This window comes from Antrostomus carolinensis, unplaced genomic scaffold (assembly GCF_000700745.2).
Source record: "Antrostomus carolinensis isolate BGI_N321 unplaced genomic scaffold, ASM70074v2 scaffold24944, whole genome shotgun sequence".
Classification (NCBI taxonomy): Eukaryota; Metazoa; Chordata; class Aves; order Caprimulgiformes; family Caprimulgidae; genus Antrostomus; species Antrostomus carolinensis.
In genome coordinates, this window is record NW_010311758.1 from 1 (window position 1) to 64,563 (window position 64,563).

At 37.3% G+C, this 64,563-nt stretch overlaps 2 protein-coding genes across 2 annotated transcripts; one reads left to right on the plus strand and one right to left on the minus strand.

Annotated features, from left to right (window-relative positions):
- Positions 1 to 1,269: 1,269 nt before the first annotated feature.
- Positions 1,270 to 36,396, plus strand: MTMR10 (myotubularin related protein 10; the record flags this gene model as incomplete). The annotated part of the gene is made up of 15 exons (XM_029084707.1): positions 1,270 to 1,330; positions 13,560 to 13,696; positions 14,797 to 14,869; positions 17,061 to 17,203; positions 26,400 to 26,490; positions 28,861 to 29,035; positions 29,458 to 29,545; positions 29,717 to 29,805; positions 30,805 to 30,935; positions 31,061 to 31,130; positions 31,324 to 31,394; positions 32,290 to 32,459; positions 33,802 to 33,972; positions 34,876 to 35,058; positions 35,584 to 36,396. Coding segments are annotated over 15 exons (2,244 nt in total), but the record flags the coding sequence as incomplete, so codon positions are not given.
- A 5,578-nt stretch (positions 36,397 to 41,974) lies between these two features.
- Positions 41,975 to 64,034, minus strand: FAN1 (FANCD2 and FANCI associated nuclease 1). The gene is made up of 13 exons (XM_010166840.1): positions 62,732 to 64,034; positions 57,457 to 57,597; positions 56,228 to 56,429; positions 53,637 to 53,870; positions 53,006 to 53,137; positions 51,823 to 51,931; positions 50,972 to 51,091; positions 48,759 to 48,923; positions 47,795 to 47,963; positions 46,279 to 46,382; positions 43,464 to 43,658; positions 42,956 to 43,084; positions 41,975 to 42,112 (listed from the first exon to the last, which is right to left on the minus strand). Exons 1-13 carry the CDS (start codon positions 64,032 to 64,034, stop codon positions 41,975 to 41,977), a joined length of 3,141 nt encoding a protein of 1,046 aa, XP_010165142.1.
- Between the last annotated feature and the right edge of the window lie 529 nt (positions 64,035 to 64,563).

The window sequence follows — 64,563 nt, forward strand, 5'->3', positions numbered from 1 at the left end:
CGTCCCGGGCTCTGCTCGGAGCTTCTCCCCGGTTCGCCTCGAGGTTGCCGGCCTTGCGGGGCACTAAACCGGCACCTGCGCGTCTCTGGAGGGGCTCCCCAAGTTCTCCCCTCCCTGGCGCGGGGAACAAAAGCTGTGCCGGCGGTGCGAAGGGCAGCCCGCTGGCCTCTCGGGCGTTCAAGTCGCACGTATGCTGGTGACAAACGCAGACTTTGGCCGAGGAGCAGAACTTTTATCAAAATAGCGTCTTGTGTGATTTAAATGACTAAAGCCGCCCGATGTGAGATTATTTTGGAAAGTTATGAGTAATGCTTCAGGTGTTTGGGCTCGTTTTCCTTTTTGTGCTGGCTGGGATCGACGTTCTCCGTGTTTGCACTGTGGAGTCCTTTGAGGAGAAAACAGGTGGTGCTTGTCTGTTAGGCAAATAATTAAAGTCTTACTGTAGCCATCGTTTCACATTTAAGACTTGGTTGATGGCATAAATAAGCAAATCAAATCAAGTATATATGGTAGAAGATTATATATCATATGTATAGTATTAAGGATATATAACAGAACCACCGGGATATTTTGTGTGGTCTGGGTGTGCGCTTGACAGAATGTGATTTTTATTTATTTGCTTTAGACAAGGCAGGACCTCTTCTAGCAACAAGTTTGACTCGTTGACTAATTTTTTAAGTTTTTTCACTATTTTTTGCTGGGAGTGAAATGCCGATGCAACATAGTTCTGGGTATTCCTAGTCCTGGGAAATGGCAGTGCCACTGTCACTGTAGGGACCCTAGGCACTAAGGTTATTTCACTGGAAGTTCCAGTCTTTTTAAAGAAGTACCTTTATTTTTAAGGTTTGGAATTAAAATGCAAGTAGGCATGTATGTATTCTAGGCCTTGGTCTTTTGGAAGTTTTTCCCATGTTAAAAGTTAGTAGAGAGTTTTGTGCAAACCACATCTGCGTAAAGCGTGTTGTCAGACTTGAGCCTTCATAGAATGTCAAGCCAAATTGTTTTTCATTCATCCTGTGACTTGTTATAGCCTAGGTTACACAATTAATTAAATATTATCAATTTAAATATTATATTATTCTTCAGGTACAAAGCTAAATGTACACAAAAATGTTAATATCTTCACAGAAAACTTGCTATGATTGGATGCTAGCTCTTTAAGATCAGCTTTTTAAGTTAAAAGAACTTTCTCCTTTGCCCAAATAGATCAGACTTGTGTCTGACTGTAAAGTTCTGATTCTTAAGTAAATTCTCATTTTTTTTCTTCAGGCTGAAGACCATATAGCATCAGAACCAAGAATTAAAAAACTGGAACCAGTACTTTTGCCAGGTAGGCATAAATCAGGAATTTGACAGATACCTCAACAAGGATATATTTAGGCCTTTTGTTTATTATAATAGAATCGGTAAAATATTAAGAGTTTTCCCCATTTTACTGTGAGTGTTGATTTTGGTATATTTTAATCTTAGCATGCTCCTTGAGGGAATATACCTTCTAAGTAGGAAAATCTAATTATATTTGTGTCTATAGAAAATTGTTATAATTTACTTATATTTATAAATATACTCTAATTGTTCTAACCTGCTTGAAACACTAAGTAAACACATATGCAATTTTGCCTGTGTAATGCTTTAGTGTACGTAGAATAACATCTCGGCTTTATTGCGAGTATTTGAAATTAAACCATTGTAAGTTGCTTTGTAACATTTATGACATCCTTTAGAAGGATACTACTGATTATATTTTTATTAGATAGTCAGACCTTTACCTGTCTGCAGAACCCACTACCATAGCATGCATTGTAGTCTTCCTTTATTTTAAAGGAAAATAGTAATAAAATTTCCAGTAGGTAGATATGATTGACTTCTGTATTGGAAAACTTCTAATGACATCTTTATTCATTTACTCTTACTGAATATGGAGCTGTTACATAATTTTGGTATTTGTAAGTGTCTTTAAACCTATGTAGAATAACCCTTTTAGTGTGTAGGTGAGAAAAGCAATGTCTTTATTGTTCATAATTATGTATTTGTAAAAATGTAGGATATTCATGATATTCATTCATGTCATGGTAAATGACATTTTAATCAATGAGGATTTCTAAAATCCTTTTCAGATTATTCCTATTAACCTTTTCTATTATTCTTCAAGATTACTTTTAATTGCAAACTGTACATCACAGTAATAATTTTGGGTGGTTGTTTCTAAGGGTCATTTTGAGTTTAGAACAATGGTATACTGCATTTTTTTAACAGCATTCAGATTATACGTTAACAAATTTGAATTCACACACACATACTAATGTAGGAAGCTATTGCTATGATGTTGTCTAAATTGATATATTGGTAACTTTCAAAGTGATTAATAGCATAAACAAGTTACTCTTAAAAGTTACTTCTGTCACTGCTTCATCTGGTACTATTGTTAATTAAGCAGTACTAATTATTATGTGGTGTGGTCCAGTGAGGTACTTTAAGCTAAAGAGGCTGAAATATTGTGGAAGAGGTTCAACTGAAAGAGTAAATCGCAACTGTCATTAAACCGACTGACACTTCATGAAACAAAATAATACAAATACCCTAAAATACATTGCTAAGATTGCTCAGTATTTGAAATACAGTTATATATTTATGCTTGCAAAACTTCTGCTTACCACTTGGCATCTTGTTGGTTATGTTGCACTTGATATTCATCCAAGGTCTTTGACTCACAAGGAAGTGACTGCGTGTTCTTCTCTGAGACATTCCACAGAAAATGCAAGGCAGTACAGGATTGCTTTTCTCAAAATGTAACACATTTTGCCTTTGCAGTGGGACATGTGCACGAGCAGTGACAGAAAACAACTTCTGTACAATAACTTTTTGCAGTGTGGTTCATTCTTTGTTTGTGAAACTCCGAAGTACACTTAAAGTAGTGCTGACTGAGTTTGTTTTTCTCAACTGGCTTATATTTATCCCATGTTTGCATAATTTCCCTTGTCTGTACTATTTCTGAAATGAGCATTTGATGGCCTTTGGGACATGTGTAGTAAGTTGCCCCAGGTTATATAGAAACCTATTGAAAGAGTATGACTCACACAGAATTGAAATTTCCGCCTCCGTATCATTCTAAGGTGTTATTTTGAATTATTTAATAATAAAATTCACAGCTCTCTACGTACCCAGAGTAGCTCTGACAAAATCTTTTCCATTTTTGTGAGCATCAATCTGTATGAGGGTGGAGTGGAGCTTAGAAATGACTTATTTTAAATGGCTTAAATGCAGCTTCCTGTTTAAAGTTAAGGACCAGCCTAAATGCTTTTTTTTGTTTGTTTCTGTCATCAAATGATGCAGTAGAAAAGTGTATAAACAATTACACATTGTACTGTTGGATAGACTGGCTTTTGGGTTTTTCATAACCCAAGTTTCTGGCCAAATTCCAACTCATTTAAATATATTAAGGCTGACTTGCACACCCTTGCAAGTACAGTTTGAGTATGGTATTCCTAATATCCTATCCTTAATAGTGCTGTGAAATTGCTTTTGCTCTCAGGAACAGAATTAAACCTGTGCAGCTGAATGTTTATTATGCTTTTTTTAATTGGTGGAGGTTTTAAGGAGTTCTTTTGGAATTAAATTATGTTAGCATAAGCAGTTACTGGCTTTAGTAATCTTTGAAAACTGCAAATATTTGTATAAAGCTTTTGATTCCTAAAACATAGTCACTTTGAAGGAGTAGCTTACTAAAAATTGAAATTCCAAAGTAGCTAAATACCCTACTGTCTAACTTGTATTTTTGTGAAGTGGAGGTTAGGAGAGGGAGTTCCAGACATGGAAATTATGAGTTGGGTTACAAAATGAGGAGGTTTTTATTTAAAAAAAATAAAGGGGGGGGGGGGGGGGGGGGGGGTGCGGAATTTACATAGGAATCAACTTTGAACCTGTAGAATTTGTTTTTAAAGTTTCCTCTGGTGTCCAGAGGAACAGAAGCACATCCCTTCAGCTTTTGGAACACAAGCCTGTATTCTCATGGAACTGTGTGCTCTGAGGAGGGTGGTGTATTAGGAAGAGCAACAGCCATCATTTAAAGCAAGTAAAAACCTTGGTTGTAAGTGGTAACACTGATGCTGCAGTAGGGAAAAGCAAATAATTTTATAGAATTTGGTATCATTTAATTCCAAAACCCATGATACAGTTTTAAGATGGAGTTCTAAAAATGTTCTCTTTTTCTTTCTGCAGGTCTGTTCTCCTAGTGTAGCTCTCTGATCAAGAGTTATTGCAGTGGTAGTTGAAGAGTTGGCCCGTGTAACAGTTTCACTTTTCCTTTGTTTGCGTAGCTTGTTTTATAAGCATGTCAAAGAGGAAAAACAGAGCAATAGCAGGTAGTCTGCCAGTCAGTCTGTTAAAGTGCCTTGCCTGGCTAGTAGGAATTAGCTTGTGTACTTTAGGGCAGAACGAAGCTTAAGTTTTTAAACTTGAAGGTGTGTTTTGTTCCAGTAATCAGTTGTAGCCTATTTTCCACAACAATGTCTGTAGCATTTTTGAGACATCATAACTGGAATGTAACACAGTGTATGTTTTCATTATTTGGATGGCAAAGCAGTGTGCACAGAGGTGCAATACGTGGATGGATAATGAACCAGTCCAGTGTCTGTACTGTGGTTTAGGCAAGATCAGGTGAAGAGGTCCTCACTGTTGCTTACACATGATGTTGTGCAGTCGATCAGGTCACTAATAGAACATCTGATGAAGTTGGAGAAAATGGTTGTTCCTCCTCATACTCATTTGCAGTAATTATTTTAAAGGTGTTGCTCAGTCTACTAATTTGCTGGTAGATTAAGTTAGTAGTTGTTACCTGTAGGTTTTTACAAAACAGCTAGAAATGGCTTAGTTGTTTTTGGTTTTGAAAGTTTATGCAGTAAAATTGTAGCAGTAAACCGAATTAGAATAGTATTTTTTTATCTTTAAGGCTTGCTCACGTTAAAGGAATATTGGTGGCGAGCTGCTGTTGCAAAGCAGTTATTTGTAGTCTCTTGTATCTTCACCAGGTTTCCTGGTCAGAGTGTAGAAGTCAGCTTCAGTGCCATCATTGGTGTGTGATGGGTGGGTTTATAAACAGATCCTAAGTATGGCTGGGCTGGGTCGGATGTCACTTCTTGCTGACAGTGGCCACCAGCAGGCATGTAGGAAGAAGAAAGAACAGGACAAGTGCCACTCCCAGCTGCTTGTTCTGCCCTCCCTGCTTCCTTCAATGTGTGGCGTGGGGACTTTCCTCTTAGTAACGTAATTGGGAGATCCAAGTGGAGCATTACAGAGCATCACAGAGACAGTGCTATGATATTTAATTCCCCTTGATGGATTTTTCTTATGTGAATTTATCTAATTGCTTTCTATAGCCATCTAAACTTCTGTCACCTGCAGCTTCATCTGGTAAGGAGTTCAGCAATTTAATTATATGTTGTTGCAAGCTACCTTTATTTGTTTTTTCTGAATTTGCTACCATCTAGTTTCTTTGGGTAAATCCTAGTTCTTGCATGACGCAGCAAACATCAAGCCATATTCCCCCATTTCATGTCATTTATGATTTTTCAGACTTGTCATATGTCTGCTGTCATACGTTTTGCTTTCCTCTAGCTTAGTTGTCTTAGTTGATCCTAAGATGGAAACTTTCCATATCTTTAATCATGCTTTTGATTACCTCTGAACATTTTCCAGTTGTGCTGTGTTCTTGTTGAGGTGGAATTACATACCGTGTTTTGCCACTGGATATATTTGGCTTTCATCTAGTACTGCCAGTCTAATTGGCTTTACCACCTGCTTTTTGGTTTTGGTTTGCTTTTTTGTATACATGTGCCTTTAGATAGACAGCTGACTCTAGGAATTTAATTGTGGGAAATTTTTAAGCCTGTATCATGGAAAGTTTTAATCTTTTAGAAGTGTCTGATGCTCTTGCAAGTTAGCTCCCAGTTCTTTCTTTTTTTTTTTTTTCCTGCTTTCTGCAAATCCTTGGTCTATTAAGTCATGTGTTCCAGAGCAGCTGCAACACATCTCGTGATAGGAGAAGGAAACTACATTTTTTGGTGAGGCACCCTGGTGTGTTAGTACCCCACGTTTGTTCACTCCTGACTGCTTTGAACCCCTGCACCTCTTTCTTGGCATTTTTATTTGGTTTGTGGTGTCCTAGACCTGGAGAACAGAGGTCATGGCGTTGCAGTGTGACTGGGGAGCTAGTGGTAAGAAATAGCAACAAAGTTAGTGAGGTTAATGTGTAACCCCAGAGATTTGCCAGGTCTGCCTTTTGTGTGTGTTAGGAATCATATTGGCTTAACACCTCAAAGGGGGAAACTGGAATCGTTTAATTGCTTGGTACAAGTAGCAATGCTGTTTCTGTCAGTGCCTTTTTCCATGTGTATTTCTGGAATGAGTTGTTGACATTCAAGTAGATATTGCTTGATCTGTTAAGAATGTTTGTCTGTTGATGGTGAGTAGCAATAGCTTATCAATGCTGATAATAACTGAATAGAACCTCTATGAAGTAAATTTCTGATTGTTTCCAAAGCATATTCAGTTGTTGATTCTCATTTCCAGTGTTGTAGTGTGCTCACCAAGGCTCCCTTACTCACTGTGCAGGTGATTAAGACATCCTATTGCAGGGTCAGGTGTTTTTCCCTGCATCGCATTTCTAATTTGAAATTGAGATGTTACTGTAAAAGTTTGTTTGTTTTTAAAGTTAGCCTGTGGTATTAGACAAGTGAAATGCCTTTGTAATTTAAACTCGTTTTCAGGAATCGGTGTCATACAAGAGCATGAAATTATTTTCAGCATTTCAGAATGGCCAGATTAGAAAATCAGAATAGCAAATTGGAAAGTAATATGATCCCCTAAAGGTTTTCTAAAGTAGATTTTTTGGTTTTAGTCTACATCAAGAAGATTACCAAAAGTTTTATTTAAATAAATTGAGAGTTTCAAATTCTAGATTTGAAATCTAAAACAGCACCTTTCTGCAAACCAACCTCTCATACTGCAAGAAGTTTAAAAATGGACCAAACATTTGACTTATATTTAGAATAAATGAGGCATCACTTACAGTAAGTGTATAGTAAACACTTTTCTATTATACCTTTTTTGTTTGTTTGACTCAAATTTTCAGGCATGGGTTCAGTTAACTGCTTGTTTTGGGTTTGGTTTTGGTTTCTTGAAGGGCTGGCATGATACAAGTACTACCATGGCAATCTGCATGTAGAATCTTAAGTTCCAGATACGATCTTGCAAGTGGATTTTACTGGATGAAGTCAGTTTGTTCTGCCTTCTTTGTTATGAATACAGAGAGTGCATTTCTTAGAGTTTCTGACCAGTAACATATTTTAACTGTTTGTAAATATCTACAAGAATACTTGCCTGTTTGCAACAGATTAGCTGTAGGGCAATATGGAAATCCTTCTTTAAAGCTAGAAGGATGAAAACGCTTTAAAATTAAGTATTTTAATCTTTTTTCATGTGCAGTCTGCAAAACAGTTCCAAAGTAATTGGTTTCTGCCCACTCTGTCCTACATATATTTAATGCCACAAGTCATTAAAGTCTAGAAAGGGGATAAAATGTTAGTGTAGATTCTGAGTTGTCAGCTGACCAAACTACTAGGGTTTTTGTCTCCTGGCAATTCTGCTTGCTTCCATTGAAGTCTTCAGTGAACTAATTTCTAAGGAACCTGTGTTTCTGTATTGATTTATTTATTAAGCCAAACCTCAGTAATTTATCCTAGACCTGATAATATATTGTAAGTTCAAAACAGAATCTGTAACTTTTATTGGTGACATAATTATAAAATAACAGGCTGAAAGCCATAGTCCTCTCAAATTGTAACTGATTATCTTGTTTAGTCAAAGTCAGGCTTTGGGAATCTCCAGTTTATGCAGCCAGACTAAAAATATGCAAAACACAAAACACTCTCCCTCCTCACTGGCTTGTGTATTGTTCACATTACAGAACTGTGACCAGATCATTGCTAAAACTTTTTGGGGGTGTTTTGATGATAGGTTCATTTTAATTTAGCCTAAAAATACATACTGATGCCAAGAGGAACTGTTTATTATTCCATTTTTCTCATCGCAGGTGTGTGTTCCTCTTAGCTCCTTGGTGCTGATATTTTCTATGCAACCAAAAAACAAGCCAGATCAGAGAGCCAATTCAAATGAAATCAGGACTGACAAAAAAAGGAAGAAAAAATACATGGTTAGAATTATTTTTAACTGGGTCAATTCTCTGACTAACAGTCTTTCACAAATGGCAATGCCAGCACAAGGGTTGAAGTGAGAATGAATGTTGAATATGGAACTGTTTCCATTTTAGGGGTAATACAAGTTGCTAGATTAAAGCAACTCTGTAAGCACGATCAGCTTTTTAATGTACTGCAATACTTTGTCTTGGATCTAGTTGCTAATGAGAGGCTTGCTCGTGATGGATATTCCCTTGCTGTGTGAACTCCTGTTGGTTGCCTGCTCTATGTTCTTGTGTCCTTCACTGCATTTCTGGGGTGTGGAGGAAGCTTTTGTGGAGTATCCTATCCTAGTTCAGAAAAGCAACTATCTTTTCACATCCCCCCTATGGTCAGTTTCCTTTGCAAGGTTCGCAGAGATTACCCATTATTGGACAAATAAGGATTTTAATATTGTTATTGTGCATGGGAAAAAAATAGTTGTTCTTTGAAGACTTTTACCAAGAAGTCTTTAAATTTTTTGCTACTTTTTTCCTTTCTGAGCATTTCTAAAATTTAGCTAAGCTCTTGTCATGCTCTTTCTCTTCTTCTGTTGGCGCATTAGAGAAACTGTACAATATTCAGATATGATACTTTAATAACAATTTTTCTAATTGCAGTTAAAACAAACCACTCTCCAAGCAGTTGTTAGAGTTGTTCTTTGATAGAAATCCCAGGTTCTCCTATTAAAAGTTAATGCAAATAGAATATATCCAAATTGTTTTTCATTCCCCATAATCACAGTATTCAGCTGTCCTTTTGGAACAACATTTTACTTTGGTTTTAATTTTTTGCTTTCTGTAGATGTACAGAAAATTAAATGTAGTCTACTTTTTAACTCATTGTGAAAGTATTGCAAAATAGTTGGGGAAAAAAAGAAAATCTGTGAGATCTACAGTAGTGTGCATCTTTTTTTGTCTTCACATATCATAAATCCTTAAATACATTGTAAGAACTCATGGAAATCAGAGAAGAGATAAAAGACAATTATTTCATGAGCTTACAAATACTGTTTTCTTAAGTTTGGAAGAGGCTGAGCACACTGAACAGAAGATTCATTTAGAAGTGGATTAGAGACATTTACATCTAAATGCTTGGCGCATACTAATAAACTTGTACAATTTTGGTATTCTCTTTACAAGAGAACAGCTAAGAAAAGGCAGCTAAATTTGCAAAGATATTCTAGATTTCAGTTACTTATTAATCAAGTTTTTACTGGAAATTCTGACTCAAATTTAAGGAAGTTAATTATTTGCCAGTCATTTTGGAACAGTTTTAGACTTAGATCATAGAATCATAGAATGGTTTGGGTTAGAAGGGACCTTTCAAGGCCATCTAGTCCAACCCCCCTGCAGTGAGCAGGGACATCTCCAACTTGATCAGGTTGCTCAGAGCTCTGTTCAGCCTGACCTTGAATGTTTCCCGGGATGGAGCTTCTGTCACCTCTCTGGGTAGCCTGTGACTGTGTCTCGCCACCCTCATTGTAAACAAATCTCTTCCTTACTTCTAGTCTAAATCTACTCTCTTTTAGTTTAAAACCATTGCCCCTTGTCCTATCGCTACAGGCCCTGCTAAAAAGTCTGCCCCCATCTTTCTTTTCCTTTTAAATACAAATTAACTCATTACTGTGCATTTTTAATAGTTAAATGGCTACTTGAATTAACTTTAGCTTTTCTGCTGTGAACTTTTTAGACTATCTTTCACATAAACAAGCTGTCTTTCTGTTGTCTTAATTTGGTATAATCACTATCAGCATTATAAATGAGGAATGGGGCTTTAGTTTCCTAAATGTATTCCTACCTAATCTTGTGAATTTAGGTAGGAATTATATGACCACGTGAAGTACTTAATAGCCTCTATTGTCTGTATGTCTATCAGACCTTGGACATGCACTAAACATAATCAGATTTTGAGTTAGAGTGTCAATGCTCATTAAAGAAAGTTTATACTAATAAACCTATTCTGCTTCTAGTACAGCATTGAAAAAGTTCCCTTAGCAGTATGTAGGGTACCTGCAAACTTTTTGAGCCTGTAGGATTTGCATTATTCATTTATGGAGTCTGATTTCAGCAGTTCATTGCCTCTAGCAAGTATCAGGTTCTTAATGTGCTAGAAATACTGTCTGTTAGCATGTTAACATAAGTATGTGCAGGTGTGCTGTCTCTCTGTGTATGTATCAGTATATGTGTGTGTATATATATACAATGCAGCATAAATAAGTTGCCTTGTAAACTGATCAGTCACTTTATTGCATTGTGCTGCATTTTTATACTGAGTCAGTATTGTTAGTTTTGTTGAATACCGTTCCAGCTGTTTCACCCTGTACATTAGTAAGGTTGTGGTCCTAGATGCTATGCAATCAACCTTCTTCTCTGGAAACTAAAGTTTTAAGATATGCAGTTCTGCTATATTCCTTCTGTATTCATGGGCAGCAAACCTGTGCTAGAAACTCCTTTGGATGGAAGGGTTTGGCAGCTGCTTCAGTGAGCAACTGAAAACCTGGAAGTGACTTGAGGTCTCTGTTGGCATGTTTCTTGAATTTTAAGCTAAGATAATACAGAATCTTAAAATAGCAAATGTGAGAACTGGCTATATAGGTGAAAGAGGATTACTTATGCATCTACTACTGCTATAAAGAATCCAGACCCTTGTGCCTAGAGAAAATACGGAAATTTCCAATTACAAGTTCTAATGCAGTGCTAATTCTAGCAGTTCTTGCTTTTCAGATTTATCAAATTTAGTAGTTGTCTGATTGCCCTGTTATTTATAACAAATACTGATAAAACTGACAAAAAATACACAAAAAAGCTAAGAAATTTTTTTAGATATTTTGTACTATCTGCAAGTATGCAGGTTGATAGATACGGAGATCCTGATAGTAAGTTACAACTTAATACCTTCATAAGATAAACAAAAAAAATTTAAACTTGATCCTGTGGGGCATGGCACAAAAAATGACAAAAATATTGTTCAGTAGTAGGCAAAATGCTGCAGAACATCCTTTATTTTAGGATGTTACTGATTTGGGATTGCGTTTTCAAATTTTGCAGAAATAAATTGCCCTGAAGCCTAGCCCAGGCTCACTGAGTATGACTGCAGGCTGAGGGACAAAAGTGGTGCTGTTGCACAGCAGCTGTGCTATCTACTGATCACTTGTTCTGCTGATCACTGAATCCAGCGCTTTTGTTGTGCCTCTGTTGTCTCCAGTTCCCACGTGTGCATGCTCTGCTCTCTGAATTTTATTGGGATTGTAGAGGCTTATGCATTGTGGTGGATTAGATATCTACCACGAATTCTCCTCATGTCCAAATTATGAAACAGTCAAATTGCATGTGCTATTGGGAGATTTAACAGAATTTTTCTGGCGTTTAACAGTTTCTGAGGCTGTGTGCTAAGTGGAAGGTGTATTAGCTAGATAGATCCTTCAGTCTCGTGTTATTTTTGTGATTCATGTATTAAGTGTAGAAGTATTTTTATTAAACATGATTAGGCTTTATATATAAGGGTGACAACCTGTAATTTTTTTTCTGGTTTCCTGTTGGAGTTTAAACAAACTGCTCTTGTCTCCTGAGATTATTCTTTGACTGTTCGAGTCACGTGGAAGCGTTGACTCTGTTCCCTGTCTGGAACAGCTTGTGACTGTTTACTGGAAAAAAGCAGCAGCTACACTGTAAAAATGTGCAGTGTAATATCTCTGAATAGCTCTGTTGTTGACACTTGTATAGAAAAATCACCTACTCAACTACAAATACAAGAACAGTTCATTGTGCAAGACCAACACGTACTACTCCCATTGTTTATCTACTTTCCTAAATTTGGGTTAGATTTGGGAGGTTTGCACCTTTTTATATTGCTCATTATAGGTGTCCAAAAGAAGAAGAAAATCTGAGTCAGTATAAAATTCCAAACCTGCATTTAAAAAAAAAAAAAAAAAAAGTTCCGTTTCTAGAGACTTTTGAAAACTGCATCTATTAAATTTGCATTGCAAACTTTCTCATGCTTCATTGTAAATATTTAAACCCTTTGATGGAAATAGATATGTGCACATACTCTTTTGTGCCATATTACAAGTACTCGGGTACAAAACTGACTGTTCTGTGTTATGGTTGTAAACTTGAGTACAAAGGAGAAGCTAGGCCAAAAAATCCAGAATGCAATTGTGTTGGATGAAATGAAAATAAATGAAGTTGCACTAGAATAAGATTAGTATTAACATGCTGTGTAGCCATACAGTTATGAGGCATCCAAGAGGGAAGTTAAAACTACCGGCTTTAGTGAAGAGAATGATGTAGCAGGCATGTTCTAAACTGTAGCAGATGCAAATTGAAGGTTTGCATGGTTCTCTTATTTCTCTACTGTTTTGTAGTATCGAAGACATGAAGTACTAAAATAGTTTGGTAATAGTAATTTATGCTTTTAGCAAGAATATTTCCTGTGTGATATTAAAAAATATTCCAATTGATAATAGATAAGAGAATGTTGTGTGGAAAAAAATTACCTATGGAAGTTGCACTTCATTTCCTGGTGTATTTGGCTCTCCATATCTTTTTATTAGAAATGCAGTAATACACTGGAGGTACTGAGAGATGGAAGAGTAAAAACTATTTGGGGTTAAAGCAGCTGACTTTGTGGAGAGAGGAAGCTTCACGGACAGAATGTGACTGAGAACTTGAGATTGAATAGTTGAAGATTAACACCAACTGTGAGAAGGAATTGCTTTAATATACAGTTTGGGATTTTGCAGTTATTTAAGTAAATAGCTTATTAGAAAAAATGCTGAGCATTAAGAAGTTTCAGGCCAGACCCTTCTAAAAGTATTGAAACATTTTTCATTATAATGTTTAACAGAAGTAGGACTTGTCATTCTCATGTACCCCATTATAAGACATGGTTTTCAATTGCTGTGGACTTGGCTGAACTTCAGCTATTTGTACTGAGGCTGTCAGAAGCAGATTTAAAAAAAAAAAAAAAATCAAAAGCTTATTTAAGCATAGTTTAATAATGTTTGAGAAAAGGCTTTAAAACTCCAGCACATCTGTCTATAGAGCATTTTCACAACTCTTGCCACCTCTAGAATAGATTATGCATGTATGTGGTAACCACAGGTCAATGCTTTTAAATACTGCAAAGTATTTTCTATTTTGGAATGGCAGTTTTCTTTTTTTCCTGATAGTGATATTAGTTGTATCTCTTCTGGGTAAACCCAGAGTTTATAACTTGAAACAGGTAAAGAGTTAGGGGTTTCTTGGTACTACAGACTTAGATTTGATATACCTGCAAGATTTATATAGGCTTCTCTTTCCCCCCCCACCCCATTTTCTGTTTTAGGTGAAATTGTGGTAAATGAAGTAAATTTTGTGAGAAAATGCATCGCAACAGATACAAGTCAATATGACCTGTGGGGCAAATTGGTTTGCACTAACTTCAAGATTTCCTTTATTACGGATGACCCAATGCCACTACAGGTTTGTTACTACTCATATTGCTACATCATGACAACAAATGTGATAGGCAAAATTGATTTAATTAGAATACAGTGAATCTGTCTCATATCTGATATAAATACAATGCTTTCTAAAACAAAGCAGGCTAAGTGATGTTGTTCTGCTGTCCTGTTCTGAATGTGTTGCTATTCCATCCCTTCATTGAGAATATCAGAACAGAGCAAGTTTGGTATGGAAGCGCAGCCAGTTCTCTTTCAGCTTCATTGGCAAGTGGTTTTACAAAAAGCAAAAAAGGAATTATGTCAAAACATGTTCCTCCTGGAAGAAGATAATTGTAAATGTTCTTTTGACTAGACAAGCGTCAGATCAGCAAAGCCTTTCATGCGTTCAAGTTTTATTGGCATTACTGAGAGAGGAGAAAGTGACCATTAAGTGAGTTTTGATTGTAGAGACAGCAACAAGAAAAGGGGAGAAAGAAACCAAGCTTTGCCAAGGCAGAACATGTGACATTCCAAACCTCCATCGGGTTTTGAACAGCACAGCATACATACAGTACTGTTTAGAGATCCAAGTTGTGAGCTGTATGTTAGTTTCAGTAGAGTTTTCACTTCCATGTTGTGTAAAATTCTGAAAGTAGATAGATGCTTATTCAGTAATGGTTGGTAAGCTTGACCAAAGCTACTTCAAAAAATTAATTTTTGACATGAAACAGTTGTCAAAACTTATTTCTGAAAGCTGAATTAGTATCTTTTTTATGGTTATAGTAATAGTTGGAGAGTTTTTATATTTTTTATATTTATTTAGTTATTTATTTATTTTTTTAACACTTCAGAGTGTATTAAATTTCTACCAGCAATTTTTGAGGCTAGCAAATTAAGTGGGTGTAGTGGGGTTATTTTGCATACTCCACTGGGGTTTCTAAACTCTTTGGTGTGCATTAACAGCTCAGGAGCTATTTCCACAACCTCTAATTGCCTGTGAATACGCAAGGGTGGTACATGGTACATGTCAGAAAAGTCTAAGCACACCTGATTTATATCATGGTTTCTTTAAAGTTGTGCTGTATATCTGGTTGCAAACTGCAGAACTGCAATTAATGCCTGTGAGTTCATGTGTTTCAGAAATTCCATTATAAAAACCTCCTCCTTGGTGAACATGATGTCCCACTAACATGCATTGAGCAGATTGTCACAGGTATGTCAAAAATAGTTAAGTATGATGACAAGCTTTAAATTTACTCAGTTCAAAACTGTTAACTGCTTGTTAGGTTGTGCAGAATTGTTGACACTCAAGGTTTTATGTCATTAATCTCTCCTGATTTGAAGAATTTAGTTTATTTAAAGTTAGGATAAAAGCCTTAAAAGCTGAATAAAACTTGAGGTGGCATGTAGGAGACGTATTTAGTTGGGTCTTTATGTTGATTTTAAATTTAACTACAGTACTAAATCAGCAGATGTTCTAGGATAGACACCTGTTATAGCAGTACAAAACTTTGTTAGCAACTTTTTTATGTTCAAGCATCTGAATCTCTTTTATTTAAATACACTAGATTGCAAAAAGCACATCACTTAAACAATGTACGTATAGCTGGGATATCCAACAACATAAATGCTTGAGTTTTCAATCTTGTCTAATCTTAGCAAGTTAGTAGCTAGGTCCTCAAAAATCTACAAGTGACAATAGACATCTTAATCTGAAGAAATAACTTAGAAAATACTTATTTTGAAGAATCAGTTTTTGATTTGGTGGATACTTTAGGCTAACCTGTTTGTTAAGAAGAATGTTTTTCATCTTGTTTTTCATCTTGTAATTGAAGAATTTAATATAACTGTTAATTTTTTAAATCTTGATTATGGCATGGGCTGTTAATCCTTGGTTTTCTGCCTGTAGGTAATTTTAAATCACTACTTTTAAGTTGTCAGTGCCCAAACTTATCCAATAATATATTTCCACACTGGAAGCTGATTGTAATCACTCTGAAAAGATTATTGTATATCTGAGGAAGAACTTTATGAAGAAATGTTTGGGGTTTTTTTAAATTAAGAGGTGTTACTGACCTATTAGATGGTTTTGCACTGACCCACATTTGTTGCCCCTTTTCAAAACTACTAGGTAGAGGTGACAGAACAGTAGCAGTATTTGCACATCTATTAATGACAGTTTTGTATGGAGAGTTGTTTATAAATCTTCTTATTTAGCATCTCATACAAATGCTGATATAACAAATTCTGCTAAAGAGAGGGGAAAAGTCAGCCAGCCTCGAATAATTGTTCTGTTAATTACATCCTCTCTCACATGAAATGTGTTGTTCCTAAATGGGAGAGGACTACAGATAGCTTTTATTTTTTAACTTGTGGGGGCTGAAGGATTCTCGATTACTCTTCTGTGCGTGTTTCCCCAAACTATCAAATAGCATCAATGTTTGCAGTTTCATTAGAAGAATGGTAAAGTTCTCTGGGAGCCCTTTCTGTTTAGCTTTTCCATTGAGGTTTGAAGCTCTTTAAAGGGAAATGGCAGTATTTCCTGGCACACACATGAGGAGATTATTCTTTGTTTGTGTGGTATACAGGTTTACCCTAGATTTAGTGAAGTATAAGCTTTTACTAACAGAAGTTAAGGGGAGGTTTTCACCTGTGCTGCCAAAGAGGTTGCTCAGTGGTTCTTACATTGAAGGTGGATAGCTGGAGGTGTCCTAAAACACTTGTCTCCAGTTCCTTGGGAGAACTTAACTTGAACCCAGAAGATAGTTGCAACCAGGCAGCTATGTCAACTAATCACTCAATAGCTACGAGCCTCAGTTTTCCCAGTTACCACAGATAAAATTTCCTGTGGCTTCTGTTACGCTTACTTTAACAACTTTGTTTGAAAAGGAGATATATGAGGCCAAGAGACACAGCCTGTCTGTGCAGGTCTAGAGCAGCTGGCAATTTACTGTGGATTCTTGAGTATGTAAGGAACAAGGAGTTAATCTTAGTCTTAATTCCAGCACATTTTTATATATCCAAGTTAAAAAAAAAAAAAAAAAAAACCCAAAAAACAGCATATGTGCCAATTACTGTGCACTGGAAGGGCATTGCAGTGTACACAATTAACGGTGTTAACTGCCTGGGAGCAAAAATTGCTCCTGGGAATACTGCACGTTAATTCCTTGTTTGCGAAGTTGTTGATGGACAAAAATAATCTGGGCATACAGGAAACAGCAGTTCAGCCACTTGTTTGAAAGGATATTGATCAACAGGAGGACCTATGGATTTTCTACCTCAGTTGAACAGTTGAAGTATCAAATGGGAAAACTGCTGGCAGCAGCATTATTGTATCTGTTTGAACCAGTCTTTTGTTGTATGCTTAAAAAACACAGTCCAATAACTTTGTCTTTTCTTTACAGTGAATGACACCAAGAGGAAGCAGAAGGTCCTTGGTCCCAACCAAAAACTTAAATTTAATCCAACTGAATTAATAATTTATTGCAAAGACTTCCGTATTGTCAGATTTCGTTTTGATGAAGCGGGTCCTGAAAGTGCAAAAAAGGTATTATATCTTCTGATGAAATCTCGCCTTGCAGACATTACGTGTAGCAACAGCTGTGCTAATAAGAACATTTTGTTCTGTATTTTGATGGGGAAGTGGAGGGGAAGAACTGTGAGTTAATAACATTCTGTTACAGGAAAGTATCTAGATTTTTAGAGTCAAAATTATTAGGTAAAAAATTTAACGTGATGTATTAACTGTTCAGATGGGATAAACGTGCATTTCTTGTCATCACTGTTGTACCTATAAAAATTACTAATTTATTAAACAAACTTTTTAAAGACTGGAATCGGAATACTGCATTGCAACTGTACAAGAGATGTTTACGTTTTTATGGAAAATGTTTGAAATTTTGATACGTTTTCTGAAAGTCATAAGCTTTATTTACCCCTAGGTAAAGTGTACTGTCTTATATATATACTTCTTACTTGCTTCACACAGCAAGTTCTCCAACGAACTCTTGAAATGACCAGTTTGTCTAATCTACATAAACTACCTGCTCTTTCTCAACATTTTCATAGAGAGCACTCGGATGCCTCTTGACAAGAGGAATTGCTTCTCTCTGTACATTCCTAGAAATTTAATTCCTACCACAGCTTTAACACTTGTCATAAGTCTCAATGAAATCATACAATGTTATTTAACCTGGTAAGGTCCGAATATGTTTCTGCTAATCAGAGTTGGTTAGTCTTCATAACAACGTTAGCTCACATGTTCTGGATGGATGCAGTAGGTTATTTGAGTTACAGCTCCTCTGACCTCCATGGCACCACTTCATGGCCTGCCGTGGCACGGCAATCGTTTCGTAAGGAATGACCCAATTTGCTCACGGGGCTTAAGCATTCCCCTTCTCAGTAGGATAAAGTTTGTGCTTAACCCTGTAAGTCCTAAGAACCATCTGCCCAGGCGTAAGTCTGCCCGTAGCAACTGTGTAACTGATGAACAGGTTCATCACTTCTTCACCTTTTACCCTCTCATAGAGATCCATGGGCAGAAGCCCAGTAATGAAGCAGCCTGTTCTTTCCTTGCTACGTTTCTAGGTTCCTCCCTGCTTGCTGCCTTTGCTATTTGTAACCTTTTATGCTTGGCAGTCTTTCAGCAGTCAATTCCCCTTTCTTGGCTTCTCTGAAATCTCCCTGGAGCAGCCTGGCTGCTGCAAGATCTTTATAGCAACTGTTTCTAATTGGCTGTCACAGCTAAAAGAGTGATTATCTTGGAGGAGGGAGGAGGAGAGCGTAAACTCAGCATTTCATTAACACCTTTTGTGCTGCATTTATGCAAGAGCAAAAGGTGCCACCTTTTTATAAACACGCTTGCTTTATACATTATAATTACATGGCCTAATGTGATTTCTTTTGATAGGAAGAACAGCTAGCTCTAGAGATCAGAAGCATCTCAATCTGTAGTAAAGATAGTACTGGTGGTGACCAAGAGTGTAACAGTTGCCATGTTCAAATATCAGACTGCCTTCACTAGAGGAGTGGAGGAAAACTTGTACAAATAGTAGTATCAGCTGTGTGACTACTATTGCAGTTTTGATGCATTAAGTAGGTTCCTGCAACTTTGTGTGGGTGTATCACAGAAGCACACTTTTACTGAAGGGAGATAAGGTTCTTTTAGCCTAATCTAATGTTTCCCTAATAACATTATTCTCTTAGCATTAAAATATAAATGTCTAAAACCATGAGGTCCTTAGATCAGGTTTCTTCTGTCAAGATTTTGCTTAAATTATTTTGGGATGCTGATGGACACAACTAGAATGGTCTTGCATAGCATATTGAGTGGAGTTATTTTGTACATTCTGGCATTTAAACAGCAAACTAGCACAACACTTTTATCTGGTTTCTGTTCCTGCCCTTCAAGTAGTACATCTTAGCAAGATTTTCCTGATGTTTAAAAACAAAGGAAGGTAGTCAGGCCTCCTTATAGTTCTGAAGGGCCTTTTTAAGTATACATTTACATCCACTTATTTGTGCATGTAAACTTTGGTAGCTGTCTACTTGGAAATAATTGTGTGTGCATAACTTCTGTAGGGAGGACCAAGACTTAAAGTATAACTGAGTATGAGAGGGAATTCCTGTTCTTCTCTTCGTCCGAGTGTGCTAGCATTGTCTTCTGACCTAGAGAATGTTATAGTAGAAAACAGACCATGGAGTCAGAGGTGCTGGATGGGAGGGGCCTGAGGAGATCACCTAGTCCACCTTTCTCTTCAGAACTGCAAGGATTAGATCAGGTTAGCTGTGGATTTGTCCAGTTGTATCTTGAAAGCCACCAAGGATGGAGAGCCTTCTCCCTCTGTAGGTAACCTGTTCCAGTGCTGTATGTTTTTCATGATGTCCAGCTTGAATGTCCTGAGATGAGTTTCTGGCTGCTGCCCATTATGTCATCTGGCAAGACTGAGACTAACTATGTTCCTGGTAGTGATTTCCTGTAGTCTCATTACTACACAACTAAATGAGCCCAGTTCCTTCAGCTGATGTACTTCAGGACCATAGCCATCTTGGTAGCCCACCACTGGACCCTCTCCAGCTTCTCCTCTCTCCTTTTGACCTGGGACCCTAATCTCCCCAGAGAAAAATCAGAATAATTGTCAGATATATTTTTTCCCTTGCAAATTTGCTTATTCTTATTTTGGAGCTAGATATTTGAAGATCTCCTGAGTAAAAAATGAACTGGATAAATTGTGCTTATGTGTTTTATGAAGGTTTTCTAGGGTGCTTAGTGATGAGAAACTGCAGAACTCGGAATTTCTGTTAAATCAGTGAATTGTACAGGCTGTAATTAAAATAATGTTTGAAGTATTTGTGACTGAAGGTCTTTTTAGTAAGGTTTTTTCACTTAAAAAAAAAAATGTTACAGTTGGCGTTACAATCTGTGTTCTGTAAAGCAAGAGACCTGCATGTTAGTGCTTTATAAATCATAAACAGCTTCCTTTAGCAAACTTTATATAAATATGGTCAGCTATACAAATCAGAACAGGGAGATTTCTTAACTAAATGTCATCCTGGTAATACGCAGGAGTACCATCCTATGGTTAAAGCACTGGTAGGTCAAAATCAAATACCTGCCTACTCAAATATGCACTTCAAACCATAGGAGTATAAATGAAACTTGTTGCCAGATGCTAGCAAATGTTCTGTTTAGAGCAATAGTTAAAGAAGTAAAAACAATACATGTGATAATTACAATTTAAAAATTAGCTTTAAATATATGGAATAGGTACAAGGAGAACAGATAAAACTTTATACAGTTAAGTAATTTGTTTCATGCATAGTTCCTTGAATGTAATGGAAATACTCAAACAGCATTCAGTTATGTGCATTGGTGTTGGCAAAGAGAATGTAAACTGTTCCTAAGGAAGTGTCTGTATTTGCTGAACAGGGCTTAAGGGAGAATAATGCTTACAAATTCAGATGCCTTACGAGAATAGCAAGTATTCAGAGTCTCTTTTTGGTAGTAAGTGTGAGAAGAAGGATCCAAGTTTGAAAGCAGTCAGGCTTCAGATCTGGACAGTCTCATTGACTTGATTACATATAGGCAAAGGTAATATTGGTAGAACTTTCAAAGTGTTTTTCTCCTACCTTTCAGCAGAAACAAGTTGGAAGAACAAACTGAATTTTGAGGTGAATTAGTTTATTTTGGGGTAAATTATTATGAAGAAGCTTAAAAATCAGTTCTACTAGAAAAATAACTGCAATATTAGTTGCAGCCAGTACATACTAATAAAATACTCCATCAACATTAATCAGTCAAGTAAATATTTTCTTCCTCATTTTTATTAATGAATATTTGAGGGACAAGAGTTAAGGAATAATAGAGGTAATGGAAACTCACACTTATCGCTGTTTACAATTTAATTCTGTTTTGTCCCTGAAATAAAACTAGAGTCTCCAAAGGAAGGAAAGCCACATGGGTGTGGGAGGAAGTGGAGGATGGGGAAGCAAGGGTAAGCAAGTTGGGGAAGTCTGATGTTGGGCAGTGTGAAAGAAGTGCTTCACATTCCTTAAAGGAAAATACATTATTTTGTTCCAAAAATCAGAACAAACAGTGAAACAGAAAACTTCTGCTAATTTCCAGCCACTACAATATTTGACATCAGGCTAAGACATTAAATTGTATGAAAAGCTGAGGCTTTAGATCTTGTGACTTTAGATGATGGATAGTGTGTTGCCTCACCATGCATATGCATCTTGGCAGTGCACCATAATGGCACACACCCTATAATCTTGTGTTTCCTAAATATATCTCCATTTTCTCAGTCCCTTTCTCTTCTGGAACTCCCTCAGTTCTTTTCCTTCAGGAAGCTTTTTCAAATGAGTACGAGAGCAGTTTCAGAAACACATGCTTAATCAAAACAGAAGGAAAATTATTTAACTCAAATCTTGTTTCCTGTGCAATAAAAACTAGCCTTCTCACATGCCATAACACTTGGGATGGAGTGGAACATTTTTTTTCCTAATTGTTATGAAGAATAATATGAAACTCTTGAGAGTTTTGGACAAATGATCCTGACACTTTCTAATTGCTTTTCTTTTCTTCCACCCTCCACAAACGTCTGTATTACCTTCTCCTAATCGGTAATATCTCAAGACACTGGGAATGCATGAGAAGATATTATTCTCTTTATAGTCTGTGGAGTGGGATTGGGGGGGGTGAAAAAAACTTTTTTCAGAAGTAAACTTATCTAAAGGTATTTTTAAAAATAGTAATGTATTTTAGTATTTCCATTAAGGCTTAGGAAACCTGCAGTTAGAATTCAAACACATTCTTGTACAAACAAGGATTCTAATATGTAAAAAGTTGCTTCAGCTTCTGAAATCCTTGCACTGTTTCCTCTTGTGTAGATTACTTGTACTCAAACTACATTATTATGTATAGCTAGTACTGGATTTCCTATAGAAGGATTTAAAAAAAGCGGTTCTCATTTGGACAATTCATAGCTTAGCAGCTAGGAGAAAGCACACGATGGTGAGGGCTGAAAGCCTTGTTACCTGAAAGCTTATTTTCCCAAGACTTCCTGTCTAGGAAGATTGACAGATTCTGTCTGTGGGAGTTGATCTGATCCGGGTTTTGTAACTTTCTACTACAGTTGTCTACTTGGAATAGGAATTCCAGGAGCAAGGGAAAATAGTGTCCTTCCACTGAGTTTGTAAGACAGCTAGCCTGGCTTAGGGAAGGAGGTGAAGTGCAGGGCTGTGCTAACTTAGCACATCTTCAATATGACTGTTCAGAACTATCTTTTTCAAGAGCATTAGCAATACTTTGAAGCTCTTGTCCTTAGCAGAATTCCTGTTGAAGAAGAGGAGGGCTTGCCCTGAAAGTATCATTTGTTTTTTCTCAGACCGGGGTTGAACAGGGGACGCTAACATAGGGAAATGGCCTTTGTACTATGAAATAATTACAGCCATTGTGTTTACTGCTTTTAATAAATGAACTTTCCAACAAGCAGTCTATTCTCTTGTTATTTGACTGAGCCTTAATACTTGAGCTTTACACAATTGTAAGTTGGCAGGAATACCAAACATTTTTCAGTTTGATATGAGAACATTTCCTGTAAGACATGTTTGTCTTCCAGTTTAAGAGCTTTCTACTTATGGTGATAATCTGCTGAGATCTGTAGAATGTGCTTGTCTTTTGAAACTTTCAGACAATAAAATTACTATATGGATTTAGTGAGGAATAAACTGAAAATGAGTATGTCTTTAGTACTTGTTTAGTGCATATATGAGTGGAATTTGTGTGAAATGTAAAAATGAAGACAGTAGCAGGATAAATGTGTTAGGTTTTTTTTTTTTAATAACAGAAAGGGAGGTCCTGAACCTGTGTTGTTTCACCCATGCAATATCTGATATTGTGAGTTATGTCTATACTGTGGAACACCTGGGAGCATTTTTTAGCTGCTGGGTTCAAAAGCAAGCTATGGTCTCCTGTTTTTTGGGAACCAGATCTGAATGCTTTCCATATTGCCCCCACAATTTTACCCCTTTTAACACAGCACAGACACACTGTTTCTCAAATGTGGCAAGTAAATTACAACGATTTCAGCTGCTGCTTTTTAAAATAGGTTTTGCTGTATTTCTGTTGTGTTACTTGTTAGCACAATGGAATTTTTTAAAGTCTTGCAGTTCATCCTCAGGCCATGAGAGTAGATCAGCCTAGTGTAAAAGGCTTTCATCCTTGATTCATCCTCATCACTCCCATAAATGAAGATAAGGAGTAGCTCTGTTAATAGAGTGTCTGTAGTGAAAAGTTATATAGAAAAATGGAATTCAAACTGTGTATGTATACAGATTCCCATTTTGTTTCACTGTGAATGATAGGGAAAAGTAGTTTGTTAGAAGAGGCCAAGTGTTATGGAATAACTGGCTTCTTCAGCTTTGATTTGTACAGTGAAATCACAAGATTTAATAGAATGTGCATGGCTTCCAGTTACTTCATGGTAGTTATTAAAAGTTTTACCAAATTCTGGAAATGAGCTTATAAATGTTCTTCTGAAAAGTCATGCTAGTCTTTTTCCCAGTGATGCTTTTACTGTTTTGGGTTTTTTGGGGGTGCCCCCTCTGAATGTCATGTCCTCCTTTTTTTTTTTTTCCAGTTTCATTGTAGAACTCAAAGTGTGGGGAGAAAAGTTAAAGCAACGGTTCTTCTAAGACTTGATAGGAAATTTTTTTGTTGAGGAGTGTTTATGAAAAACCATTTTCAACTCCTTAGTGTACAGTCATTACTGGTTTTATAAATAGTGAGGAATGTCCCAATCAAAGCCAAAGTAAACAAAAATACGGTGAAGGTTCCATAATGCCATTTATGTTGCATACAAGCTAGTAAAAGTACAATAACTTTCTCCATGCAGAACTTAAAATAAGTGAGCTCTCGAGTTTTTTCCTGTGGCACGATGCTGCCAGCAGTAGTATTTCTTAAGTTGTATCATGCACCTTTTTCTTTTATGTCTGTGACAATAAGAAACCTGTCCTTCACTAACAGAAAACAATTTCTTGGGTGCACAGAATGTTTTTCAAAAACAATATCCAAAACTGCTCAACAGTGAATAAATTGTGTCAACATGTTGCCAAATATAAAAAGTCAAGGAGAGTTAAAGGGAAAGAAGAAAATGCAAAGGAAAAATTTTAGGTGGTAATAAAGTGAACTCTTTGTCTGTAATTTAAAACTTTGTCATATGGAATTTCTGTATCTGAACATGTAGGATAGAGTTTTGTGTTTTATAACCTCCTTTTCACTAAATATTTTCTTTAGAGATAAGGCAGGTACATTTTAGCAGAGAAGCAAATACTGAGGGAAGAAGGCACAGCTACAGACTTGAAATAAAGTCCTGAAATTTGGGGAATAACAGTGCCAATCTATACTTGACAGGTTTTTTTTTCCTTCCTGAATTTGATTCTTCTAGATACTAGGTTTTTTTGTTAAATCTTTTGTATTTATTAGTGAATACCTACATTTAAAGAGACAAAGGCTAGCAATGCTTGACTTTGTTTTAAATCTAGTATCTAAACCTAAACCATGTGCTGCACTCTTTAATTATAATAATCTTAGGGTTCTACCAAAATGAACAATTTATACAGGTAGAAAACCAATTGCGTATGTGATGCTGGTCCCAAGACTCTTGCAAAGAATGTGAAGACTTTTAGACAAGACTCTTCCTGTGCCCTAGCTTAATCTCTGCTGTTCTGTGGATGCGTGTCTCTTAAGTCTCTGGCTTGTGACTCAGCCTGGTTAAACCTGATTAATGCATCAGGTTGTCGGAGGCAGTGTTGGAACTTGCTATAAACCTGCGGGCATCTAGAAGTTGTAGATGGATTTCTTTTGTGAATGAAATCCAGTCGTCTGGGACAGAAGCTCTGAGTACTAGGCCAAAAATTAATGAAGCTGACATCTTGCTACCCTCAGAAAGTTTAGCTGATGTTTCAGTTCTGAAGATCATCTGGCGACTGGGAAGGCGGTGATTACTGGCATATTTAATTAACTGTCAGTCCACTGCACTGGGCAAAAGGACCTACCCTAAACACTCACTTTTTATTTAAATTGGCGATTGGTGGAGAATTTTTGGCCTGCCATTCAGCTGACGAACTATAAGTGACTAACATGAAGAAAACATCTCCCACCGTGAATTACTTGTTTCTAAGTAACTTGGGGCAAAAGCTGTTCTTTATTATCAAACAATTAGTTTTTTATTTATATTCATCAATGCCCTTCATAATTTTGGAATATAACTTAATGAGACACAGGATTGTCACAGGTCCTGCAAGTCTTCAAGGGGCAGCCTCTGATTTTCCCTTCCAAGAGCAGAAATTTTTGAAGGTTGAGTTTTGGGTAGCACAGACTGGTCAGCCTGATGCCTATATGGGGTGAATTAATGGAAAAGATAATAAAAATTGAATTAGCTACAAACTTTTGGTTAAATATGATACTTTAGGCAAGAACCAACAGGACTTTTGTAAAGGGAAGTCACACTTCAAAAACCTCTTGGCCTAGCTGACAACTTTGTAGAGGAAATATCTGTCAAATGCTGTTCAATACTGATACCAGATTTTAGTTCGGGAAGTGTGTGAACTGTTGAAATATATTCTGGTAAAATTTCATTACATGCTTCCTCTGCTTTTACCCTCTTCTCTAAGCATCGATTGGTGGCCACTGTCGGGAACTAGGTGCTAGGTTGGACCTTTTGTACTGACTCAGTATGTCCATTCTTATGTTCTTATGCTACCTTGACAAGTACTCTTCATTTGGGAAAAAAAAAATATCAAAAGACAGATGGTGTGCTGTGCTCACCACCTGTGTGTTGAGCTCTTTTTTTCCTTGTTCTTCTTCTTACTGCTGAATGCAGGTGGACAGGCACAGCTCAGTAACTCCAAGTCCTTGCTTCTCTCTGTTGATACAGAGAATCGTGTTTAGGGATGCCTGTTGCAGTCTGACCTTTCTGGCAAAAACTAAGTCCACCCTTATCGGTTAATAACTCTTTTTAGATGGTCATGAACTCACCTACTATGGTTGAAGTAATGGTCTTTTGGCAAATATGAGTATGTTTGGCTCTATATTATAATTCACTACTCTCAAATCAAATACGGAAATAAAACATTGGAGGACTGATTTTTAACCTTTTCTCTGCATATTTCATGTTGTCATAATTAAGGGCAATAATTTTTATGCCTATAAATAAGAATAATAAACATTTCTTTCCTAGGTGTGCCTTGCAATAGCTCATTATTCTCAGCCAACGGATCTTCAGCTTCTCTTTGCATTTGAGTATGTTGGGGAAATATATCATAATCCAGGTAAGCATGAAAATATTTTGGTTGCTTTTTTTTCCTATTTAATGATATGTGATTTTAGTAAGACCTCTGTCTAGAAGCAATGGCAAAAAGCATTTGAGGCTTTCTCCAGGGGTAGTACAATTGGCTTGTCCTGCACCCAACCTCTTACTTTTGGTTATTCGTTGTGGTAGACATTAATGACCAAAATCAAAAGAAATGTCTTTCCTGTCTGAAACAAAGCAAAGCTCCCTACATCAGTATTTGTGTTAGCATGAATACTCATATTTCTCAATTCACGCTTCGATCCTCCTGTTGTATGTCTATATTGGTACTCTAGGTACCTAGCTAATCTCCCATCAGGCAGGCTTGTTCACCTGCCCTTCTTTTGGGAATAAGTTTCTCTTCTGGTGGTATTGCAGGAGGATTTGTGCAACTTGGGACTCCATACCTACTTTCCTAGAGGCTTACTAGGCAGTTCTTACCACTCAAAACCTCCACCACCCCTGCTGAGTTGGAGCACACCCTCTCTGCTCAAGGCCAATCTCCAACTGAACCTTTTCAGTTAGGTAAGCCTAAAAAAGATGCCTTTGGAACTTGATTTCTAGTGTAATGCTGTGCGGTCACTGCTTAGTGTTCCCCAGCCAATACACAGCTGAAAACCATCAGTTCTAGGGTAACAAGCCTCCAAATAGAGAGAGTGCCATTGATGTAGTTCTGTGGTACTGAAGTATTTACTCAGCAGCTGGCACTAGAAACCACTGATCTGCCTGTTACAAAATTTTAATGTTGTGGAATTGTGAGCTCAGGCCTTCAAATTTGCTCAGATATGCATGTTTTTCAGGCAGATGCCTACATGACTGCCTGTGCATGCACAAGAATAAGTGTGCATGTGATTATGTTGCACACATAATTACACATACAATTGCTTACCTGATAAAATTTGGGCAGTTGTTAAGGTCCATGTACTTTAGTGTTGTAAAGTACTAGGGAGGAAGCCAATTTGCAGATAAAATTACAATAACATGTTAAAGTGAAGTGTGAAAAAAATATTAATCTGTCGCAAAGTTGCCTTTGCTCTGTCTTTAAAATACCATTTGCTGTATGGAAAAATACCTAGTGGAAGAATTACACAAGGTGGGTAAAAAAATGTTATTCCTCTGGAGCCCCAGACCAGAGTGGCAAAAGATAGTTGTTCTGCTGTGCTGTAGTTGCTGGAGAAAAGAGTTTGAAATACCTTTGATTTGGGTTGGGTTTTTTGTTGGTGGTGTGAACCCTAGCATTTGTAGCATAGATCTCTGACTTTGCTCTTACAATTCCAGCACTGTGTTTTGTGACTCTTCCTGCTAGTCCCAGTAAAGCAGGAGCTGAAATACTGTCTTTGTGCTTCTTGAGAAACATAAAGAGCGTGCACTGCTCTGGTTTCTGTGTACATCATTTTTGCCCAGACTATATTTGATAATTACATATCCTGCCACTGAACAGTAAAATTATAACATTTTTTGGTAATTATCACATTTCTTTATGTACAACTACTTCATTCTGATTTTAGTCCAGTTTTCTTCCGAAAAATGTAAGTAGTCCAAGTTCTAGTGCAAGAATGAAGCTGATAGATGCAGCAGGGAGAAATTACACAACCACTGAGATGACAGTAGAGCTGAAACACTGTATTTGGCTTCTGTTTGGGCAAGCACTTACATCGTTACAGACTCTTGCTAAAGCTAGGAGCTTTCAAGGGGGAGGTGACAGGGTTGAGTCAGTTTATTTCACTTTCATCTAAAAATTTAGTTCCAAGTGTCAAGAAACAAAATATAGTCTCATTTGACACAGCTGACTGCCTCTTTGGCACCTAAAGAATGACCAGCACAGGAGATCCCTCTGTATTAGTAATAGACTATAAAATCTTCTTGGTCCCTACCCACAAAATGGTAGGCCACCTTTTTGTTTGGATATAAATATGTATCTATAAAAATATATAGGTATTTCAACCTGGCCTTCAATTTATTTTATTTGCTGTTAATACAGCAGTCATTTAAAGATGTTGAAATTATATAATTTTTATTTTGCTTTCTTCATAAGGTACCTAATTAAAGGGTAACCTATAAAGGGTTAATGTTTTTAAAATGTTGCTAACTTTGAAGAGAGAAACCCTGTGACTGAAGATAACATTTGTTCCTGAGTCTTAGTATATCTTACTTTCTATCAAGCAGCACAACATACATTTGCATCTTCATAAATTGTTAAGCTGTCATTAAATCACTGATCTGTTGTAATAAAAAAATAGGTAATGTCAGTCCTGATGCTAGTGACTTGACTTGTAATTAGGAAGGTGAAGAGTTTGATTTTTTTTCCTCTTTTTTTTAAAATGTGCATTGATGAATTTTCTTTTCCTAGCTAAGAAGGTGAATGGAGTAGACCCAGGAGGTGGTGGTGGTGGCATCGGCAGTGCCAGTGGCCAGCAGACACCTTTGTTTGAAACTTACTCTGATTGGGATAGAGAAATCAAAAGGACAGGTGCATCAGAGTGGAGAGTTTGTTCAGTCAATGAAGGTTATATGATATCTACTTGGTAAGTTTCTCTTATAATGCAAGTAGAAGAAAACAAGACAATTACAGTCTTTTCCTGTCTCCTCTACTAAAGCCTCAATCTTACCTAACTGCGCTTCACCTCTTAAATGTGCCGCTCTCTGGAGAGGCCCTCAGATCCTGCTGAAAGATCCTGCAAGTGTCATTAAAGGAAATGTCATATTTTGGCATCTGTTGCTGTCTTGCTCTTGTACTTCCCTCTGAAACATGCACATTTCTAAACAAATACATACCGATGATATGTAGGATCATGTAGATGTGCAGGACAACCAGTTAGCACTGCGGTATTAAGGGCTGGTGCGTTATAGTTTATTAACAGAGTTGGTAAGACAGCATTGCAACAAGAGAAAAGCTGGTAAAATACATAGGGAAAAGTAACCTTTTGTATACTTTTTTTTCCTCAAGCCTTCCAGAATATTTTGTGGTCCCATCTTCCTTAGCAGATCAAGACCTTAAGCTATACTCCTACTCTTTTATTGGGAGACGAATGCCAGTAAGTGTAGTCTTTACTCTGTTACTGTTCTTCGTCATTTTACATTTTAATCTTAAAGATACCTGTGCCAATTAAGATGGTTTTGTGTGTAGCATTAAGAAAAAATACTTATGGAATAACACTAACCTGCATGATTTTGTTGTTTCTTTTGTGGTTTTTTTCCCGTATTAGGTATGGTCCTGGAATCACCCTAATGGGAGTGCCCTTGTAAGAATGGCCAATATTAAAGATGTATTGCAACAAAGAAGAATTGATCAAAGGTAAATGATTAGTTACGTTATTCTTTAATCAGATGTGTAGGATAACACAAGAGGCGACTATGTGTAACGGACAGCAGCAGTTGGTAATTGAGAGGAAACTTGCTTCATAATGTTCTAGTGCAGTCGCTTTTGAGAAACTGTTCTCTGAATACAGTTTGGTACAGTTTGTGTTCAAGGCCCACTTCGGTTTTGAATACCAAATAATTTTTCAAATTTTAAGAGATGTTTATTTTTTAGGTGGATAGTCATTCAGATGACAGAATTTATTGATAAAAGGATTAGACTTAATCTTTTCTATTGATGTTACTGTAATACAGCTTATATTGGTGGAGATTTTCTTAACTGCTTCAGCAAGACACAGTAAAAAATATTCATTTGTGGCTTTGGGAAGTACAGTTAGGTAGATGTAGTGCCATGCCCATGGTATTTCTGTGAAATATTCACTGTCCTTGGTGAAAGATGAGGGCATTTAGAGCCTTGCATAAGTAGTTTACTAGCTTGGTATTTTTTGTTCTTTGATGTAATTTGTAGGGCGACTTTTTGTAGTAGTACAAACACCTGCATTGAGTGTGTTAGGCTGGAGCTCTCAGTTTTATTTGAAAACTTGTCAGATTTCCTGGCTTTATAAACTTTACGTATGTTCTGTTTATTTAGCATAGCTAAGTCTTACTAAAAATTGTGGAAAATGAAAACCTCAATAGAGCTATTTAACTGTAAGTCAACCTCAGATTTTCACAAACATGATGTTTTAATGATCCAGCATTTCCATGTTTTTGTTTTGTAACTAGCAGATACTGAAAATATTTGAGTCAATAGTTTTGTGGCAGGAGCACTACATCTCCTGAACATAAACTAAAAGGCCTTTAAAAAAAAAACCAATCAGGTGCATGTTTTACGTGGTTTTAGTTGTTTGCAGTTAAAGACTGTGGCATGTTTCTTGAAAGACTGTTTCTCTCCTCTCCAATAATAAAATGTCTGATTCTTTAATTTCTTACATAGGATTTGTAATGCAATAACTCGAAGCCATCCCCTGAGAAGTGATGTTTACAAATCTGACCTGGACAAGTGTCTCCCCAACATCCAGGAAATCCAGGCTGCACATATCAAACTCAAACAGCTATGTGTTAATGGTATGCTGGACTGTCCCTCTTTCTTGGTGGTTATTTTCTTGACATACAACAAATTCTAATAGATCTGACTAACAGGAATTGTTATTTGAAGTTGTTCTGCAGTGTAATTACTTTCCTTGTTGCAGAGCCTTTTGAAGAAACTGAAGAGAAGTGGCTGTCCTCACTGGAAAATACTCACTGGTTAGAGTATATTAGGTTTGTACAATTAATAAAATGATGGTTAATGAGATGTGAAAAATGTTCACCAATGTAAATAAGCAGTGAATCAGTTGAAGGATTCTCAGTTTTATTATCTGAGTTAGGTAAATACAGATGCCCCAAATATTTTTTTCTTCTAGAATGTGAACCTGTTATATTAACTGTTGTATCACTTTCTTTTCCTGTCTAGATCGTTTCTTAAGCATTCTGCTGAGCTTGTATATATGATGGAGTGTAAGCATGTTTCTGTAGTTCTACAAGGTAATACAACCACGTAGCATGCTGCAATTCTTAGCGTTAGGATGGTAATGTAGATAAACACATTTAGATAAAATCAGCTGTAATCTTTATATGTAAACCCCATTGTTTCTAAATATTTTAGGCATTTGAGGAACTAGAAAGGAAAATAATTTTGTTGTCGATCTGAACTGTAGTATAGTCCGTAGTGTTAAAGGAATATTTCACTTTGAGTCTTCTTGGTTTTTATTCTGATAATGTTATGACAGAATCAGAACTTCAGGGTGCACTTTTGTAGTGTGTTAATTGGGCTAATACTCCTTGCATAAGCAGTATCAATATACTCAGAGGTCGTAGATACAAAAGTATTTCACTAACAGTGGCTGCAGTTGTGTAAGTGCAGACACATATTCCAGAAAAAAAAACCCAAACAACTTAAGAACTTGCTTGTATCGAGATCAGAAATTTTGCAATTTCTGTAATTTTTACCAGACCCATTCAGCTGCTTTATCCCACTCTGCCTGTATAATGGCCTTCCAAAACTGCTTCAGGGTGGAAAATATGTTGAAAATTTCAAGCAACATGAACACCCCCCTTCTCAGCACATCTTGGTTTAAATACCAGGTGTTTGGGGAGTATTTTGTTCTTGATGAATGCGTTGTTGTGCTGGATACTGCAGGAACCATCTCTATAGTATGAGTCTCAGTTAAAAAAAAAAAGATGGTGGTTTTTCTTCTAGTTTTTTGAAACTACGAGAACAACTACAGCAGCAAAAAACATATTTTAAAATAAATCCAAGCATGTTTTAAAAGAAATTAAAACCCTAGGCCTAGTTGCGACTTTTTGCTCTTTGAGATCTAATTCTGTCTGTGTGCATATGTACCTTACATGTTTCATACATTCTGTATGTTATTCACAGAGGAAGAGGGTCGGGACCTGAGCTGTCTTGCTGCTTCCCTCATTCAAGTCATGCTGGATCCCTATTTTCGAACCATTGTTGGATTTCAAAGCTTAATACAGAAGGAATGGGTCATGGCAGGATATCAGTTTTTAGACAGGTGTAACCACTTAAAGAGATCTGACAAAGAGGTAAAAATGAATTGTATTTGTATGTGATAACAGTATCTGGTTAGTATCAGCCTGAATGTTTAATCACACAGAAATCTAAAAGTAAAAACATGTTTTAATACTTTCCAATCTCATGAAACTAATGTCAGAGAAAATGAGTCTTTGTCCAGGATAGAGATACATTTTCTTTATCCTCTGTAGCCATGTGAGAATCAGTGAAATACTAGGTGCAATCAAATGTTGCTGGGTTTTTATGTTGCTTCAGTGTCAGGCATGAAAATGTCCCACTATTAGCAAATGCTAACACAGCCCACATTTTAAATCAAAATAAAAGGGGATTCGGAGGGGGTGTTTGTTTTGTTTCACCAAGGGTATCCGTTTTCATCCCTGTTTTCTTGAATGCAAAGTCATATCAATATGCAGTACTTTTCAAAGTATTGACCTGATAGAGACGCGCTGCAGCTTTATGAACTGATACACAACTGCCAAACAGATGAATAGAGGGCAGCACAGGCCTTGATTTTCAGTATTTCCAGCTAATCTTATCTGGGCTCCTCATTGCAAAGGAGACACTTCCAATTGCACTTGGAAAAATAGAGGACCCTAGCTTAGCAGCCTTTTTCAGGGACAATGCCCAAGAGTAATAGAAAAGCAGTGTCCCCAGAGAGTGGAGCCAACAGATAAACTGAGGACACTGAGCACTAGGCAGAGAAAATGCAGGAAGGAATAAAGAAACTGAAATACTAAGGGGGAGATAATGAGAAAGCAGGAATTTTGACTATAGGAAAGGATATCCAGAAGAGTGAAACTGGGAAGACGAAAATATTTCTAAAGCCTTATATATGATAGTTTATACTTTTGCCATTCATGGGCAACTGTGGAAAGAGCTAGAAAGTGTAGTGAGAAGTTAACGTGGCTGAATCATAAGCTCTCCAGTCATTTCAAACAAGAAGGAAGTATGTGCATTGTGAGAATAAGGCCAAGTAGTAAGGAAGGCTCATACAAACACTAATCTGGAAATTGAGTGACATACAAGGTGGCAGAAAGCTTTTTTTGCAGCTACATGAGTATTCAGAGAGCCCAGGAAAGAATTTACTTGCTTCTTACAGAGAAGGGAAAGCTGCAAAAAGGTAATACTGAGAAAGCCAGTTGACATAGTTGCTTGTGAAAGTGGCTGAACAGGAATACAGGGTATTACAGTTGCATAAAATTATAAAAAATACTGTACTCCAAAGAGTTTACCCTGTTGAGGAATGAACCAGAGGTGTAGTGAAATACCCTAATGGAGCACTGACTGCAGAGAAATTGGTATGACTTGGGAAAAGCTTACGTTAAATCTAATAATTCTCTGTTTCTTTTCCAGTCTCCTTTGTTCTTGATGTTTCTTGACTGTGTTTGGCAGCTGCTAGAACAATACCCAGCAGCCTTTGAGTTTTCTGAAATGTACTTGACCATTTTGTACGACAGTGCACGTATCTCATTGTTTGGCACTTTCCTTTTCAATTGTCCTCATCAGCGAGTAAAGGAAAGCACTGTGAGTATGAAGTGTTACACCTGCTTTTCAAATAAGAGACTTCAGCATTTGCCCTTCTGGAAATAACATCATCTCAACTAAATGGTATTCCTTTATATTTTTCAAAATGTCACACTCTGTTCGGGGCAAAATACTCGGCTCCCCAGATAAATATGATGAAAATGTCCCTTCAGGTGATCTTTGCCTAGACAGTAACTTAACTATTTAAGAAGAAAGTCTATTGAGTTTATCTTTTATTTTTTTTCTGGAAAAACATTGTTATTGGACATTATTGTCTGTACTCCTCTAGGAAACAGAGTTGTGTCTGGAACTGATAAAATAGAATGACAGGCAATAAATAGATTTTTCACACTTCAGGCAAACTTTGAAGTCTCTTGACATAATTTAAATAGTTAAAAAAGCTGGAAAAGACTGTGTATAGTAATGTACAATGAAGGTATTTAGAAAACTGAACACTCTTAAAATTTGTTTTTGGAAACTGGAGCTTATGAGAATTGTGTGTAGAAAAGAGTAAACCTTATTTATTTTGTTAAATATTTCCCCTTTAAAGTTGTAGGTAACTACCTTACAAAGCAGTAGAGCATTGAGGGACCATTAGTGTCTTCTCAAAATAAGTTGGGGGGTTTAAGAGTAAAACAAACAATTAATTTAAAATCAATGAGAAGTTATTTTTTCTGAGTAAGCATTAATCCTGCCTCTGCTTTGCACAAATGAAAAACAGAGTACAGCTGTTCTCTCCAGCAGCAGACTGTCTTGCTGCTCTGTTGCTTTGATCTGCAGCCACCTCTAAATTATATCCCTGCTCTTCCTTGCCCAATAGTTATGCACTGGTTTATAATTAAGATTTGTGAATAAGGCTGTTTTCTTTGATTTTTAATATACCTGAATGTTAACTTCTTGCAGGAATTTGCCATAAGCAAAAATATTCAGCTGGGTGATGAGAAAGGCCTCAAATTTCCTTGTGTTTGGGACTGGTCTCTTCAGTTTACAAGCAGGGATCGCCTGCTCTTTCACAACCCTTTGTATATTGGAAAGAGAGCACCATGTGTACAAAATGGAGCAGTGAAAACTTTCAAACGCTCGAAGGTAACTATAGTGATGTCTGTCTGTGAATGGACTGTTTCTGTTCTTAACCATAAGGTGTTAATGCTTAAAAATTGAGTTAGTGTTTTACACCCTCAGTTCAGCAATAGGAGCGTTAATTCTCTTAGCTTCCCAGCCTGAAGAAATGATTTTCTGTAGAAGTGAAGATGTAAATTGCTGAGCATTGTGCCAGGACATTTTCTGATATGGCTGAGGTCACTGTCACCATTTGCATTATTTCACCTCTGGAAAAGTGGTGACATGCCACCTTTTTCCCCCAGGGTTGTCAGTTTTTTCAGTGAACACTGATTGATTCAATCATTGGTTGTTTTAGAAAGTCTAGAAAAACTTGTGTATTTCTTCTAAAGGCCACACTGTTTGTTCTGTGAGCCCTGCAGAAGTGACTCACAAGCTCAAACTGGTTAAAGGTCACATCATTCCTCTGGATGATGCATCCTAGCAGCTCAGGGAAATCTGCTATTCAAATGAGCATAAAACTGGAAAATTACCAGTATTTATTTTCTGCAGAAAAACTACAGCTCCACATTGCGAGGTGTCCCTCCAGCATTAAAAAATGGAATCATCAGCGAGCAAGAGTTCCTTCCAAGAAGAAACTCTCTGATACTAAAACTGAAACCGGACTTTTTACAGCAAGCAGAGAGTCAGAGTAACAGTATGGAACAGTACTTTAGAGACTGGTTTGCAAAGCCTGTTGATTTGCACGGCGTAATTCTACCCCGTATCTCTGGAACACAAATAAAACTGTGGAAACTGTGCTACTTCCGCTGGGTTCCTGAGGCCCAGATTAATCATGGTGGCTTCATCACTGCTTTCCATAAAGTTTCTTTGCTGACGGATGAAGTAGACATGTTAAACCGGAATCTTCGGCAGTACAAAAGCAACTCTTCTTTGCAAGGCAACTACTCGGAGCTGGATCAAAGCAGGATGTACTTCAGAGCAAGTGACGCCTCTGGGGCCCCCGACTTTCTCTCCTCCTCATTCCCATTTTCTCCTGTAGGGAACCTGTGCAGACGGAGCATTCTGGGAACACCTCTAAGCAAATTTTTAAGTGGTGCCAAAATCTGGCTATCCACTGAGACGCTTGCAAATGAAGACTAAGATGATGTGATGGTTTAAGGGTTTGGGAGAATACAGCATATCATTTTGTCTTTTCTAAGTTAACACTGCTAAATGTGGCATTTAAAGCTGTAATAGTTTTTATATACAAACATTACGTAAGTTTTGCACAAATATTTAAAAGCAAAGCAAGTCATGTTTCAAATCGCACAATTTTGTCTTCAGTAGTTCTCATCTGCTAGGGCTTCTGGTGCCTAATCCCTTCTGTATTCTGTGGTTTGGCTCATTCCATGCGATGGAGCATTTCATTAGCTCATTGAGAGGCTTGCTGTGGTCATTCATGAGGGTTCTGCTTGAAATATTTTTTTTCACAGATAGTGACTGAAGTGACTGGTGTCAAAACAGCTTGGCAAATCATAGTTAGGTGCTGTGGACACAGACCAACAGCTGAAATCTAGGAACAAACTAGTTTATCAGATTGCCTCTTCAGGAAGAATACTTATATGCATGCATACATACATACATACATACATAGCAATGTTCTGTGACCTGATCACCCTACATACATGTTAATGCAGCGTGTGTATCCATTGGGGTGGAGGGTGTTCCCTTTCTCTCATCAAAATGTATTCATTAACAATTAGTCAGATTTGTGCTCTTTGTTGTGCGCTTGACTTCAGACTATAGGAACCAACTCGAGGACAATGCACTGTTAACCTTATTATTTACTGTAGATACGGTATCGTAGTAGCTTTAGAAGTGCCTTTTACTGGGAGGAGACAGTAGCAAGATTACTGTGATGCAGCTGACCCGCCCCCTCTCCCTCCCCAACTTTTTACAGTAGATTGTTACGGTAAGTTCTTGTTCCATCCCCCATCTCCTCCTCCTCTCCATTTCTGGCATTTACAGAAGGCCAGCTCAAGAGACAGCAGGTCTTTCCTCTTTAAGGTTAAACTTGTAAGTCTCAATAAGAGCCTTTTTTTAAAAAAAAAAAATATATATATATATAAGCACCTCAAATACTCAACATTATATCCCTGCGCAGCTCCTGATACCTGCCAGCCCCCTCCTCATCCTGTTGTTGGATGAAGCAGCTTTCAGCAGAATTGACACTTATGCCCTACTGGGTTCCCGAAAGGAGGATGTGCTCCAAGTGGCCGAATCCATGAGGGGTGCTAGTGGTGTTGTCACTGGTAAGCAGATGCTGGAACAGGAGGGGTTAGTGGTGCCACCTTTTTACATACATGCACGTCCTTACGGACAGTGGAAGCACTGCTTGAGGGAATTAAATCAAATAACCTCCTCTTTGCTCCAAAACCTTTAAAATTATACTTCTCCCCTGGATGCTGTGCCTGAAAAAGCCTAAAGTTTCATGGGGAGAAAAGCCAGAGAGTGAAGTATGCTGGGAGGGTGGAGGAGTAGTAGTGTGTCATTCTCACAGGCTAAGGCATCTGTTGACTACGTTCTCTTAGCAGCAAGGCTGTGTCTTAGCCGATTTCTGTGTAAAACAGAAAAGCTACTGAACCCACAAGGAGCCTCTGTTCAGGTGTTAACTCACAAGTTGAGGCACCAGAGAGCTTATATGATAAGACTAGAAAATATTCTCAGTTATTGGGAAGAAAAAAAACAAACCACAACTGTATGATGAGAATACAGAGTTTTTTAAAAAAAAAAGGTGGAGAGGGATAGGATTTGGAGCTCTTCATTTGTTTGTAAAAACCAAACTGGTGTCTTAAGATTGCTCAAGTATTTATTTGAGAGACTATGCATCTGGAATGGCCTTATAGGTGCAAGCTTTGTGCTAGAAAAGCCCAGTGCATACGGGACCCTATTTTCTCCAGGCTAAAAGTGACTGTAGGAAGCTGCTGGGGGGCACGAGGGGTGCAGCTTTCCCAAAAACCTGGTTTTATGCAGAGAAGCTGAGTGTGTGTGTGTGTGTGTGTGTGTGTGTGCAGACATGCACATGCATGTTATGACATAATGCCAGATGGCTTCTGCACAACTGTTTGTGGGGAAAAAGCGTGTATTCACCTCAATTGCCTAATTATGCTGCAAGAGTGTCTGAGCATGTTAAATGGTCCACAAACTAGTTGTGTTTATTTACAAGCTTGCTGGAGCAGTCATCTAACTTGTTCAATTCATTATTCAAATGTTTGTATTAGTTTGCTTTTGGGATTATTTTTTTTTTCATTAGCTTACTGCTTTCCCTGGCCTGATACTTGACATAAAAGACCTCAACCTGTGTGCTTAGTGTCTTTTGGTACCAATTTTTTTTTCCTTTTTAAAAGTACAAACTAACTATAGTGTCTTTTTTTTTTTTTTCCTTAAAAGTATCTTTTTTTGGTTTAAAGGTACCAAAAATTGTGTAAATAAATTACTCCACACAGGCAGCTGGTGGAATTAAAAAAAAATAAAATAATGTTTAGGCTAGTACCCTTTGGGGAAAAAATGGGTACTATATTTAAACAGGATTGTCTTTTATAAGGAGATTTCAGACATTTTTACATTTCGGTTCCAAGTTGTGTACAGATGCTGCAGATGGTCTTTGTATTTTATATATATAGCATGGGAGGGGGTTAAAAATAATATGCCTTTATAATAAACGAAAACTGTCTAAGTATCTATTTGCCAAACAGACTTAAAAAGAAATTTTACACAGTTCAAAAAGGGGAGTTAGGCAAGCAGAGGCCGAGATGGGGATAAGCACGGGAGAGGAGAGATGGGGGCAGCAAGGAAGGGGAGCTATCCACATTTCTAGAAGGGTAGGCAAGGTTCAGCTTCCTGGTGTTTGCACAGGCCTTGCCTCCTGAGGAATCTGAACAACTCCTGCGTGTCTGCGTGTGCGTGCGTGCGTGCATGCGCGCCTGTGTATGTTGTTTCTTCCTTTGAAGTTCAACATGTTAACTTTAAAAATTTACTTTTGAGAGACAGGTACTAAATGTTAATTTTAAAATATTCTCCCCTCTGCACAGTTGCCTTATCAGTAGTCAGTAAGGACTGCTCTGAACATCTTTAATAACTTCCAAAAACAGTTTTGGTGTGTGAGTATGTATCTTTAACTTCTAATGTACAGAATACTGACATAACAAGTGTGTGTATGTGTGTATATGTGTGTGTGTGTGTGTGAGAGAGTATATGTATGTTCATATTTTCAAATTTTAATTTCTGTTCACCATTTAAAACAAGATGCTGTTAATGCCATTTTGGTGTTGCAAGAGTAGAAACCGAGAAGCTTATCTTTTTTTGTCTGTTTCTATTTTGGCTGTTACTGGCTGTTGTATCATAACTTCTGTACTACACTGTAAACCACGCGGGGGGGAAATACAAAGTGCTGGTTGATATGGTTAAAGTGTGCCTCCATTGTCATTAATTACTGCAAGGCAGAGCTTACTGTAGACTGAGTGATCATGGCAGTACAACTTCATTCACTGTTTACTGCCACGTATCAAAGAAATTTCTTTCATTCCGGAAATGCATTGAAAAGCGTCTGTCTGTGTGCGTGTGTGTGTACACCCAGGCCTGCACCTGTGTTCAGTGTGCACCTGCCGGCAATGCCACTTTGATATTAACTGCCTTGTATTTTTAATGAAAATGTAGCAAGTGGGGCAAAGGTTTTGGCTTACTCTCAGATGGAAGGACATTAAAACCAAAAAATTTCTAACATGTATTTAAATTAAGCAAAGGATGAAATCTAAAATTTGCCTCTAACGTAAGAGACAGAACTCTGTACCTCAAATTGCTCTAGGCAGTAGGTAGGTTTCTAATACTGTTGCTGTGATGGTTTAGAGTTCACTATTTCAACTGAAACTAAAACCTTTGTGCCTGATAATGATGTATTGAGTAAAGTAGCAGTGCCAGGACCATGATAAAATCCTGATGCTGAGTTGTGAATGTGAAGTAAATTAGGCTAAATAAAAGTTCATACCTTTCCACAGCAAACTTCAGGTGGTTTTCTTTCTCTTCCTCTAACAAAAAGAAAATAGGAGCAGTTTGTGTTTGTTTTTTGAAGGAAAAGCAGGGACTGTGCTGTAGAAAGATGATTAATAAAAAAGATGTGAAAATTATCTTAATTTCTCACTACATTCTATTACAGTGTCTGCTGTTTGTATGGTAAGCAGAATTTCTGGTATCAGGAAAACTTACTCAGTGTGGGACTGAAGATTCCAGAGAGAAGATGTTGTTTATGTATTAAAATTGAGACAAACCCACAGAATTCTGGTGACTTAAAAGAGAACTCATCCTTTTAGTTCCATTTCAATTGACTGACTTCTAAATGAGAAAACACATCAATTTGTGGGACAAAACTGACTATAGTAAGAACATAATAAGAATAAGTGATCTTGGCACGGAACAGCTCCTGTCTCCCACCAGAAATATTTCCCCTTTATACAGCTGTTAAATAAATTACCCTTTCATACACAGCAGCACATTAAAATAGCATTTAAAAAAAAAAGGTTTGCACCTTACTCTGTGCCATCACTGACCAGCTGTATTTTTTTTATATTACTGAGAAAAACTGAAATACATAATGCCAAGTGGTGACAGTGAGAGAACTATCCTGGTCCTGACAGTCCTGGACAGGCACGAAACTTGCACAGCATAATGAACTCAGGCTACACAGGCAACATGGAAATGATCAGGACTTGATGGACCATGGTTTTTTTTACTGTAGAGGATTTTTATTTTTTATTTTTTAAAAAAGTTACTGAAATACTATTGCATTTTACTGTAGAGGTATGTTTGTCCACTGTCCCACTTAATGCAAATTTTGGTTAAAATTCCCTGCATGACGCAGTACAGCAGAAAGCCATGCGATGAAGTACTGGCAGAGCAACTTGGTGGGAAGATTCACTGTTTTATCTAATTTTTGATCCCTGTAAACTAGCCTATATACTTAAAGAGAAGGATTGCAAGTAGTACAAGAAGGAGGAACTGGAGATTAAATGTATTTAGGTATGTATTAATGGTTCCCAGCAGTAGTACAGCACCATTGTCTGCATGTGTAGTGAGTGTTATTTTCATTCTTACTGTCATGCTAGAACAGATGTTTCAGGGAAGTTTTACAAATTCAGTAGAGTTCTAAGCAACCAAGAAATACACTCATAGTCTGGTCAACTACAGGATAACTTTACTGGGAGGACAGCAGATTAAGATATGTAAAACGTTCCAAACACTGTGTAGAAGGCTTAATGTTTTAGTTACAGTAGTTTTCTTGCTCTTTAAAGTGAGCACAGCTGACTGGATCATAAACAGCTTACAGCTGCACCAGAGAAAGGATTTAAATCATCCTTGAGAATGGTTTCTAATGCTTTCCTGTGCACCTACTTCTCCAGAGAGGTGGTGGTTTCCAGCTGTCATTCTACTAATACAGCTGTTACAAGGTAAGAAGCTTCAGGACAGAAGCTCTGGTGAACAGTGGGGTAAACAGTGTTGAAAAAGAACTGGTTTGCACTGGAAGTTGGACTTGTTTTTGTAAAATACCCAGGTACAAGTCCTAGGCTGTAATTCATGTCCTTGCTGGAGGAGTTTGTGTCACTGTGATTGCAACTGTTTCTCTTTACGGGGGAAAACCCCCAGATTACCTTTCATAGAGTAAGTGATGAATTGTGTAGAGAAGAGAAAGACTTCGTTCATCTGAACACAGTGACATGCAGTAAATCATACTGACAGTCTTCTCAGACTATTTTTTTAATAATATTTTGTGCTAAAAATAACTACAGTAATGTTCCAAGAAACCAGAATTTTAGAAGAAACTACTTTTAATAAGCAGCAGCCAGTAGTGTGTGTCATGCCAGTTCCTTTAAAAACACCCAAGTTACCCACATGATTAAGACCTCTGTTGTCAGCTGAGGCGTTTACTCTTGCCTCCAACGGCTTGTACGTGACAGACTTCTACTGTAGCACCCAGCTTCTTCAGTTCACTCAGCCAGATTATCTGCTTGTGGGACAGGCGGTCATTGGGACCTTTCACTTCCACCAGCTACAAAAAAATAGGGATGATTAGAAGTGTGCCTGGGGAGAGACTGAAAGATCATTAACTCCTACAGACTAATCTAAGTATTCTTTTATGGCTGTTATTTGCAACAAAAATCAGATTTAGTACAACAGAAGGCCCAGTGGGTGCTAAATTATTAACCCATGTTCCAAATTTTAACTGTAAGTGAATGAAATTTTATGTAATAAATATCCACCAAACCACAGAGAGGGGCACTGGTGAATGAAGATACCACATATTCAAAAATGATCATCTGCAACCTCACATGTTCCAGCTGATACTGACAGCAACTTAATTCGGATGTTCTAGAGAACAAATTTCTGCTATTTGACTGTATTTTATAAATGCATAACAAGTTGCTGCAGCAGCTGAGAGACATCTAATAGTCTTCTAGTACCCATTCCACTACCATGCAAGACACAAAACCTGTTTACTCAATTTTTGTAGCAGAGACAGACATAGTTGTTGTAGTCTCATATATTCAAGTTTCTGTGTAAGTGGTGACATTAGCACCCCTTGCTAATAACAGTCAGAATGTGTATGACTGATCAGTAACAGCTGCTTTACAATAATTTAAATGAAAGACCTATCCTACAACAATGCCAAACCACCTCTTGCTGTTTCTCATGCCCCTTAAAGCTACAGCAAAACACGATGGAATAGCAGATAAACAACCACCCACTACTTACCATAGCTGCTGGGCTGATAAGCAGCAATTTAACTGCACCACAGGAAAATACAGGTTGTATGGGCTGGTAACTGGAAGGTTTTTATACCTAAGGGTAAGATCAGCTGAGCACCAAGTATTTCCATGATCTCCCAACGTACCTTAAAGTGGTTAGTGTCAGTACGCCACACAACCAGGTCAGGAAGTCCCCCTCTGCAATGGCGTAGATCTTTGGCAAGTCGCCTAAAAACACCACTCAGAAACAGTCCTCCAAGGCAAGAGGCAAGGCTCTGTAAGAGAAGTTTTGGTAGTTGGCTCTTTTCCCCCTCCCTGTACAGCCATTTCCCAACTCTCACAAGAATATTCTATTCCCATCTCAGTTTTTTATTTAGTTGTGTGTAACAAGAAACTTAGGTAGATGTTATCTACAGCAGTTTCCCAGCTGTGTTCCCAATTGCTGTTGCAGGAAAAATGACCATATCAGAAAAGAGTAACAGTATTTGGGATAAGGGAGAATCACGCTGAAGTCGCCACTCAATTCCTCCCTCCTACCGCTCACCATCAGCCTTGGCTCAGTTCCTCAGCATGACCTGTGAGCCCACTACGGCGATGCGTGGGTTAATAGCGAGCCTAATCACACAGAGTGCCCATTTTGGAAAAGTTACTTACCTGAACTTGCTGGAGGGAAACAAAACGCCCCCAGCTAACTAGCGCTGCTGCTTTTCCCTCCTGAGTGGTCCAGATGTCAGCAATCAACTTTGCCAGTATCTCTGAGGAAGCTGAATGAAGCTGCTGGAGTCTGGCCTCAATGACATCCCTCCTGTTCTCATAGAAGCTGTCAGTGTATAAATCCAGGGGAAATGTCTATATAAAAAGGTAAATACAGCTCTGAGGAGCTGACAGCAAAGCAGTGATTCCACGAATGACAATGCCCTACTTCATATTGTTATCTCAACTACAAATTCACTCAAACACTGAGTTGATTTAACTTAAACGTCCACCACATAAACCTTTATTAAATGGTGTCCTGGTTTTGCTAGGATAGAGTTAATTTTCTTTTTAGTAGTTAGAAGAGCTGTGTTTGGGAAAAATAGGAAAAGCTCTGCATATATTTTAACACCCAATCCCAGTGCAACAAACGCCAGCCACATCTGAGCCTGTGCTCTGTTGGTTTTTGACCTCTAGCCAGAGATTTCCTTTAAGAGACAACAAAAAGCCATCTGCTCTCCTAGCTCTGAGCAGTAATATTCCAGTCAGGATCTGGAATTGGTCTCAAGACTGCTCAGCTACAGTGAGCAGTTTGAGGTGGGACGAACAAAGTAGTGATGAAACTGGGGAGTATCACTCGAGCCACCTAAAAGCGGAGAGCCTTATGCATAGTGCTCAACACATTATTGTAAAAAGTGCTGCAGCAATTTCTCAATTTTGAACATGGCTGAAAAAGGCTACTCAATAGCAGCAGAGTGTCATTCTGGTGTTTCAAAATCAAATGCAGAGCACTCAGAAAAATGGCAAATTTCAGCATCACACAAATTGCTGCCACAGCTAATCCCACAAAAAATACAGCCTAGGAATCACTGAGAGAACTGGGTGCAAGCTTTCAGCTCATCCTTGTTAATGCCTGAGGCTTTGCTCTATAAAGTATGATCTACTTAAAAAAACTAATAATTTGCAAATGAGCTGTAAATACTGGGCTTGTAATAAACATATAAACACATAAGGTTTTTATCTTTTTTTTTTTTAAGTAGGCATAATCTGCATATAAGATTATATAAAAGGAAATGTGTTTAGAAAGGCAAGATCTACAGTAAATGGTAGTTTGCACTGACGAAGAATATCTGCTTTTAACACAACATACATACAATTATGGCATCTTATGAGACCAGCAGATACTCTACAAGAAGAGTTGTTTGTATGAATGCCATTTACCCTTATTTGTATGGCCTTTGGAGCTACAGCAGTCCCCTTCCTGTCCTGTCTATGAGCCTGCAAGTGCCTTCATGTCCACCTCAAAATTCCAAAGCAAGAAGGACACCACATCTCGGTTCTTTCCGCAAACAGCATTCAACCCTAAATTTACTTGGTCAGATTAATACGACAAGTAGTAAAGATGTTTCACAGAATAACCATTACTCTGTAGTAAGCTGCCTCTTTTCATCATTGAGTAGCTCTCCAAGTATATGACCAAGAACATACATACTTATAATCAAGTGCTCATTGCTTAAGAAATTATTTCAAGACATGACTGTATACAGACTCATAATCCATGTCAACATAAAATAAAAAAAAAAACAGGTTAAACTTCAGATTAATGGGACAGAGAGCAACTCATGTATTCATAGTTCTGAGTTTAGTCCTATTGGCCTAATAATTTTACTGTATGATCCTCTTGATTTTTATATCCTTTGCTTAAGGGACTATGTAAGGATGACCTTGAGGAAATGTATCTATCTCCCTCTCCACCAGTTAAAGAGAGGTATTTGTAGTGGTCACTAATAACAGAGACAGCCATCTCCAAAACCACAAGGTGGTTTTCAACTCAGCCACAAGGATTTCTACTGGTGAAGAAAAATAGAGAAAAAGTGTGTGGGGGGGGGAAGGAAACAAGAAAAAACTCTGTTTTACCTCTAAAATAAGAAGACATTTCTACCTAAGATATCTCATACTGACACAAACCTGTAATTTCTTGCAATACAAATAAATCCAGTTAAGGAAGAGGACAGCACTGGCTGGTCTAGCTCTTGGCCAGGGTTCCAATTAGAAGCAATGGGTTAAGGTGGAAGAAAGAAGACAATTGTCTGTTTGGTTCTGCATAATTTAAGATGGCTATTTAGGGTTTTCTTAGCAAATGTCACTAGAGTGATCAAGTTTTCTAATTGCAATTATTAAAAATGCTTCCAGCTGTAATTTGTAGGATCTAAAGCATTTAGCTAAAAGCCACCAGTTCACCTGGAAATATTAACCTTAAGGTGTGGCAGGGAGTTGTTGTTGTTGGGGGTGTAGTGTTGTTTGCTTCTTTGACAAAACAGAAGGATGATCCCAAAAGCATAAACACCTTGGGGCTGAGCAGCTGGGTATGTTAAGAAACCTGAGTTTAAAAATGTGATTTCCCTTTAAACGCTACTGACAAGAATCAGACTCTGTGTCATCTTCAAATGAGATGGACAATGCTATGGTACAGCAGTATTCTTCCACTGACTATAAAGGAAACTTTGATCAGTAAGTTCAGATACAGGACATACGCATTTAGCCAGATGAATCCCACCCTATCTGACAGTCCAGCCAGACTTGCATGGCAATTAGTTACCAAGGAGCCCTTTAGTAACAAGCCCAATATAACAAATAATAAAACCAAGCAAACACCAAGATCTGTCTGCAAAGTCCCTCAGAATAAAATGTTACTCTAGTCCTGAATAAGGTTTTAACACGATTACAGAGTCTACAGCAAAAGATAAAGAAAGTAAAGTAAACCTTTCAAAACTACCTGATAGGAATTTCTGAAAACGTCGGGTATGTCATCCATGAAAATGATATCCCACATCAGAATACCATAGAGCGTAATAAATGTTGAGCCTTCCCCATGAATACCTACAGGGCAAAATTTAATAAAAATAGAAACATTAATTTCCACAGCAATGTCATATGGAGACGTACTAAATCATCATGATCCAAACCAGAAATATGCTATGTTCAGGTTTGTAGACAGCTGAAATCAGTATATACTAACATCACAGCATCAAGTTGTAAATGCAGTTTATTACTTCCATAATTTGCTAATGCTTCCTATTTCCAGGATAGTGGCCTTCATTTACAGCACAGGATTAAATTACTATACCCTGTCACAAATAAGGTTTACTGTTCTAACTTTTAACAATTTTTAACACACAAAATTGTTTAATTTTTACACTAAAAAAGGAATATATTAATAACAAAACGTTCATGTACATATAAATGTTTTATATTACACATATACACATACATGTATACACACATATACGTATATGGAGCTATACATATATGTATACCTGTATGCATATATATGTATACATATACGTGCTGCAAAAAGCAATCACTCACCACCAGCAGACCAATGCCTAGCCAGTATACTAAAAAGATAGTACATTAATAACAAAATGTTTGTACAGATAAAACCATTTTCCATTACATTTACATTATACACATAATTATACATACATGTATACACATGTACATACACACATATATATGTTCATACATATGTGTTCAGAGAGAGTGAAAAATCAAGTGGGGACTTCAGAACAGTTCTCCTAATTTCTAAATATTGTCACCTTCCCATTTACCCTTTTCTGGTACAGCCATTTTTCCTGCAGCAGTATTTGGGAACATATCAATAATATTAAATTACATTAAAATATATATTTTATTTAAAATATAAAATTTTATCTTGAAAAATAACCTGCCTACCTGTTTGCATTTTGCTTTTTTCCTGTAAAACAGCTCTCAAGTTGTAAAACTACATTAACAACTACTTAACAGAGCTGAAAATCAAGCCTTTTCAAAAGAAGTTGCTAGGTGTCTTGCTATGGTATATACAGTTTTCATGTTCACCTAGTACCAAAAATCAGTGGAAGTTTACCTTTCCTCAATGACACCGCTAGCATTTTAGCCCTTACAAGTAAAATCGCTTTCACTGATAAGAAAGGCAAAGTGATTTTCTATGGAGGTTAAGAAGAAATGTTGGGGTTTTTCCTAACACATTTCAAAACCACCTTAGGTATATGGAGGCAGCAAATCATTAAAGGCCAGGAAGCACGTCAGGTGGAAAATACACGTTAGAGCATTTTGGTAAGGAAATTACATACCAGAGCCATTTGGGAAGGAAACAGAATCAGACTAAAAACTGGTCTAATGAAATCAGCTGAAACTGGTCTATTAACTAACCTGCTAAATAAATTGGTTCTTTATTCCCACAATTATTTTACTGTACAAAAAAAAAAAAAAAAAAAAAAAATTACTCTTACCCTGATCAAAACCATTCTGTCTGTAATGATTTAACGCCAGCTCCTCAACTGAGCACATGACTGTGGATACACTGAAGTCTTCGCCTCCTTCTTCATCACCAATATCCTCCATTAGAAATACAGATTTTCCCATTCCCATCTGAGGACACATCTTTCCCTTGATTGTAACCTGAACATATTAAAAGAACTAGTTACTTTCCAGCATCACATTTAAAAAGCTTTAGCCTAGGTATCTGAATCTCTCCTAAAACACACATTCCTCCTTTTCAGTTTTCTTTAAATCAGAACTAACTCGTTTTCAAAAATCAACTAAATAAAATTTAACCTGCCATTCCCTTGACAAAATTCTGTTTAGCTTTTATAAACTGGCAAATTTTTCAGAAAAAAAAAAAAGTCTTGCAAAAATGCTGGGCAGATGGGAATGTAGTCTTTTTATATACAGGACCAGGAAGAAAGAATACAGATGACTCGGAAGACTGATTCCAGACTGAGAAAAAGAAGGGCTGTAGGTGACGAGGCCACCAGAGAAAGTGAGGATCTGCTCTGATTTTGCCCAGGTAAAATTATCATTAAAACAATAAGGAAAAGAATGAGTTAAAAAAAATCCAATCTGATCTGATCAGATGCTTCAGGCAGAAAGGTTCCAAGAGTGCTGCTGGTAAATTAGTGAAGCTTATAGCTGATCAGATTCATAACACATATTCAGTAAATCAATGCAAATTAAATCAGTGTACACCTGACTAATTTCAGCTAAGAAGCTGACCATTTATTAAATAAGTAGAAAAGTTTGTTTACAAGAGGCTTTTGTTTTAGAAACATGTTTGTATTCATCTTCCTGCAGCACAAATAAGTCAGAGGCTGATGCAGACCACGTAACAAGAGTCTCCCAGGTTATTTTTCTTGTCAAAAGAAAAAAGATCTAATGAGTTATTATTCCTCAGAAACCACCAGTAACTTTACTTACATGTGTCACATCCTCCACAGTTATGACTGGCAGATCATAAAACAGGCACCTGAACTGCTTGCAGCTTGGTGAGTCTCTGATTCGTAGGGCCCGCTGGTAGAGAGAGAGACGATGCCCAGTACGTACGAATGGGTCGGCCAGCCCACTTCTAATGCAGTCAATGGCCTAACAGAGAGCAAGGTAACAAGCTGTAACTTAGAAAGACCTATGCATATCTGTCTGTTCTTACTGAGCCCCAAAGACCAATTGATTTAAGCAGCACAAAAACATGAATGTAAAAACCAGCATACAAGACAGGGCCACCTTTCTTCCTTACGTACCAAATATGTTACACTAGTAGGCTTCTGGATTCAAATTTGGACTAGTAAGGCAAAAAGAAATTACTCTCCATTTGTACTGATCAATATAAGACTCAGGAAGTGTAAATTCTACATAAGTAACCAGAAAAAAAAGAGCTGGTTCCAAGGTAAATCAGTTTAATATTTAACATAGTTTCTTAACAGCATGTAACACAGAAATGGAAGGACGAGATCAGTTGTGCAGGAATGTACATACAGAACAAATTTAAGACCAATGCACTACTCCACTGAAGAACATCCAGGGTTAAATATGAACTCTAAAAATTAATTCCAATCATGGCTCTGACGTACTCTCTTTCTGTGACGTGAGGAAGGCACTTTTCCTAGTATGCAAAAAAGGAACAAACTCTTCCTTTGTACAACTTCTAATTCCAAACGTAGAAAAAGCTTGATATGAGCGTATAAGATGCAGAAGAGACAACTGCAGATGCCTGACAGCCCATGATATTATTTCCTTTTAACAGATTTAGAGAATTAAAATGCAGTACAAAATACAGGCATTTTAATCCCAATTCTCAATAACCTTAATGAGGCAAGGAAGCAACACCAAGGGAAAAAAAAAAAGTAATTCTCTGCTTATTTTAAATAGCCACAACTGCAACTGTTCCTGCACTTAGAATGTTTCTTTATGTCTGTTTTTCACTGCAAAATTAGTCAGGTATCTTAAGTGTGTTTAATTAGATTGATCTTCTCCGTCTTTTAGTTAAAAGTCGATTTTCCATCTGCCCATACTTCACTGTGACCTAAACAATCCTACAGAGTTTCATTTCCTATCACTGACAATATTTCTCCTTTGTACGTAACAGACAGGAAAAAGGGACATAATCTCCTTTACTTAAAAATCCTCAGACCAGCACCTGATACAACTACCACTTGCTGATTCTTGCACAGAAAATTCATGGAACTGCGACTAAGCCCTAAAACGAGTTAGTGGCTTCTACGCCTTGTGGCTCTTGAAAAGAAAGTCTGTGAAAAGGTGGTGCTGGCTCAGAAGGAATTCAAAGGCACAACCTGTACTGCAGCTTGCATTTTTCTCTGGTTCCTTCACATTCTGCTGCAGAAACCTATCCAGAGGTGCCAGAAAGTTCTACAGAAATTTACAATAATCCCTGCACAAAGTCCTTGCCATTCTCATATGGTTATTTTTCTTTCATTTGGACAGCTAATCACTGAGGAAACTCAAAGACTGCTCACCATGTACACAGTTGTTTCCAAAAGCCTGAACTGCATCGTTCAGACTTGAGACTGGCAAGTTTACTATGGCACAAATAATGTGTTTTGCTTGTACAAACACACCCGACTGGTGTGTGTGTCCTACTGAAAGGGAAGAGTGAAGAGGGCAAAGTTTCAGGAAAACCTAAGATTACCTCAAAATCTCTTCTCCCCTCCTCTGCCTTCCTAAGAAAATTAACTGGTCTAGATAAAGAAGACAACCTTCTCCCCACTGTCAACAGTTAGCCAAGGACTTAATTCCCCATTTTTTTTATTTGAAAACATTAAAAAACTCCTTCAAACTGGCCTCATTATGACTCAGGTTCAGAACCACAAGTGTTCACTGCAAGAAATTTCTCTGCTTCTCACACATCAGGGAAATTTACACGGCAGAACAGCAAGGAAGCTGCTGCCTGCTAAATCCATAAAATCCCTCATGCCAAAAAGTGGTTTTCTATGCAACAGAAAAAAGCAGGCTAACTAAGTTCTTGAGCTGGTGGTCTGACCCTGGGATTCCTACCAATACCTGTATTTTTAGGAGAGCCAACCCTGCTAGTCTTCTCATATGAAATACTTTTTAAAAATGTTTTCAGACAATGACTGCAGTGTTTCCAACCTTACAGCATGCAGCTGGGAAGATACCTTCTTAGTTTTTTTCAAGTGCTGATGTAAATTCAGAGCTAGGCGATCCCACCATCTCCCTCTGCAGTCAGTACAATACACATCCTGAGACAGAAGAGTTTGCAGCTCTTGCACCGCTTCCTGACGAAGCAACAGGATTATATCTTTATTAATTGAGTTAGAAAACCAAGTTGAAATTTCATTATATAATTAGCTTGTCACTTTCCCTTCTAATTACTGAGCACGATAAAACTTTGTATCTGCACCATTCAAACCCCATTTTTACTCCACCACCCAATCTATTCAGATGCATGGGTATACCTTAAAAACTCTAGAATAGAGATATTTTAAAGTAAACTTAAAGGATAGTTGCCAAAAATACAATATTTTCGTCCTTTCTGTATTGCTTATTGTATATGAAAAAGACCTGAATATTACTTGTTGCCTTTTTCCAGAGGCAAAGTCTTTTCCAGAACAATCTGGTTTGCTTTAACATGTAAGTCAGAGGCCTTTGGAGATGTTAGCTCCTAAGGTGAAGAGGCAGGGATTTAATCAACAATTTTCTTCCAAGATTTTCTTATTTAAAAGCAATAGTGAAACACAGATATCTTTAAATAATCAAACAATGTTTCAGCAACAGTCTTATGGTATATTACATATGGTAAGTCTCCAAAGCATAAGAAGAAATAAAACAACTTAAAACTTTCTAAAACAGCAAGAAAAAAAGGGTTTTTTTCCTTAAAAGTAATCCGCTAAAGAGAAACGTAGCAAGCCCTGGCAAACACTATCACCATTTTCCAGTCACATCAGAAATGTAAATTCATGTACAATACTATATTAAACATGTATTCCTAGTTACTTCACCACTTTACCTTATACATGTGAAGTCTCTGCAAAATTTCAACACCTTGAGAAAGGATTCTTGTATACACCCAGCCAACTGTGAAATGTCGCAAATACTCAGGTAAAACTCTGTGATAGCTGTAAGATAAGAGCAGCTCAGATCCATGTAATGATGGCAATTTATATTCTTAAAATTCTCTTACCAAGAATACTTATACCTACTTACAAAAATTAAATGCCTTATATATCAAAACTGAAGTCAAATGAGTATTCCAGCTGCAAAGTCAACAACCCAGAGGTAAGAAAATAGTTTAGCTGAGTTAGCAGACGTAAGCTGCATTTGCACAGCATATTTTGGTTTCAACAGCAGTGGAATTATTAGTTAGCAAGTTTTACATCAGATGCAAACCATATTTCGTTACTGCCAGCTGTTCTCATAAGTCAAAAGGCTAACTTAAGAAACACAGCTGAACAAAAGAAAAAGGCTGGAACAGACATTTCCTGCCTTAAAAGAAGATTAACATCTTTTGGGTAGGCATCTTTCATGGTAGGCATGTTTCAAGACAAAAGTCTTTTGAATGTCTTATTGAAATCAAATAGGTTTTCCCCTGTTTTCACTATGAAATAGAAGAGACCTCCAAATGACACTCTACAAGTATTATTTTAAATCAGTTGCCATCAAAATGAATATAATGACAAACATAAGGCTTTAACTTATGGTGTATCATTAAGACAGAAAACAAAATAATTGAAAGAAAAACTGATGAAGGTCACTTAAAAACACAGGTTATTTCAGGTCTCGGATCTTTAGTAATGTCTCCTGAATGACACTCACTTGTAAGTTTGAAGAGATTAATAACCCAGTATGTTTTCCCATAATGTTTGCAACATTCTTTTGTTCACAGTGAATTTTAAATTCTGCTTATTGCTAGTTATCTAAAAGCCATAAAACCAAACTATAACAAGGGAAAGAAAAGGCTCTTGTTCTCCTGCTTTACCCCGCCTAACAATTCATTCCCAAGATATTATAAAAAAAGGCCTTATCATATAATCACTTAAACCACAAAGTTCAAAGCTTTCAAGAACATTATAGCTTCTAAATTTATCAGGCTTAAATAATACCACTTAGTCTATCATCCTCTCTCAAAAGTTAAAGTACCAAAAGTAAGATAATGTTTGATATGAACACTAGGCTACTTTCCAGTTTACTACCTCAAAGAGGGGTGATTTTTCAGTTTGTTCCAGGTTTCTTTAGCACGCATATATAGATTATTAGCTTCTTCCCAGTTCCCATTTACCACTGCAGTGGCTATATCATTTGACAGATAAGCAGCAGTTGCATATCTAAGGGAAAAAACAGAATAACTGTCCCAAAAGTATTTCTAGTTCAAGGAAATCAACTCCATACAGTATCTTTTAAAAACTACCTTCCAGTCTCCAAAGACATTGAACCAGCAGCAAAGCCTATTCTTAATCTTGTAGGATCAGCAGAATTTATACTAGCAGGATACATTATGTTTAAAATTACTTATAAACTAGAGAATGTATTTTTTGTTTTGTTCAGCATCCATTCTAATAATCATCACAGCAAATGAAGAAACAACTTTCAACAGCAGATGATCATGAAGCAAATAAATATGCTATTTTGGTTCAAAATGCCAGCCACTGTGAATTACAACTCCTACCTGGATTAAAAAAATGCATTTAAAATCACTGCAGAAGTGCCCTTCTACATATTTACATCTGTAGTTCTACGTGATGAATTCTCATTTGCCTACACAAGTACTGTAGTAAAGCTTTTCTAGAAATAAACAGATTTCCAAACTGCCAAAGCTCCACCTACCTGATAAGATCATCTCTGTCCTGGAAGACCTGTGTTTTCCTATTTACAGTGTAACTAGGGAATACCATACGCCCCATGTTTACCATAAGGACTGTGGAGAGCTGGCCTTGACCAGCACTACCACCTTCTTCATCCTCCATTGACTCAGACAGGGAAAATAGCAGCAGAATTCGAGAAAAGACAGCCCGAGGGCCTTTACAGACCCTGACAGATTTTCCAGCCAGGTCCTTCACCCTGGAAGGACAAACAAAATTATTATAACAAATGGGTTTTACCATCACTTATAAAAATTCAAATCTACTGAATGAAGTATGAGAATAATTTTATTTTCAAGCCAACTCGTGCAAACTTGATTTTCCTTGAAAGAAGCAGCTTGAGAAACTATATAGTACACGTAACCTCTAGTGAAAAGTCAAAGAAATGTATTAACTAACAAAAAGTTTAAGGGCCAAACTTCAAGCAGAATAGAATTGAAACTAACTGCCCTTTGGGCGCAGCCACTCCTGTTGCTATGCCAGGCAGTACTAGCAAGCAAAGAGATGTGGTTTGCTGTTAGGGCAAGGATTACAGACCACACTTTGCGATCCTTTGTTTTAGGGTATCTCCAGTAGCACATCTTCATCCAGTCTTTTCATACAAGACAAAACTTCTGTTACTTGTTCAGCAAGTAACGAGACAGGACAGATTTAGAACAGGATTTTCTCTGATCTCATGGGGTAACTAGTATTTCTGCTGTCACCTACAGCAAAGAGCATTACATTCCCAAAGTTGATATGGCCAAGCAAGTAACTACCACCCTCCCTCTTGGAATAGGGAGTAAGCCAGCACCAAGGACTTTTTTGGAATGTAACTCATTTTCCCAGGTTCCTTTTGATTTCCTGAACACATTTTTTTTCCTAGCTTTCCTTTGCATAGATTAAGCCAATATTCTGAAAACAATTTTGTTTGTTAGAGATATTTATACAAATTATGCATCATGCATCATCATGTAGTTCAAATATCTAGTACTGAAGAGAAAAAAAATGAAATCTCAAGTGATACGAAGTATTTTCATACTTAAGTTTTCTATACCTGGATTAGAATGAGGAAACAACCGCAACCCCTTAAATTAAAACATCCTCACTTATCACAAAGTCCCAGCATCCTCTAACACAAGATAATCATGGTTGTGGCTGTGATCACTTCACCTGTTCGATTGCGGACCAAATGAAGTGCAATAATACTGGTGACAGTGATACCACTGTGAAATAAGATGTTTAACAGAATGGGAACCACTAGAGCTCCTGTCGTATTTTAAAAACAACAAAGACCAAACAAAACTAAAGAAGCTATCATACTACGCAAACCTCACAGTTACAAAGCTCTGCAAGCCCAGCACTAAGCTAGCATTAGGTGTCTCTTTTGGCATAAGGAAAGAATACCTTACTGATTCACATAATAATAATAATAATAATAATAATACTTCTTCATGGAGGGGTGATTTTAAAGTTCTTCCAATACTTGGCCCCTTTTAATACAAGGAATTTTATGGAGAATCACATGACAGATTTCAGGGGGGAATATCTGTCCAATAAACACAGCTATGCAAAAATTGGCAAAGCTTTCTCTTTCACACTTGAAATAGAATACCACAGGAAAGACAAATTATGTAATTGAAGCCAATGCAGTACATACTGCTATATGTCAGCTTTCTACCCAACCTGATTTTGTGCAGAGAGGATTTAACAATTACTGAGTTCAGACCTTAGCTCTTCAGCCAGCTGGAGACAAGCTAACTGCCAGACAAGCAACCTTTGTTTATAGTATTATTATTCAAAGTTACTTTTTGGTATTAGTTACTAGGAGAGGCAACTGTGTAAGAAAGCTTATGAACTCCAGAACTGACTTGCACCCTAGCACCAGTACCCTGGCTACCACTTTAGTTTATATTCCTAGACTTTTTGTGGATGTTATAGCTACAGATCCACTCCAAAACACCAAGAATGGTAATGCTGTATCACTCCTATTAGGGCAGAAAGACATCCTAAACCTGAATCTGGACCTCAGAAGACCTGGAAGTCAAGGACATCTGATATACACAGCTGTGATAGTCACAGTGAAAAAATTCACAGAAAAGAAAGAACATTTTGTCAAGCAAACCATCTTTTCCTTTTACAAATATTGCTGAAAAGGAGGCTCTACACTAAAGTACAAAATCAATCACAATAAATTATTGCTCCCCTCTAATTCTACTAAAAGAGCCCACCCAGCAAACAAACATCAGATAGTTGCTTTAATAGGTAATGACTTTCCCTATGTCTTCCTAGATGTTTTTCTGCACTGATTTTACTTTAAATAATCAGAAATGTTTCTCTGCATAACTGAGTAACTTTGGAGATAATCATCCACAGCTGAAAAGCATGACACAGTTAAAAAAAAAAAAAGTCTAATATTTACCCTTCTGTTTGACCCACTATGAATCAAAATTTAATGTCGCCCTTTTATTTTCATAAATTTACTAAATACATTCCTCTCTTCAAAAGGAATCTAGATCGAGTCCTTTGAAGCATAACTTACATTCAGCTGCAAAATTTAAATGTAAATAGAGTTACCTTCTTAAAATCACTGTCCCAATACCAGCCTGACTCCTGCTGAAGCTGAAGACTGAACGTTGTTTTGCCAACCTCAGAAAATCATCCACAAGTTGCTGTTTCTGACCATTTGGGTTTGGCAAGTGAAAGGTCTTTGCCAATGTTTTTAGCTCAGGCGCTGAAAGCAAATCCAACCCTTCACGCAGGTCTTCCAGTTCAGATTCTAAAAGTAAAATGATCCATGTATATTCATTATGTGCTATACATAGACACCCAAGCAACAGCTCGAAGTATAGTACAATCATATAACACAGTACTAATCTAATTACTTAGATTCTTCAAACACGTATTATCAATGCTAGCTGGTTCAGCTTGAAATTCATTCTCTTCGCAGGTCCAATCTGAAGGAATGAAATAATCAGAAAAAAATACCTTTACAACTTCAAAACAAAAGCAAACATAAAAAAATTTCTGAGTTACAAGAAAAGGTTCTTCAGAAAAACTTGCCTTCCTGATGATTAAAACTTTGCCCAAAGCAAAAAGAAAGCGCTGCCAGGGAGCAGAAAGAACAGAGCTGTTCGACAACGGGGAACAAGCCAGGAGTCAACAGTGACCACAGCACTGGCAGTGTCCTCACCAACCCTCATGCAGTCCCACCATAAATGAACAGAATGGGCAGAGCAAAAGTCCTGATAACAGATTCCACTGGCAGCCCCAGGAAAGGCACGATGATGAATCAGGCCCAGGGTCACCCTAAGAGACAAGCTGGACATAAGGCTAGAAACAAGACTAAAAATTGCATCCGAGATACATCCAGAGTACATGGCCGCAGACCAGACTGGAAACTAACACCTGCAGCACTGGCTGGAGGTGAAGCCAACTGGGGATGGACAAAGCCAGGGACAGGGTGCCTGCAAGACAGCTCAGGGCAGTACTGAGGATATTATGCAGAGCTCCTGGACCACTGCGCAGAGGCTGCAGAGTCCTGGCTCTAAGATGAGGCTGGTGAGGGTGAGCAAGGCCTATTGTTGCACCTATAGCCCTGATGTATATTTAGCTCTCCCTATTACCTAATTTGCACTAACTGCTTTTATTATTAATGTAACAGAACACAACTCATCTACCTGAAACCTTTATTCTGCTCCTCTAATTCTCTTTTCAAGGCACAGACAAGCATACAGTGCATTAAACTCTAACATGGCACAACTGCAATTTGTAGTATTTTTAGCATCTATTAATGCTAGCCATACCTGTTTGCAGAAATCTGGCTTCAGCCAGTTCTTCAATCATTGGTGACAAATCCATACTTATCTCTCCATACTCTATTTTGTTCACCTTTAACCAGTTCAGCTTGCGTTGAAAAAGTCTCACATATAACTTCTGCCCACCAACTGCAAATTTTATTTAACGCAGGGAAGGACAAAAAGAAAATTAAATTCTAGAACACAGTACTATGCATAATCACTACATTATCTAGACAAATTAGTTTGATGCACATATCCTCTAAAAGATAATTTAATTCTGCCCATGTTCTACAAGCAGACTTGGTAAAATAACAGAACTTACCTTTCCAAGTAATTATTGCTCACTAGAATCTTTAAGTTTTGTAGATAGAAAATTATTACAAAGTATTTTGTAAGGAATGAACATTGCTAACGTGCATTTTGGGCATGCTTACCCTTTAAGAAATAATTTGCTTTCTAGGAAAAGACAATTTCATTTTTCAATCTCTGCATATTGTGATGTTCTTTAACACTCATCCAACAAACAACTACTTAATGTTGAGGAACAAATGAAGCTGTAGTCTGACAGAATTATTTCATAATCAAAGAATACCTCTCTGTGTAGCAGTCTTCAGATTCTTATTTTTCCAAAGATAAAGCCTAATTTTACTAATGTTTGTACTGAAAACAAGGGGAAAAAAACTCCTATTGATTTTTTATCAAGGAAGTGCCCTCTTGAAGTACCCTTTTAAAATACTAACAATGCTGAAATTCATCAAAATAGCTTATTAAATCTCAGCTGAAAGTAGTCTAGCTACTGTTACTAGATTCAGCACACTTTTGAACACTTAATTCATTCCTCATTAACTTTTTTTTATCTCTGTCTGCTGCTGCTGAACTGAAATTGATCATTAATAAAAACAGACACTGAAACACTACCAGACTTAGATATATTTAAGAAATGGCAGTTACTTTTTACATGCTTATTTAACTATTCTCTTGTCCTTAAAAAGACTTTTTCAGCCTTTTTTTAAATAGAATGTCTCCAGGATCAGTTCACTAAGAACTACATTCAGATGCGTAAGCTTATAATTTTCTCTGTGGGGTTATAAAATCTTGGAAGTCTGTCTCCAGTTTCAGAACTCTAGAAAAAGGAAAAAGGTTCAGTAACATGTGAATATCCTTTCTCCAGACCATGGAAACTGACCAAACTAGAGCTGCAATCCCGTAAAGACATGTGAGGACTGCTTTCTCTCTAAAGGATTTGAATGACGAATAGAAGAATAAAAAGGTATTGCACAAGAAATTAACTGCTTCTTAAACATCCTGTTCTGCAGTACAGTACCTGTGAAGATTTAGGGAATTTTTTTCCTTGTGTAGTTCTTAAGAAAGTTTCAGCTGTATCACTGAAATAAAAAATTTGCTCTAAATTGAAATAATACTAGCAAAAAGATGCAGATCTTAGAAAAGTTCACCTTTTATGATTCATTACAACACAACAGAAAAAAATTACATTCTTTTCTTGTTCAGACTTCTGTATCTCAGTTCCACTGGTGACTATAAATCAGTGTTTCTCAGATAATGATTTTGCTGCTGAATAAAAGCTGGAAGGAGGATTTAATGAAGTGTATTAAGTAGTGTCACTAGAACTATGTGCTTGCAGTTAAATCCTTATGACTGCAACATGCAGTGAAATTAAACACAGATAACAGAAAAAATACTTTTTTTAATATTACACCTAAGTTCATACAGATCTCATCCTGAGCACAAAGCTTAACACTGTACTGCAGATTACTTGTTATGGATGCACCTCTGCTTTTCCCTAATTGTATTTTCTGTTTCCAGTATTAAAAAATTGACAGTGCTCTACATCCAACATAAAGGCCATCCACTTTCGAGAAAACTAGGCAGGAAGGAAGGATTGCTTCAAATTTAATCCTTTAAAAAATATAATTCCTTTCATAATAAGCATTAGAGAGAACTCACTGAAGAATGGGAGACATTTTAGCAGAAAATAATTAACTACCAGAGAATACCTATGTTCAACTTTACAGTATTAAGCATGCGTGGGGGTTTTTTGGTGTTGTAACTGGAAAACAATACTTGCCTGGGTAGAAACTTCTAAAGTGGAACAGATAACCCATCTACCTGAACTTTTAAAGTATTCTGTCTAAGATTTCTTGAAGGTAAAGACATCCATCTGTCGCTTGTCCAGGATTCATCATCTATTGACTTAATGCTATCTGATCACTTCTCATAGCTGAATCATTGTGTTTTTCCTACCCTGCAAAGAGATTGTTTTGTGACGCTAGCAGTCAGTACAGATATGGATTTATCAGTACCACTCTCCAATAATTCTTTCTGTATTCTGAACTCCTCTGAGAGGGGAATACTGAAATCAAGCTATGGAAAAAGAAACAAGCACTTCTTTTATTTAGCAGAACAAGTTACTATTACTGATCAGTGTTGTACTCATCCAGAGAAGGAAGAGTGGATAAAAGAAGCTGTATCCTCAATATCTCTTTTAGTATTTGTCAAAGTAGACAATGCCTACATCCACTAATAACCTAACTGTAAGTTTATTCCTAGATCTTTGGATGTAAATGACACACATCTACTGCTTGCCTCAGAGAGCCAGTAACACAAGTTTTGTTGCTTATATTCAATTCTTTCTTTATATATTCCCATTTTAAATATCAAAACATAAACAAGGCTTTATTAACCTCCAAGATGTCACTGTATATGCATTTAGGTGGAGCAAGTTAACTGCTGTAATATTGTTATAGCCTTGAGTGCACCAACAGGCTCTGCAACCCCATCCCAGCCCCCACAGGTTTGGCTGCTGGTGTTCAAGGTCAGCTCTGATACGATGCAACTGCGTAAGCTGGGCTCAGGCTGCTGGGGAGAGCTGTGTGAGGCTTTGTCAGGGCCTCCCCCCATTTGCTCAGGAGCTGTACTTAAGCTCAGGCTGGTAGCCTGCACTCTTGCCCAAGTTCTGCTGTGGTATGCCAGTGCCCAGCCAGACACCTTGCTGATGTGGCTTCACCTTGCACCTGCCTCATCACTATGGACTTGCCCGAAGATCTGACACCATGGGAGCATGGTTCAGTGCAGTACTGGCACTGGATCCACTCTGCTCTTCTTTGGGCAATGTGGGCTTGTGTCCCTTGCAGCTGAGGAGAGGATGTGACCCCTGCCTGCCCTGCTGTCCCCTTTGGCTCCTGGCTCATCTTCCCATGCAGAGTAGTCTGTCTGCTCTTGCTACTCCCTGACAAATATAGTCCTATGTTATGATCTCATCTTATTTACAATATTCTTGTAAGTTATGTTAGTATTATTCTTTAATTTTTAAAATGTTTGGTGTTACTGCATGATTGTAATTATTGCAATACAACCTGTAAGAGCTTAACTGTGACAGGTAACCATTGCAGAAATATCTGTGTAAGTTTAGAGCCCTACTTCCTCCTCTGGAGTTTTTTCACCCTTTTTAGCAACCAGCTCTTTAAAAGTGGCTTGAGTCAGCTCAGCTGACTTTTCTGTTCCATGAAGAATGTTCATATACGGTCCCTTCCAGCTGCTAAACTTTGGAAGAAGATCTTAAGTCAAAAAAGACATTTCTGAGATTGTTCCACTGCAGTTTAAGTACCTCCTAGAGAAAGAGATATGCACTGACTCTATTTTTTTAAGGAACCGAGATTGTGAACTACTTATCAGGGCTGTATTTTTTCTAAAAAGTTCAAGCCAACACTTCTCTGTTTTTGCCATGCAGTATCCTGTATTAAAAACCTTGAGATGTCATATATACTAATCTAACCTCATTCTATATTCTTCACACCTATGCAAGTTATTAGAAAAACAGTTACTGAAAGTCTCCTATTTGCCTTGGAAAAATTTCACACTATTGCTAATCGCAAGTCATTACCCTGGTATTCTCTTTTGTAATGTCCTGTGGTGTCAATCCACAATATCATTTGGAACTTTACAGAAACAAACATTAAGGGCTTAAGTGCTCTGAATAGCTAGAACAGTTTTCTTCCACTTTGCAATGGAGAAACAGTCCAGTGCAAAAAAAATTACTATAATCTACAGAGAGGAAGACAACCAAAATACACAAGCGTTTCACACAAGGAAATACTATTCTTTAGTGTGATAAACTTTACAGCCTGCTAGTTAAGCCAAACTCAATGAAAATGACACATTAGCAAGTGCAGCCTGCTTCTCTCTCTTTTTTTTTTTTCCATTTTTACCAGCAGGTACGTATGCAACTGTCACTTTCATATGTTCAGCCCAGATGCATGAACGGAGCTTGTATGAGCATATATCTAAAAATACTTTGTCAGGAAGCTGTATATTCCCACAGAAGCTTAAAATAATATAAATGGTTATGCCTGCAATACTTTGAGATACAATTTTCTTGTGGAAGTTGTTACAAGCTTATTTCTATTTTGATGCTTTGATGCAGCTCAAGTGCTGGTAAAACTACTCTTAAATTACAGTTTAAGACAATTTATAAACATACATAAAAATGTGGAGTGTTAGTTTTAATTTGCATCACTTCTGCTATGCTCTTACTGTAAAACTTATATGAGTATAGGATTCAGATAACATGTCTGCTTTGAACCTTGTTTAAATATGCAGGGCTTAAATCTCCAACAGTCTGGCTCCTACTGAAATTACTGAGAGTTAAAAATACTAAGCAACCTATAAGAAAATGACTGTTAATCAGTAACTATCATTCTAAACACGGGATAATAATCATAGGGATAACCATGGATTAACATGAAGCATGAAAATCATCTGCTAATGTGCTGAATCAAAGCTCACAAATGCCACTTCAGTATTTTTTTTTTCAAGGTCTATGTATCCAGCACAGGCCTCTTCATAACATCTTGTAGAATTCCTATACATAACCATCATCAAAAGCTCGGTGTTAACTGGTACTCTTTTCCTGTGCTATGAGTTCCCTTCCTTGGAAACATGTTTAAATGCAGCAGCAAGTTGACTTAAGATTCTAAAAAGATAGTATTAGAACAGTAAAAAACAGTATTCCAAAAACCACAGAAATTCTCTCCTTATTTCTTACAAGTCTCCACTATTTATCATTACCTTCCATTAAAACAACATTATAAAAGTCTACATATGAGAAGCCACCGAGGGATATGTCTCCTAAGAAAAAGGAGTTTCTCTTAAAGACTTTATCAAATTAAATTGTCCACTACTACAACACTCGTCACATAAAACTATGTAACAGTCCTCTGTAAAAGAGGTAATGTCAAATATATTTAAAAAAAAAAAAAGATACCTGATAATCTGTAGAACTTGGTTATAATGTTCATATCTTGCTCATCAAAGAGTCTGACATCATCTTCATTCTCCAAGACTGCTCGGAGCACCACTAAAAAATTCTGGAGGTAATATGGGTGACCAGGAGAAATGGGTACCGAGCTAATCTCATTAATTTTGCCTAAAATGTCCTGAATGGAATTTTGAAATTCTACCTTTTCCACAGTTTCTGACAAAGTATGATTAATCTCATCTTTAAAGTCTTCATGAACTTCCATAGGAAGTACCTGTGCATCACCCTTGCTAAAGCAGTTTTGTGTACCACAGTTCACTTCTGTCTTGAAAGAAGGAATAACCTCAGTGTGAGGCGAAGTCCTGACTTCCTGACTTTTATTGGTCAGCTCTGCTGAAGTACAAATGGCTAGATGTGTTTCCAGTTCATCACTACTAAATATCACACCTTCAGACCTATTTTCTGTTTTGCTATTCCTTGTACTAATTGGTAATCTTTTGTCATTAATATTATCAGCTGGTAATGATATCTGAACAATATCCACAAGGTCTTCTCCATCACATTTATTTATTTCTTCTTGAAATTCAGGTTCCTTCTTTGAAAAATTTTGTTCCTGGTGCTCTCTCCGAGCAAGCTTATTTTCTTTCTGAGAACTATGCCAAGTATCATCATCATCAGCCTGTGTTGCAGCTCTTTTGCACATATTGTGAACAGCTGGAGGTGAAGAGTCAATCTCTTTATACACAATCTGTTTTCCTCCCTGGATACAACGTCTTCTGGACAGTTTAGATGACAGGCTTCCCAAAGAGACTATTTTAACTGTTTGAGCCTGTTGTTCATTGACAACACTACAGACTGAACTATTATTGCTAAAATAAGGACTAATTTGTTGTGCTGCACTCCCTCCTGTTTTCAATACACTGCTTTTGGAAGGACATTTTTCTATATTTAAGAGTTTTTTTGAAAAATAGGAGCTGGAATTACTGTTCACACTTGCAGCTGGGGGACTCTCACTCCTCAAAGAGCTGAGTGTTGAATGAATGATGCCAGTCGGACCATGGTTTCTCTGACATGTTTCATCCATGTGCTTATTTATTCCGTATCTTGCCACCATCTGCCCACACATAGGACAAGTAATTCTGGCAGGGGGAACATTGTTAAAAAAGGAAAATATAGATGAAGATGCTGAAGGTATAGAAGGTGTTCCTTTACTTTCCACTTTTTTTACTGTTCCCTTTTTTTTTTTATTTTTACTAAGTGACAAACTTATTTGGGATCTTTTAGTTTCTGAAGACCTAGCTTCTGCCATTGAAAAAGTTTAAAGCATTTACATGGCAAAGGCAACTTCATTCAGGTCATATTTCCTTATTCTGTAATACTTTTTTTGGCTTTGCACTTTCCATCTGTAATCCTCTGACGTGCCTTCAAGAAAAAGAAAAAATAAAGATATTGAATGAAAGATTTTCTAAGGCACCAAACGCAACCAAGACAAAACAGAGAAGAAAAAAAAAAAGTAAGAGCAGAAATGTCAAGCAATCCTTAACTGCTGCAATGCAACGGTCCCTTTAGCTGCTCACCAGAGCAGGCACACGGAGATTATCAGGCTGAGCACTGCAGCCGGCTTCACGGGAATGGCTTTAAAAATGGAAATACTACTACACACTTTGCCTGTCTAAATGGCATGTTCACTTGCTGCTGTAAATGAAAACCTGAGATAAAATTCAATGCAGGGATATGGCCAGGTCCTCCAGTCTGTGTCACTACCTCGTTTGCTATCGATAGGCGCACTGCTTTAGGTGCCAGCCACCCACTTTCACCGAGCACAGACGATGTGCGTG

What these genes read in the sequence shown, in the direction of transcription:
- FAN1 (XM_010166840.1), bottom strand. Translation starts at nt 64,034, where the DNA reads ATGGCAGAAGCTAGGTCTTCAGAAACTAAAAGATCCCAAATAAGTTTG. An exon ending in AAAAATCACCCCTCTTTGAG is followed by an intron (nt 51,932 to 53,005) that starts GTAGTAAACTGG and finishes CTTATCTTACAG; the next exon opens with CTATCACAGAGTTTTACCTG. An exon ending in ACAGAATGGTTTTGATCAGG is followed by an intron (nt 46,383 to 47,794) that starts GTAAGAGTAATT and finishes TTTGCCCTGTAG; the next exon opens with GTATTCATGGGGAAGGCTCA.